A 72,089-nucleotide genomic window follows, 5' to 3' on the forward strand; every position below is an offset into this window, starting at 1 on the left:
CCTTGGCTATTGCACAAGAAGCAAAGCTTATAAATGTTTAATTACTAACAATAACAAAGTTGTGAAAAGTGCAAATGTGAAATTTAATGAATATATAAAAGTACGTGAGGTTGAACCTATGAAGGGACTAAGGTAATACAAATCATTTGCATATTTTTATGAAGGTATGCTTGCTGATGAAGATGTTGTAAATCAAGTTTCAAATCAATAGCAAGTTTTAGTGACTGTTGAGTCACATATTATGAATGTCGAGTTGCATTCAAGAACCGAGCTACATTCAAGTGTCAAGTTATAGAGTGAAGTTGAGGCACATTATGATTCTAAGATTAGTATACATGAAGAAATGTTGAACTACCTGATAGAGATGTACATAGTGATTCAAAAGTTGAAAGGCCAAATGAGGAGAACAAAGAAGAGCCAAGATTATCAAAGTATGTCAAGGGATCACCTTGTAGCACAAATCATTGGAGATAAAGATGCAAGACCAATGACAAGGAACAAGTTGAGAAATGATACATGTTTTCTTAGCATGCATGAACCTAAAACAATGAAAGATGTCTTAACAGATGTTGACTAGAGTAAAGCCATGAAAGAAGAGATTGAACAAATGAAGAAAAATAAGACATGAACTCTAGTTCCTAGACCAGAAGATAAAAATGTGATTGGCACCAAGTGGATGTACAGAAACAAGTTAGATGAAAATGATGAAGTCACAAGGAACAAGCCAAGATTAGTTTGTAAAGGATATGCACTAGAAGAAGAGACAGACTATTAAGAAACTTTTGCTCTTGTTGGAAGATTGGAAGGAGTAAGAACTCTGCTTTCTTACTCTGCATATAAAGGTTTCAAATTTTATCAAATGGATGTTAAATATGCATTTTTGAATGGTATATTGTAAGAAGAGGTCTATATAGAACAACCAAAAGGATTTGTTGATGCTAACAACAAAAACATGGTATGTAGACTACACAAAGCTTTATATGGTTTGAAGCAAATACCAAGAGCATGGTATGAAAGACTTCATAATTATCTTGTAAATATTGGATTTGAGAGGACTAATGATAACAAGAATCTATACTTTAAGATAGATAAAGGCAAAGGTATTTTACTATCTGAAATTTTTGTTGATGATCTCATATTTGGAGGTCAAGATACTTTATGTAAAGCTTTTACAAATGAAATGAAAGAATTTGAGATGTCTATGTTTGGAGAGATCAAGTTCTTGATGGGTTTGCAGGTACATTAGATGAAATATGGTATATACACCACTCGGTCAAAATATTTAAAGGAGATACTGAAAACTTTTGGATTAGAAGATTCCAAGCTAGTAAGCACACCTATGGTGACAAGACACAAATTGTCAAAGAATGACGATTCGACTGAGGTGAATCAAACATTATACATGTCTATGATTGACAAATTACAACATGTGGTACACAACAAACCTGATATTGCATTATCTATTGGGATAGTTGCAAGATTCTTTGCTAATCCCAGTGAGAATACTTTTATGGTTGTTAAGAGAATAATGAGATATCTAAAAGGAATAGAAGACTATAGTCTATACTATAAGAAAAATGAGAACTTTGAATTGGGAGCATACAATTGATGCTGATTAGGCTAGAAATATTGATGACAGAAAGAGCACTAGTGGAGGAGCATTTTTCTTAGGAAAAAGGCTGGTTACATGGACTAGCAAGAAACAAAGTTGTATATCTCAATCTACTCTTGAAGCTGAATATGTTGTTGGTGCATTATATTGTACAAACATCATATGGATCAAACAACTACTCAAAGGTATGAAGGAGGAAATCATTGAACCTGTAATACTTTATTGTGATCATACAAGTGTTATAGATATATCAAAGAATTATGTGATGCATACAAAGACTAAGCACATTGCAATCAAGTATCATTACTTAAGAGAATTAGTTCAAGCTAAAGAGATGAAGATGGAATATGTGAATACAAAAGAGAAAATAGTTGATATCTTCACAAAAGCATTAACTCAAGATGCTCATGAGTATCTAAGAGGTAAACTCATCATGAGGTAAACTAGGGGTGATACCCCTATCCAAGGCTATTTAAGAAGCATGAGAAGTGCCCTGCATCAAACAAGATGATTGACATATGTTACACATTGATGCAGTGGATCTTACTTTAGGAGCTGCCTAAAGTAATCAAAGAGTTGGAGCTACAAATCAGTCACAAGCTTGGTGACAAAGAGAGAAACTAAAAATGTTCATATCTACATATTAAGAGGACAAGTCCTTGGCATTGTTGTCAAAGAGGGAAAAAGGCAAAGAAAGGGAGAAATCTAAAGAGGGAGATTATAGAAGATACAAATAGAAGAAACATGGAATATCTACTTGGAGGGAGATAGTGTTGAGGGAGATATAAGAAATGATCCAGAGGGAGTCGTAAGGATGAGTTAATTTTCTATTAATCATAATAGAATTTTGTAACCTATTCAGAAGATAAATGTTGTTGATAGAGGGAGAGACTTCAATACTAGGAATTATTTTCTTTTTGGTATTATTGTTGGTTGTACCGGTTAAGCTAGTTTTCTATCAATGCCAAAGAGGGAGATTGCTGAAAATAGATTGGTACAAGTATGAGAATATGTTTCAATCATTGTTTTGTCACTGATGTCAAACCTGGTACTTGTTGGTAAGACAATTGATTAGATGATTTGAGTATTATCATTTGTTTGATTGATGAAGAGAATTTGATCAAATGAGGTAACAATAGCACCTAGAGGAAAGGTTGAGTTATGATATGGAAAAGGAGTACAAAGATCAGTTAAGATAGTGATATTATAGTGCATTGATTATCTACTTAAGGTTGCAAAGGATGAATACACTGATTAAGTTTAGAAGAACAACTAAAACAAATAATGTCTGCCAACCTTAACAATCTGCATAGTAGGTGCTGAGCAATGTTAGTGTAAGTCGAGTAAAAAATCAGTTGGAGCTGAGAAAAGTCAAATCTTAGTGTATGCCGAGTGATATAGTGTAAGCCAAGTAAAGTTTAGTTGATGTCGAGTGCCAGTAAACTTTAGTTCATGCCGAGTGATTTGATAGTGGATGCCAAACAATGCAGTTTGTGTTGAGCACCAGAAGCAAGTTAATGTCGAGTGACAACATTATGTGAGAGATCATAAATTTGACAAATTTGAGCTGACAAGTTTGATTTCTTGGATTGTGTGGACCTTGTGGAAGATAAGCTTGATGAGCTGGTGGCACATAATTTAAGATGAACCATTTTGAGGTAAATTCAAAGAGGATTGAAGGATAAGTTTTTAGAAGGGAATAAAATGAAAAGACGAGTAGATTCATTGAATCCTACCTAATCCTACCTAACCCTAAAATGGCCGATAGAGAATGAATGAAAAATGATCTTAATTTTCTATTTACAGAGATGGTGAGTCATAAGCAAAGGCTTTCATGTGCAAGAACCTAAGGAAGACAAGAAGTCTAAGGTATTGCTTCATTCAATGACCAAAGAGAAGAGACTATTATTGGCAAGCAAAGAAAAAAAGCTTAAGGGTATGGATTCTTGAAGGGTGAACAAGCTATCAAAGCCAAAATGTGTGAAAGCCAATCATAATGGAGGACTCAAATAGAGATCTATAATCTACAAGTGTGTTTTAAGTGTGTTCTAATCATTGTATCTATCTAGGGTAAATTCTTTGGATTAAGGTTGACCAAATAGTCATTTATAAATCCTTTAACTGAGTGACATTCCAAGTGAATGATCTAAAGTCCTCTAACAAGGCTCAATCCTAACAGGGTGATTGAAATCCTCTAACCAGGTCACATTTAACAGTGTGCATTGTAACCTTTAACAGGGTTGGCCTTTCACATGACATCACTTCAGAAGAGTGAGAGTGAGTAGCATGTTACTAGTGGTTTTTCCCAAATTGGGTTTCCACGTAAAATCATTATGTCAAATGTGTTATTGAATTTGTTATATTTCATGCTTACATTTCTGCAAAGTTGATTTGATAGTAACCTACAAAGTTTAAGTGATTGTATGATCTAATGAATGCATGCATGATGAATATGTTTTATGGATATGGGTTCACTAAGTTGTGAAAAGTTTTTTTTGTACATCTAGACCTTGAATAATTGATTCACCCCCCTCTCAATCATTCTAAAGAATTCCAACAATTGCATCACTGAGGAAGAAGCTACCCCGAAAGGAGAAGAAGGAGAAAAAATGACATGAACATAGGGGACACAATAGAGATGAATAAATGGGATCTATTTTAAGAAATGGGGCCCTCAAATATTATTAGACAAAATGAGCTTGACATGCTTGGAAGATGTGAGTTTGATACCAACCACATCTAGGAGCAGATTATAATACCCTAACACTTATACTAAATTGCAACATAGTTCATATATACAAATAAAGCACATGGCTAATGAATGCATGCATGATGAATATGTTTTATGGATATGGGTTCACTAAGCTGTGAAAAGTTTTTTTTGTACATCTAGACCTTGAATAATTGATTCACCCCCCTCTCAATCATTCTAAAGAATTCCAACAATTGCATCACTGAGGAAGAAGCTACCCCGAAAGGAGAAGAAGGAGAAAAAATGACATGAACATAGGGGACACAATAGAGATGAATAAATGGGATCTATTTTAAGAAATGGGGCCCTCAAATATTATTAGACAAAATGAGCTTGACATGCTTGGAAGATGCGAGTTTGATACCAACCACATCTGGGAGCAGATTATAATACCCTAACACTTATACTAAATTGCAACATAGTTCATATATACAAATAAAGCACATGGTCAAGATGTGACATTGATGTTTGATTCAAACATTCCAAGCTATACATTTGTAAAACAAAAACAAAAAGTAGTCAAAGTAATTACAGACCATAGCAATTGCCCCTCTACCAAACCACTTTACATGATCATTCAAACAATAAATGGTACAACATAATTGTATTTAATAGCATGCATACAAAATGCACATGATAGTAAGATGCTACAACAAAAAGTTAGCTTCTCACACTAGCTCCCATAGGGGTCACTGCATTCAATATACATGCAATGATGATACATTTAGTGATTAGGGTTCCTATTAAAGAAATACATCCGCTACATGGAAAAATATTGACAACATTCCCAGAGTACTTAAAGGACATCATTTACATTCTTATTGATGAAATGAGCTTCATAGGAATAAAGCTTCTATTAAAAACAAAATGTAGATTACGCTGGATGTTTTCCCAAAACCAATACTTATGCTTTAGTGGTGTCTCCATAATCTTGGTAGGTGATCTCACACAATTGCTACAAGTGATGAATACATCTATCTACACATTGTAATCACATGCTAGGACAAAATGGGAACAATTCACAATAGTTATCACCTAATAAACAATGTTTTTTACAATAAGGTGAAAATATAACAAAAACATAGTTTTGTCAAGTATTACACAACATACAAAATGTACAACCACACTAAGAAGATTGACAACTTTGGATGACATGCATAGACAACTATGTCACATCAAACAAAAAGGAAATATTTGACAACTCGATGCACCAATTTACTACCAATGATTTAGTGAAGCTACACAATGGAAGAATATTGAAATTGTTAAATTGTTTAGTTGAAATAAATATTGCAACCAACACTCGTAATGTAGTAGACAATTTAATCGATGCCAAACAACTTGAAAAATAGGTATTGAAGTGCTCACAATGAACATATAGACACAAACATGGCTTGTAAATAGAGCTCTTAGCAAAGTAGTTGCCATTATTTATAACCATGATTTTAGATCACCTGATGTTCCAATGTATGTTGTAACAAGGATAAAAAATTATAGAGAGCCACCATTGAACTAAAATGATCCCAAAAGGAAGTTGAAGGAAAATACTAACTTACAATAGCATGGCCTATTACCATACACACATCCCAAGAACTAACACTAAAAAACTAATAATCAACATTGAGAAATTAGAGAGACAGGGCCTAACATTCGCCACCGTATCTAGAGTCAGATCATTGAACAACCATCACATTCAACCAATGTTCACCTTCAAGAGATACTCTAAAATGCTAAACAACCCATACATAACTAAGGAAAAAGAAGAGGAAACACGATTGGAGCAAAACTCTTGCCCATATCTCCCTCACATCACACAACTAGATTTTTAATACCTAATCTCAATGTTTGATAATTTGCTACTTTGTTTTACAAGTTTTGAAGACATGCCATACATTATAAATACACCTTCTCAAATCTAAATAACAATTCTATTTTGTATATTGCAGAAACATTTTTAAAAATATTTAAACTAACTTTGTCAATATGAACTATAACTTGCAGCTATTCATGTTTTGATGAAGGGTGCTCTCTTTAATACCACAAACACATAACATAAACAAAGAAATAACAATAATTTGCGAGAATAAATATGGACTTCTTATTATCGCTGCAAATGCAGAATTACAAAATTTTGAAATACAATATGCAAACCCACATGGGCGCCTTCCTTCAATAATTTACAACACAAAACTGTGAGCTACCACCTAGAGTTGTCCTAGACAATGTACGAGCATTTCTTATATAGGCACTTTTACACCACTTAGGAAGTTTCTAGACATCAAAGCCTAACCCTTGAGACCGACTAACTCTAAAATTACATATAGAGTAAACTTGATACAACTTTGACACTTATTTTGGAAATTTTGGCCTGCCCAACTTTGGAAAGCCATAACTTTCGAACCATTGCTCTGATTGGCTATTATAACCACTTTTCAGAATCATCAACTTTCGATTCTATAAGGCTTAACTTTAAAAACTCCAATCAACCTCATTTTAGGGCCCATCTAGGGCCTCTAGAGCCTTCAACTCTGAGCCTGATGTTTTTATACCAAAATTGCACCACAAAAAATCTACAATAACTCCACAAATACTCATGATATGACACTGATCCTCAACTGGTGGGTTGATATATCCAAGATTAACATCCACTTTTGAAATTAGGACATTTCGAGCTCATATGATTGACTTACTAAGTAGCAAGTCTTCACATACAACAACTCTGCACTAAGACAACTCTTATTCAAGAAACAAAAAGGAAATATTTTTGGATGATGCAAGATTGCTCTTACACCCAAGATGCATCATGTTTTCTCTTACATCAACTATATTCAACACAATTATTCTTAGCAAAAACAATTTTTAGTTTTCCAAACTTATTTCCCATTACCGAACACATGACATATCTATTGACATAATCATTACACCCTATGAGTGTAAGTGGTAGAAAATATAAGATTGTGATGGGATGAGATTGTTGTGACCATCAAGATTCAATCTTTAAGTGAACTATTATCCATTATACTTATAAGTTTGACTTTATTAATATTCATACTTATTACTTCACCCTTTACTTAGTCCAAACAAACACTAAGTTTAAAATTTCTTAACATGACTTTAAAGATAGTATAGCGAGGGGAAACGTCCTTCCATATTGAGATCAATGAACTAGTTGCTAAGACCACAAATCTCGATCCAAATTAACTGGAAGACCACAAAAATCAATCCAAATTAATTGCAAGACCACAAATACCAATCTATGCTCCTCCATTAACATACATGCCTAGCATACGTTCAACTTCTATGATGCGAATTTGGGATTCGAACCTTAACAAAGAAACAACCGCAGAACAATCGTCTGATCTACAGACCAGACAAAATCAAAAGAATAATTACACAAACACACTAAATTTTTTTCTATATTTTCGGAAAAAACACATTTCGATTTCTGAATGGAAGCGGGATCGAATCTCGCATTTACAGACACAAACGACTGGTACGTGGTGTCAATTTCTAGCGTTCCCGATTACCTCGTAGCGCTTCTAAAACCTCACAAAAACCCTGCGAGTTAGGGTTTGAAACATTCGACAGAATAAATAATCCAGATCATGGCGGACCGGAAGAAGCGCCGCGCAGATGCAGGGGATGAAGATGACTCCATCACTGCCCGCAACGACCAATCGAAAGCTGCACTGGCGTTCAAGAAGCGTTTGAAGCCCGACAGCACCATTCTTGCCTCCATCAAAGAATTCTCCAACGCAACCAAGCAAGAAGCCCCCGAGACTCGAACCCTCGCCGACCTGAACCTCCCCCACACCTGCCGCGAGGTCATCGATCTCGACGGGCAGGCCGTAGAGCGGGAGATCGAAAGGACTGTTCTCCAAATTACACGTTCGATCCTTGCTGGTCACGGCTTTGGCTATAACGTCCCTTCCAGAAGCAACACAAACCAACTCTACATCCCTGAGCTCGACCGCATTGTTCTCAAAGACAAAACTTCCTTCCGCCAGTTTGCCAACGTCTCGTCCGTCCGCAAAACCGCCATTACCACCAAAATTCTCCAGCTTGTACACCAGCTTTGTATGAAACAAATTCATGTTACCAAGCGAGATCTGTTCTACACCGACGTTAAGCTCTTCCAGGACCAGGGGCAGTCTGACGCAGTTCTTGATGACGTTTCCTGTATGCTGGGGTGTACTAGGTCCAGTCTCAACGTTGTGGCATCGGAGAAAGGGGTTGTCGTAGGGAGGTTGATTTTTAGTGATAATGGCGATCGAATTGACTGTACGAAGATGGGAGTGGGCGGTAAAGCTATTCCCCCCAATATTGACAGGGTAGGGGACATGGAGAGTGACGCACTCTTCATCCTGCTGGTGGAGAAGGATGCTGCATTTATGAGACTTGCTGAGGATCGCTTTTACAACCGCTTTCCTTGTGTCATTGTCACTGCCAAGGGCCAGCCCGATGTGGCTACCAGGTAGGATCGCTTTTACAAAGTTTTTCACACAGATTCAGTATATCTCATCAATCGTGTATTGTTTCTGTTGTTTTGACAGCTCAATTTTTTTATATGTTATTTCAAAAGCAAACAGACTTGGAAAAAGGAAAAAATTATTCATCAGTTCTGAGAGAGGGTTATACAGATTGAGAAAAGCGGGGACTATAAATGGGAACTCTATTTTCAAAATCTTGTTTTATAATTTCAGTAAATGTCTTCAGATTTAGCTGGGACTTCTAGGTATTAACTTTTAAGCTTTCGATGTCAACGTAAGTGTTATGGAATTAAGCATTATTTTGGAAGGTAATTGTTATCCTATTTGTACCGTTAGACTTAAATAGTCATGATCTCAAACAGCAAGGGTCTCTTCAAGGTAAAACTTAATAAGTTTTCTTTGCCCTTTTGTGAACCTATTGGTGGCGTTTGTGAACTTTAGGAAGGCTTCGATGTTTAATATGTTTTCAAGTGCATTATTGTTGTAAACATGTCCAAAAAGGATACCTCATTGTCTTGACAAAACCCGCATATGAACATTGGATGGAAGTGATATTTTGAAGAAAGTCGAAGTTCATAGTAGCTTTCAGGGTTTTGTTGAACAAGTCTATCTCCTTTCTAGGCATGGAGATTGTGTCGCTGCCTCTGTGCAGGGCATGTTGCAGAGGAAACTCAATGTTGCCTGGCATGTTAAAAATAGAGGGAGAAGCCAGGGGCATAGGTATTTGTCATAAGCGTTCAACCATGTTTATAATGGAGGTAAATGAGAGGGAAAAGCTAGGTTCATTTATATCCATCATAAGCATTCTATCATCTTGATAATGGAGGTCCAACATGTTTGCATTTGCATGTTGCATCAGCAACTGTTGACACCTAGTAGCAATCTAATATGGACTTTGAATGTGTTGAGCAGCATTATTGGCAGGTATCTCAAAGAGGAAGCTACCTATTTGCATTCTTTAATGCTTTCACTCGTTTGGTGTCTGTAAATACTGAGTTCTGTTTGAGTAAAATATGTCAGTTTGGAACTCAAGCATCAAATATAAACAAAGGTCCGGAATATGAGGGAGAGATGAAAGAGGAGGCCCAGTTATTGTAACATCATGTGAATCATTGGGAAATCATCTAGCAGCAAATGCAAGTCTGATTGGCAGGTCATGTACAGAATATGTGACCGTCTTCAAACAGTGAAAAGAGGTTGAAACCTATGCTTTCCAAACCATATACTTGTCTTGAATAGCTCTTGTGAATAAAAGACAACAGAAGGAGGTCTCTAAACATTCTTATGGATTTTTTAGTATGAAACGATGGTGCTCCTGCCTCTACAACAAACTTAGCTTTTTTCGATTAGCACATAGCACTAGATCTGTGAATGGAACTTGTACTCTTACAATCATATCAAGCCCATGTTGATGATGGACTTCCTGCTCCATTTATCTGAGAGGAAACCTAAACTTTTTGCTTGTTGATCCTTGAAAAGAAAGCTATAAGGTCTCAGGCTATCTACAGACAGAACTGAGCACACGTGGTATATTGCATTTGGTGGGTCTTGAGCGAATATGTCACCATACTTTAGAAGCATTCTCACTAACGATGAAAATGCTCGGGGCCATCTGCAGTATCTTATTCATGGAGGCACTTCTAAATTACTTTGTCAACAGTCAGTTTTGACAACTTAAGTGAGAAGATAAGCATTGGGGTACATTACTATGGGTGCCTGTTGCAGAGAAGGCAGTGTTTAATACCTGTCATAACCCTAGAAAGTTGGCAATTCTTTAAGTGACAGTCACCTAAGTTTTTGACAGTGAGTCGCATTGATTTGAGTTTTATTCCACTACTTGACATGCGGAATTGGATACTTAGTATCCCAAATGAAACATCAAATCTCCAACTGTCTCTTGAATAAGGATGCTCATATGCTAAACAATGTACATGGATTGTGTGATCAAATGAGACAACCCTAAGGTTTCTTCTTATTGAGGACTTTTTCTCAGCTACAATTATGGGATATACTGGTATCGTGAAGAGACTTCGCTGTTCATTCAATGGATATTAACTACTTCAACTACTTCTAACCAACAAACTGCAAACGCATGAAGGGTTTAGAAAGTGAATCTATTCCTAGGATGCAAGAGATAATGAATGTCTTTGTGACTCTATCACACTTAGTTTAGCCATTGACCTCAACCAAGCTAGGGCAATCTCCTAAGGTAAATGTAAGATGTTCAAGCTATTACCATTACATTAACACCATCAACGAATGCATATCAATGTGCAAGCAGTGATCGAAGTAGAGCTCGTTAAACTTCTAGTTGACCACACAAAGTAAATTTACAATTGAAAGGCAATTAGTGGTATGTATTAGATGAGTTTCACAAAGATGCATTCAAAATATCTTCCTTTCAACTAATCACTATTTCTAATCAACATGAAATAAAATCCTAATCTAAGTGAGAAAATGTACCACCCAATGCTTTAAAATGGTACAAATAATCTACCGAGAAGATCGAATGAATTATGAAAATTTTTGGCATTATTATAGAAACAACTTCTCCAAGTCTCTCCCCTTTACAAATGACTTGAGATAGCCTTTTATAGAGACTCCTAGTACAATGAATGACTCTAATCAATTCAAGATCAATGGCCAGGGTTATGCCAATAAAGGCCTAATCCAACCAACAACTACAAGCATTACATGCTAAGTTGCCGATTCGGGTTCAGGGACGGATTCGGGTTCATGGGTTCAGGCAATTTTTTTTTCCCATTTGGGTTCGTGAATGGGTTCGTGAGTATATATATGTACACGCGCGCACACACACACACACACAAGAGAAACATGCATAGTTGCAAAACAAAGTCATTTCACAATATGAACAATTGTTGCTTGATCATTGATCAATGACAAATGTCAACGATAAACATTAAATACTCGCTCATTAATCTATCTTCATGATTGTAAAGAAAATTATACATTGAATTACTAAATTGCAAAATGAAATTGCAAAACATAGAGGAGTTCATCAAATAATACATTGAATTACTAAATTGCAAAATGAAATTGCAAAACAAAGACTAGCTCATCAAATAATAAAGTTTGAAACATGATGATAGATGACAAGTGCTTAGTAGTTTATCAATAATCATAGTATCAAATGCCCTTCAAGGGTCAAATGGATCATCATAAAATGAGGGATCAATGGCTTCATCCGGGAACTGCAACTATATCTAGATCCTCATCATTGGAACCCAAACTGGTTCCACTAGTCCCATATGCTGCTATATCATCATCCTCCTCCTCAACATAAGAGATTACATGAGTATAATGTTTTTTATTAAGTTCCTTTTAGAGTTACATTAGAAAACATTTAAAAAACCACTCTTTAAAGTTGTTTTAGCCATAAAGTTGTTTTAGCCCCGGGGTCATTGTGGGTTCGTTCGGGTTTGCTCCAGCAAGGACCCGGACGAACCCACAGTCCAAACTAAGGATCTTGCCCGGACCCGCAACGAACGCAAGGGCAAATCTGGACCCGTGCAAACTTGGACCCGAATCCGGGCAACAAGGGATGAAGCCGGCTTCTTAGATTAAATGCTGACCAATTACATGAAGGCACCACCTCGTGGGCCAATAAGAAAATTACAATGTTTTTATCAACCAATTAGAAAATGGATTACGAATCAGTGGGCCAATGAGAAATGTCACGTGGGCTTACAACAAATCTTCCTTTAGGATATAATTTCTTCTGACTTTTCCGTTTTGGAAAATTCAATAAATCTAGACATAATATTGTTGAGCTCTTCTATGGGGACACAACATGATCCAACTGGTTGGGGATGAATGGGTGCCCCCTGAACATGTTGAGCTCATAAACTTAATTAACTCCTGGCCTTCGTAGGTGATGAGAAAATAACTCTTGATGCTAAATATTATCAAGCCTGCAATTGTGATGGCTCATATTTACAACTTGCTTTATCTTCATAACGTTTTTCGTCCTTTGAAAGTCTTCACCTTGAGACTACCTCATTGTCATGACTTTGAACTTACAACTGTACATTAAATCTTGATGTTGCGATTTTGTTTTGACACTTGTAGAAGTGGTTAAGTGTGGTATATAGTTGGATCTTTCAATTGAACTTCAATTTCTGAAGGAAATTCAAGTTTGTAATGTCTTTTTGTATCTTTGACTTTTAGACTCCATGATGTTGCACTTTGAACTTGATCTTGGATTTGCAGGCACCTTGCTTGCACCATTCCGCTTAATTTGATCTTCAACTCAAGCCTCGTCTTTCTCCCTCATCGATCTTTTTATTTTGCAAAACAACATTTTATTGTTAAACATTCGAATTTCACATCTCAAATTACATGGATTAGTACTTAAGAAAATTAAAGCCTTCAATAAAGATATTCAATAAATTCTAAAAGCAAGACTTCTATCTGATTTTAAATGAATGAGGATTTCAAATTTAGATAATTTAAGCATAATTCCATTCTTCATTCAATCTCATGTCTAAAAATGTATACAAATCCCTTCACCATTTCAGATTTATCATGAGAAAACCAACTCACCTACCTGTCAATAATGAAATTTTGAGTCTAAAACTCAGATCTGCAAGTAATTCAAATTTTAATAGGTCTGATCTTCTTTGTTGGATCAGGTCTTTATACCTTCAACCTGTCTAGATTAGGAAGTATTTAGAACTAGCTTCCAAATATCAATATTGTTTCCTCAAGGTTTAAATAACAAATCAAATATTTTTTGCTGCTCTATGTTTAAACTGCCTGGAGTGAAATTTGATCTGTTTTTGATATTGCTTTGATTAGGGTGTTGAATTGGATTCAACACTCAATTATATATGCCACAGTGCTCAAAGGTCATGTCTGTCACTTAAGGCCAATCTGGTTCCTTAGAGACAAAATTAAATGAAAATGCATTTTTTCACTCCATAAGCAGGCCGACCTGGTGTTCTTCATTTAATTCATGACTTTTTAATTAAATGACAATTATTAAAACTGATCACCATTGAATGCTTGCCATTAATTAATATTTACACTTCAGCATTTAATGACTTCAGCACCTCTAAGACTGACCTCTTAGGTAATTCTCTTTGAATTTTGGAAGTAAATTAGGCAAATTCAGAATTTAAAGGGTGATTAGGGTTGGGCAAACATTGCTAAGTCAAATTTGGATTTCAAGGCCAGATTGGGCAAGTTCATTATGCAATTTGGAAATCTGAGATAAGTTGGACCAGATATACAGATTTTTGTAAATTCATTAAGCATTGGACAAGAACTAAGTTACTGATGCAGGTGTGGATTCAAATGCAGGTATGAGAATCTGGTACACAGATGTGTGAATTTTTTTGTGGAGTTTGGATGCATTTGTGTGTGTTTATAGATATTTACACTGACACACATATGTATACACACAAAATAAAAAATGCAAGAAATATTCAGAATTAAATCATTTGATAGTATTATGATACTTCATCATTTGGGACATTAGGAATCTTGAAGTTAGTTTCATATAATAATAAATTTGGCTTAGCAAATTTATAAAATGGGTCAATTTAATATTATAAAGGGGGTTATAAGATGACAAAAGAAGAAGAGAACGAAAGTCGGAGAAGTGGAAATTGAAGAGTGACAACTTGATGCATTAAAAGAAGGGAGACTCATTTTGGGCATGCTTGGATTTGAGATTGATTTATAGTTTCTATTTGGAGAAAGTAAGAAAGCTTCAACTCCTCTTCAGGATCCAAGGATGCAAACCCTCAGGTTCTTCTTGGGTGGATTAAATGTAGCCCTAATTCATCTTTTATGGTGTGTTCACATCTGAGACTACTGGTGCATTTCATTGTTTCTTTCCAATCTGACTATGTATTTGTATTTAAGATTGGAATTTTGATATCTGGTTATTGTATTGCTGATGTATAATGCAATAACACATTCATTGTTTCTTTCCAATTTGGCTGTGTATCTGTATATAAGATTGGAATTTTGATATCAGGTTATTGTATTGCTGATGTATAATGCAATAACACATTTATGAAGAATTTACATGAATTTGCTAGTTATGATTTTGTATCGCTGAAAGTCATAATACAATAGAGATTACAGAGGTGCTGTATATGAGCATTTGTGGTTACAATCTGAAAGTTTATTGCATGAGATAATTGTTTTCATTCTGAAAATTACTGGATGAGGGAAATGGGTAAAAATATCCATTAGGGATATTACAATGGTATCAGAGCTAAAAAAATTCTGGCATCCTTTGGAGTTTATTGAGAAAAAAATAGTTTTATCAGAACATTTAAGTAATCATCTTTTGGAAAATTGGCAGAGACGAATTTCACAAAAGTTGTGACTGAAGCAGCCTACTTGGGGACTAATTTGTGTAGTTTTGTTTGCAATAATAGGAATTTCATACGACAAGATAACCAGTCCTTTATCATAGTTGATGGGAAGACTTTGCTATTCTATGGATGGTAAAATCCATATTCAATATGGTTATCACTGTAAGTCTTCAACAACTGGCATCTGGGTGAAGACACTGCAGGTTCATAAATTTTAAAGCGTCGTATGTCCAAATAGTTTTTGTGGTGCTTCTTGAAATTATTTGCGTATTGGCAGATCTTATTTAGCGCAAGTTAGAATTAAATCTATGGTCTAGTTGAATTCTTGTGGGCCCCAATTGCAACTGAAAAATCTCTGTGTTGATATATTAACCCATGGGAACTCATTTGAGACTGTTTGCATCTTCTTCCCTAATGGCCTGGAGATTTGAAATTCATATTTTGTGTGGTTTGAGACATAATAGAAGTGGTGGAACAATTCCATAGTAGAAGAATCATGAGTGGAAAGTTATTCTGAACTAGAAATTTGTTTGGTCCGCACGCTTTTTCTGAGTGGGTCAAACATTTGTCCGGTTGTTGGAAAAAGATTGGTGACTATGACATTGAGGGTCGACTATAGCTAGGAGTCGGATTCAGTATCTTGTGCACTTCCGAACCGACAGCATTAATATCCTTGGCTTCTTGGTGCTGAGTGTGAAAAGAGACTTATATATTGGAGGAAATATCAAGCCTAGTTTAAATGATCCGTCCATGACAAGAATATTGGAATAGTCATCAATTCATTCGAACCAGAGACAACACAGATGACAACCATTGCTGTGTGTTTGGAAAATGCAAGAGTAAAAAATATTGTGGGTGTATAAAGACTAACAGGTGATGAGAACAGGAAGCTATGTTTGAAAGGGCGCACATCTCTGTCAGGCAAAGTGTCATGTCCCCTTTTCAAATAATTAAAAAATAATAATCTTTGCTAAGGCAGGCAGGCCCAAGAAAGTGAAGTTTCGGAAAAAGGGGGTTAATCTTTGGAAACTGTTGGACTAATAAATGAAAATTATTATTAAAATATGTTTCATTAACCTCTCTTGGATGTGAGTTACAGTTATGCCCTCTTTTAAGGGGTTTGGAGGCATTTTGGGCAGATACCAGAACTTGATTTTGCTCATTCTTTGTTATTCTTCAGAGGCTGCCAAACCTGTGGAGAAGGAGACCCAAGAACGGGAGTTTGCAGGTTTCCAGGGAGACCCAAGAACGGGAGTTTGCAGGTTTCCAGGAAGGCTAAGGACGGGAGTTTGAAGCCATTCCATGTGCATGCTCATACAGAGTTTGCCTTTGTGCTGAACAGTGCAGATTTGTGGGTTTTCGGGTGTGTTTTTGGTATGAGTTTGGTGTTTCCAGTAGAGTATTTCATATCAGTTTGGGTTGCTGCTGTATTTCAGACTTTAAGATGTTAAAATAGAGCTGAATATATGTATTGGGACGTGATTAAACTTCTGAGATAGATTATTAGTGTTTTTGTGGTGTTTCCGGACATATTTTGTGCTATTTCGGGAGCCCGATGAGCATAGTTTTTGTCCTACATTTTTGAGCTGTTGTGTAAAGGCTATACAGATCTGGAAATGTCAATTTGTAAGCTGTTATGCTGTTGAAATTTCTGTAAAAATTTCCATTTTCAGATTTATTAATAATTTGTGAAGTTGTGAAGCTTTTAGCACTATTTTCAGCATACCCGATTTGGGGTTTCTTGAGGAATTTGGGGGATCTTTGGGATATTAGTTGTTTGATTTTAAAGATCTAATTTGAGGCTTGAAATATCATACAAAATCAGAAAAGGGACATTTCAGTGGTATCAGAGCCATGATCTTGCCAGCCTGAGGGTTTGTAGAAGTTTGCAAGTCAGTTTTGACAACTACCCAGATCTTGCATTTCAGTTTTGAGAACTACCCAATCTTGCATGTCATAATTTATGATTGCATGTTGCTTCTAATCAGCTGCATGTCAAAATTTATGGTTGCATGCTACTTCTAATCATTTTCATGTTAGTTCTTGGTGAATTTGGTGGTTGTAGAAGTTTGCATTTCAGTTTTGACAAGTACCCAGATCTTGCATGTCAGTTTTGACAACTACCTAGATCTTGCATGTCATAATTTGGTGGTTGCATGTTGCTTCTAATCAGTTGCATGTCCAAATCTATGGTTTCATGCTACTTCTAATCATTTGCATGTTAGTTCTTGGTGAATTTGGTGGTTGTAGAAGTTTGCATGTCAGTTTTGACAACTACCCAGATCTTGCATGTCATAATTTGGTGGTTGCATGTTGCTTCTAATCAGTTGCATGTCCAAATCTATGGTTGCATGCTACTTCTAATCATTTGCATGTTAGTTCTTGGTGTTTGAAGAAGTTATATCCTATTGGGGTTACACTCTACTTTATCCAGAATGGACAGGTATAGTACAGGGTCTCAGAGGGAACGATCTTGGACAATTGATAGCCAGAGTCAAAATAGTAGAAAGGATGGTTATTTAGACATTCGAGATAAACTTATGAAAATAAGCCATGACATGTCTAAACAGTTGGTTGAGCACCACCGTATAATGAATGACATGTTATCTGACCCAGCTAAGGTGGATAAGTTGATTGGATTTCTATTTGGCAGATTTTCTCACAGGACAGATGACACAATTCCCAAGAACTTGCATGAGGAGTTTGAGAAACTAGCTGATAGCCAGGTAGAGGTCTCAGATTCTACTCTGCCACAGGAGGTGGTGGGAAAGGATATTACACAGATTGATAGTAACGGTCAACTTGATACTCAAATTGAGACAATTGTTTACAGGTTGTCAAAGGGTGATGCCACAGGTATTCAGGATGGTATAGTTACAACAGGCAGTGACTACAGTGTAGTGGGTTCAGATGATGATTATGAGGATGTTGTTGTGCAGGATGGTGAGATACCTGGTAGAGATGAGCAGACATTGAGCATTCATGAATTTGCTGAGAAAGAGCACCAGGCACAGTTAGATGCTTCATCACATGAGGTTGAGGCTGGTAGTACTTCACATGATTTGTCCAGCCAGCTGAAGGTGAACAAAGATAGTATTGTGACTTCATTACCTCATCATGACAGGTATGTGGAGTTAGCTGGTATTGGTCATATTACTCAGGTGAGGAGTTTTCTTGAGTTACCAGTTGATTCTAGTTTACGGATATCCACTCGAGATTGTTATATTGGCATTTGGGATTCAGTTGGCAGGAGATCTTTAACACTTTTTGGTAGCAGTGTTTGTTTGGGTGCTATCATGGATTTGATTAGCAGATTGCACGGTGTTGTCTTTTCTTGTGCTAGCAGCTTGTCCAATGTTGGTATTAGTTTTTATACACCGATGTTGGGCTTTGTTCATATATCCAGTCGACCATACTTGCTAGAATGTGTTGATGATATTTCATATTTGGCAGTGTGTATAGATGAGTCCCAGGATCATATTGGCATTGATGACATCCAGGAGGATGCAGTGGGCAATTTTGAAGACTTAGTTTCCTTGGGTATAGAGGAGTTGGACAGCAATGCTAATGTTTTTGATACTCCGTATGTTGATATGAGTTTTAGATTTGATTCACAGAATATGGATGGTAATACTCTAGAGACTAGTAACTTTGAGGATACTCCTTTAGACAGTGCATCAGAGGAGGTTTGTAGGAGACAGTCAAGCGAGTGCCATCATGTGTTTAATCAGTTGAGAGTTAGTGACCAAGACATTGCTATCACTTGCCAGCATTTTGATGCTGCTCGTCAGTTGTTAGCAGTTTATGGATGGGGTTCTCTTACTAGTGATGAGCAGGGAGGCAGTTATCTTTCCTTGACAGAGTTCCACTCTTTATGGGAGGCTATCCAGATTCTGAGACAGGATTATATGCAGTTGGTAGCCGACAGAGATTATCTTATGAAGTGGGGCAGTACAGCATATGATGCATTGTTGGCCAAGGAAGATGAGGTGAGTGAGCTTACTGAGCAGCTTGTGGTGACTTCTGAGATTCTTGAGAGTACACAGTTGGCTTTCAAGGAGTCACAGTTTCATTTGGCTAAGGTGACCATGGAGTTAGAGCGACTACAGTCTTCACCTGATTCTATACAGTCACAAGCAGTGGTGTTTGGTGATCCGAAGATGTCTATGGCCGAGATTGTCAGAGACAGTGGAGATGGGGATGCATCCATTCTTGATACTAACATTGGAATATCAGGTTCATTCCCACTAGAGTTAGGTTCAGTTGAGTTGGGTGTTGTAGCAGATTGTTGTATGCCTGACATGGTGGTGGCCTCTAGTATTGATGGCACAGAGACTAGAGATTTATCAAAGATCATGTGTGATGTTGGTGAGTCGGCAGTTGGCATGGTTCCTACTAGTAACACTACTCCCTTGGTGATATCTTCGGAGGTAGTAGTTAGTTCCAACGTGGTTAATGATCAATTGCAGTTAGTTTCATCTGGATTACAGTCTGAGCCACTGACTGAGATTGGTGCATTCTATCGGCATTACACTGTGAGGTATGCTCATCAATTTACCTTTGATGACCATGTTGATGAGATAATGATACAGAGATGTACTTTGGTTCCTAGTGCTTATCATCAGTTATGGGACAATTTGATGCCTCAAGATGAGAGTTGTGATGGGCATGACATGGCGATAGGTTCTACAGTTGACAGCTTGACAATACATGACTTACAACAGGAGTTTCAGAGTGATGCTTCAACGGGTGTTGTTATTGATTCTACTCCTTTGGCTATGACATCTCCTGACTTAGCTGGTGATCAGTCACAGTGGGTTGTATCACTTGTTCATGGTGAGTTGTTGACTAAGGTTGGTTTTTTTTATCAACATTATATTGCAAGGTATGTACATCAGTTAGCATTTGATCCTTGTGTTGAGGAGTTGATGGCAGGAAGATTTGGTTTGGGTTCCAATTCTTGCTATTTATCTTGTGATGGCTTTTCACCATCAGGGGTGCATGGTAGTTATGGTTATGAGATAGTGGCCGGTGATTTGCAAAGTTGTGTTGACTGCAGAAGTTGTACAGTGTGTGGATTCTCCATACTTGGTACAGTTTCATTCGAGAGCATTCACCATTGTTGCAGAGTTGGATTGTGCATTCCGTATAGGCCAGTGGGATGCGTTGATGGTATTTACCGTGTTGGTAGTTTGATTTGTCCACTTTGCTTGGGTTCTGATGTTCTAAGAGTTTGTGCCTCATGGGTTTCTGACTGTGGAAGTTGTGATTTTGGAGTTCGGTTGAGTTATAATTGTCAGTTTGATTATGGATTCCTCTTGGTCATATTGCAGAGGATATTGCAGGAGCCTGTGTTAATTGGTAGTAGTATAGTTCATGACTACATTTGGGATCCAGGTGGATTGATTGGTTTATTTTTCAGCCATTGCTTGAGGACAAGCAATGTTTGGGAGGGGAGGACTTGTCATGTCCCCTTTTCAAATAATTAAAAAATAATAATCTTTGCTAAGGCAGGCAGGCCCAAGAAAGTGAAGTTTCGGAAAAAGGGGGTTAATCTTTGGAAACTGTTGGACTAATAAATGAAAATTATTATTAAAATATGTTTCATTAACCTCTTTTGGACGTGAGTTACAGTTATGCCCTCTTTTAAGGGGTTTGGAGGCATTTTGGGCAGATACCAGAACTTGATTTTGCTCATTCTTTGTTATTCTTCAGAGGCTGCCAAACCTGTGGAGAAGGAGACCCAAGAATGGGAGTTTGCAGGTTTCCAGGGAGACCCAAGAACGGGAGTTTGCAGGTTTCCAGGAAGGCTAAGGACGGGAGTTTGAAGCCATTCCATGTGCATGCTCATACAGAGTTTGCCTTTGTGCTGAACAGTGCAGATTTGTGGGTTTTCGGGTGTGTTTTTGGTATGAGTTTGGTGTTTCCAGTAGAGTATTTCATATCAGTTTGGGTTGCTGTTGTATTTCAGACTTTAAGATGTTAAAATAGAGCTGAATATATGTATTGGGACGTGATTAAACTTCTGAGATAGATTATTAGTGTTTTTGTGGTGTTTCCGGGCATATTTTGTGCTATTTCGGGAGCCCGATGAGCATAGTTTTTGTCCTACATTTTTGAGCTGTTGTGTAAAGGCTATACAGATCTGGAAATGTCAATTTGTAGGCTGTTATGCTGCTGAAATTTCTGTAAAAATTTCCATTTTCAGATTTATTAATAATTTGTGAAGTTGTGAAGCTTTTAGCACTATTTTCAGCATACCCGATTTGGGGTTTCTTGAGGAATTTGGGGGATCTTTGGGATATTAGTTGTTTGATTTTAAAGATCTGATTTGAGGCTTGAAATATCATACAAAATCAGAAAAGGGACATTTCACAAAGTTAATCCAAAACATGAGTGGCAAGTATTATTAGCATCACATTGGAGGGAATTTTCTAATCTGCCAAAGTTATACTGGCTAAGCGCGAGCGAGAGTTCATTAAGGAAACGCTATTGTGTATCTATTTCCTCTTCAAACTCAGGTCTCTTGGCCATATGGACCAGAGGAGTTAGTAGTTATAATTTTGGCTACAGGTCTGACATTCAAGTGTTATTCTTTTTGTTGGTAATGACAGAATATTTGTTGAGTGCACTGAAGGTGAATAGAGACGCATAATACCACATCTATTACTATTTGTGGGCAAATTAAAAGAGTTTGATTTCATATTAATTGGTCCTAGACTTAACATTAGGAAAATCATCGGCCTTGGTAATATTTTTAGAAGTCACAATCGGGCTAGAGAGGCAAAGAAATGTTTTGGTCTGATATTAATATTTAATCGATGCATTGAGCATGCAAGGAAGGGTTAGATCTTATGTTTAGTAATTGATTTTCTTGTAGTCAAAGGTGTAAACTTAGTGGCATCAGATTTGCAAATTCCAAGAATGGCACCCACTAACAACATGGTCAAGATACTTTATGAAACATGTAGTAAATTGGTGTTGAAGTCTCAAACAAGGGAAAAGGATCTCATCACCCTAATTCAACTGGAAGGATGTTTGACAATTGTTGACCAATCGCCCCTAGATTTATTGCAGGCTGCTCTTGTGCCTACAGTGATGGAGTTGAAACAACTCAAGTGGCTGAAGCATTTAGATAGCGATATAAAACTATTAGTTGCTTCATGTCTAATGGAGGTCATAAGAATTTTAGCACCACAGGAACCCTATGTAGAAGACACCATGAAGGAGGTAGTTCAGCTCATTGTTGATAGTTTTCAACATCTTAGGTGACAGTAGAAATCGTCATTTCCTAAGAAGGGCAGCCATACTGAAATCTTTTGCAGAAGTCAGATTGAACAATCTTCTACTTGACTTGGGATTGTATGATTTGATTTATACCATGTTTCAACATTTTCTGGGCACAATTGGTGAAGAGCACCATGCAGATATTTTTTCAGCTATGGAAACTATTATGGTTATGACCATAAACATGAGTGAAACTCATTTCCAACCTCTTCTGCATATGCTGTTAGCAGTTTCAAATAGAGAACAAAAGGCTTCAAAAGCTGCTTGTAACTCGGTCAACAAGGTGCTTAAACAATGTGAGACAAAAATTGAGAAGTACAAACAACAACGGGCTAAACAAGAACCAAAGGCAAGGGAATTACATGTTGTAGAATCTCAGAAAATGAGCAAGAACCAAATGAGGAAAGAGCATATTTGTTTTACTTGCAAGCATAGCTGGTCGATTGCATTTGTGAGGAAAACAAGAAAGAAGATTCAGCTCAAGAAGTGCAGATCACGTTGACAAAGTTTAGGACTCAGTAGTCTAACTTCAATGTGATGAAGATCATGAGTGGGATCCTGCTATGGATGATGGTAAGGGTTGTTCTAACATCTTATTTGGTGAATTGGAAGTGGTTATTAACAAGCGTTTTCATGAGAATGTCTATCTATAGATATGTCTAAAAATGAAATTGCAGGTCTCCATGAGGATGGACGATTTGAAAACAATGGTGTATTAATTGATGAGACAATACAAATGAAGATAGAGGGAAATCCTTAAAATATTGCAGCTGATAATGAATCTAGTATTTAAAATCTAGAGCAAGATGTTACTATGGGGGCTGAATTGAAGGACCAATCAGAAATTCCATTTCAAGTTGATGGTTTTGGAGTGTATAATTTGGAGGATAAGCCGAACGTATCAAACGATATGGTTATTGCAGCCTTAGTGCATTTTGATAACACCTATAAAAACATTGAAGAAATTATGTGGGAAGTTAAAAGTGTTGAGAAAGAGAAGGGAATAATGGATGGAACCAATAATGGAAACCTTCACATTCTTAAGAAGGCATTGGAAAGAATGAAATTAGATTACTTGAATTTTCTCAAAGAGAGTAATATGGCTATCAAACACGCTGAAGATAAAGAAAGGGAGATAGATGAGTTGTGTCTCCAACTAAGTATGACACAATATTCATTACATCAGGCTGAAAATCAGATTTCGAGGACAACCACTCACCAAGATGGTGACCAAGAACCTAAAGCTGAGGAGATCATACAACTAGTAGAAGGGATTCACACCCTTGGTGAGAGTGAAGAAGGGCACAATGTATACGCTTCCCCTTATCTATATGAGGATCATTATGCCTAAGATGACTATAAGGACCAACATGAAGACTACCGTAAGAACTCTGATTTTTATGACAACAGTGGTATATCTTCACAATGTCATGTGGATAGATATGAACCAAGTGAAAATAATTCAGATATTCTACTTGACAATGATCTTTTCATTGATGAATTTGTTGATTTAAGTGATGATACTTATGGTGATGCTGAAAATTTAGAATTATCCTTAATGAATATTCATGCTTTCTATAGATTATCTAGAGATGTATCACCGAGTCCTCATGAGATGGCAGCTATTCACTTATTGGTTGGTGATTTTTTCTACATCTGTACTTCAGTTATCAGTGGCTATCCTACTTGGACTATTAGTACATTCTCAAATTTGGCTTGGCTTATAGGGGTTAGTGAGTTACATGCACATGAGTGGGGACAATATGTGTTGTCATATATTCCAGAGAGATGTTTACCTTTCTAGTTAAGAGGCATAATGGTGACAACATTGTCATTCTTGATGCTGATCTGAGTTATGACAACATCTTAAGTCACGATGAGTTGGTTTCTTTGCATATGGGCATTGTGTTGGGCATCTATTTATTCAACTGGCTGGTTCAGTAGGTTGGAGATTCATTGATCATCTATTTCTACACCTAGAATCATACTAATATGTTGGTTTGGGATCCAAGTGTTAACAGGTTGTATGTTTTACATTTTGTGTATTATGTTGTGATGCTACACAGTCAGAGATTTATGATTAGAGTCGAGTAGCCTATAGCTGCAATGTCGATTCAAAGATTGACATGGGATCTAGGGATCATGGTGATAGTTGGGTTGCATTCTCAATTTGGGTACCACAAGGTCCACAACATGGTATGTCCTAACTTTAGAATTCCTAGTATGGGCCACAATGATGCTAGTAGATGGATGTGGGACCTCGGTATTGGCTTATGGATTCATGATTGCTTGAGAACAAGCAATCTCAAGGGAGGACAATAATCTCCCCTTTTTGGGACATTAAGAATCTTGAAGTTAATTTCATATAATATTAAATTTGCGTTAGCAAATTTATAAAATGGGTCAATTTAATTTTATAAAAGGGGTTATAAGGTGACAAAAGAAGAAGAGGACGGAATTTAGAGAAGTGGAAACTGAAGAGACATAGCTTGATGCATTAAAAGAAGGAAGGGAGACACATTTTGGGTGTGCTCGGAATTGAGATTGATTTATAGTTTCTCTTTGGAGAACGCAAGGAAGCTTCAACTTCTCTTCAAGATCCAAGGACACAAACCCTCAGGCTCTTCTTGGGTGGATTGAACGTAGCTCCAATTCATCTTCTATAGTGGATTCACATCCGAGACTACAGGTGCATTTCATTATTTCTTTCCAATTTGACAATGTATCTGTAATTTAAGATTGGATTTTTGATATCTGGTTATTGTATTGCTAATATATAATGCAATACCACATTTATGAAGAATTTACATGAATTTTCTAGTTATGATTTTGCATTGCCGAAAGTCACAATACAATAGAGATTATAAAGGTTCTCTATATGAGCATTTGTGGTTTCAATCTGAAAGTTTATTGCATGAGATAACTATTTGCATTCTGAAAATTACTAGAAGAGGGAAATAGGTATAAACATCCATTAGGGATAATATGTTATTGATCAAGATAAATATTAAATTGTTAACATAGGTTTCTGGATTTGATTGTATGTGTTTTTTTGCATCAACGCTTTGGATCACACTCTGTGATCCATCATTCTCTGCCATACATCTCTTGCTATTCATTCTGGTGATGGATCATAGAGCGTGATCCGAAACATTGATGCAAAAAAACACACAATCACATTCAGAAACCTGTGTTAACAATTTTGATGGATTGTGGAAATTTGATAGCTCTAATAAATATTAAATGTTAATTGATAGTTCACAAATATTCAAATAAGCAAATATCATGTGTCTTTTTTCATGATCTCAATGAAAATCAGAAAAGCATTACAATTACAAAATCAATTGTAGTTCCTGATTCAATGCTCATCGACTAGGATTCACTATTTAGAATCATAAGGATTCTCAAATAAATCATCACCATCTTCAACTGTTGCAAGTTAAAGATCATTTGATTCCAAAGTGGTTCCACTTGCACTAGATGCACCATGTGTTAAGATGTAATCATCATCATTATAATTTGTAACGAGTGTAGTAAGGTCCACAACAATTGCATCCAAGTTGGCACACTCAAGGGCTACATCCCAAAGCTTTGCTGCCTCATCCTTGTAGTTTGGATCCTTAAGACGTAAGTTGCAATCAATAGAAACCAACTCTTTAGTTTTTTTTGAGTCCAACTGGTTATGCTTCACTAAGTGGATAAAGGAGTGCACACTCCAATTCTCTTCAGCAATAGAAGAACTTGCAACCTAGATAGTGTTCACAAAATAAAAATAAAAATGCAAATTAGATTAAAGAATTTTTAGTACTAAATTGTAGAATACAAGTAGAAAAAAAATCTATGAGAAGATCTTGATTGCAAGAGGTTGTACATACTTAAAAAGGTTGACCATAGGGGTACCACCATATGATAGCTTTCATGTCGTTTTGCTCATTAATAGTTAGATTGTGATTTCCTCCTAAAGCAAACAAGCAAAATTTTGTCCTAACTTTTTTCTCTTCTTCTTCATCTGGGAAGTGTTTAGGGTGAAAATGGAGATGCTTTAATCGGATGTAGACCTCTACTTCACACTTATAAAACATTCAAATGGATGTGTAAAGGGAAAGAGATAATCCCCAAATATGATTTGTCTTTATAACCCAAATTAGATTAGCAAGGACGGAAAAGAGAAAGGGTGCCAATTCTAAATTTGAATTGTAAAGGAGAATGCAATATAAGGAAATACACTCTTTGGCCCTTGTAGGATAATGTATATGCAAAATTGAACTAATCGATTAAACAATGTAGAGCTAGGTGCTAAGTGTGTACAATCAACCCAATTAAAATATAGTTCTAAGATATAGATATGAAAGGAAATAAAATATGAAATACTCACCTTGAAATATGTAGTAGAAGATGTATTTTAGCTTCGAAAATCGTAGATCCGAGCTTGTTTCTGAATATTTGACTGTGGATCTATGAAAAAAAAACAAAACAAACGAAACCCAAAAATTGTTCTTCCAAAAAGCAGAAAGTTCAAGGTCAACCTAGCCGGTCACATTCCCACGAGGTTGATGTGTACCAGGGAACTATAACAAGTCGAACCAACTTCTCCAGAAAGCTCCCAAGGAGTAATTTCCAGATCAATGTGTGAAATCCTACTATATTGTTCCTACACAGAAAGTGAAGGGTTTTTGTTGTTTGGTGAGTGAGGGCCTGCCTTGGTCAAGCCCTAGATTGAGGAATCAACCTTGGAATGATAAATGTAAATGACTGAAACAAGATAAATGTTAGGATTCACCTTGCTTAAAACCCTTGTCAATAAGGATTTTGTTTTGTAGAGCATTGAAGATGTTGAATTCGATGTATAAATGTAGGGTACCTCCACGATTTGCCAACAATACGGTAGATCTTGAAGAGGAAATGCCTACAAAGGATCCTTCAATGCTTGATAGAAATCTCCTTTGCCTGATTGTTTGAACTCCTTGAATGCAAAGTATAACTTACTTGTCTTCTACAAGTGTGGATGTCTTGTGAATGCTTGATGTGAGAATGAAACCTTCAAGCCTCCTTATATATGAGTTGTCGGGTAGGACTTTTAACTTTTTTTATTATTATCATTTTTCATTGGAAAATGACTTGCCTCTAACGTGTCATGGGATGGCCATGGATTTGGAATAAAACATGAAGATAATGAGTATTTTGACAAGAAGTTCTAGTCAGTTCCGATTAGGATTAAGCAGGGATGTAGCAGCACTTTATCTATTTTTATGAAGCAGTATATAAATGAACAGGGATGTTTGGTGGAAGAGTCATCAATACTTGTGAGAACATGAACCAATTCGATGTTCAAATAATTTGAAATACAAAAAGACAACCAAGGGCAGACACTTTGCAATAATAGAGATGTGATAATGCTTTAATCATATATAGACCCCTACCAGACCTTAATGGGGATCTGCTATTTTATTGAGGAATAAATTATTGCCTGTAAATAGTGATGTGTCGGAAAAGTGAAGAGCTAGGAAGTAATTTAGAATTGTTGAATGCTGAAGAAAAGGCCAAAATAAAATAGGAAGCTGTAAATAGAAGAATCAAAGGCATGTTTGGTGAAATAAATACACATTAGTGAATTACTTGCCAAGTCAACAATATAGCATCAGGTCACTAGCAGAGTGATCTCATCCGAAGACTCATTTTAGCATTTGTTGTTATTGATTTTGAATCAAAAGTATTACTGCAATACCAATTCAATAATTTCTCAATAATTAAAGTTCGGTCCTTGAAGAATAGTGTGGAGTATCTTATAGTGAATTAGAATTAGATGTATTGGGAAGTACAAGTAGTGGAAGAGGAGAGTGAGGGTCGTGTAAACCAAATTGATAATAATTGGTGCTATCTACAATTTCAGTCAGCGGTTAAAGGAAGATTATATAGAAAAGAAAATGACCAGAAAATAATAATACGATGAGAAGAGTATAGAGAACAAGACATATCCCCAAATATTATGATGATTAGCAGCAAATTCATATAGTGTATACTGCTACCACTACCTTACCATAAACTACATATATCACTGAAAATTTTCAACCTGCAAATACGAGGAATATATACAAAGTAAAGACAAGACCAAAAAGAAGACCAAACACCAGAACCATTGGGTTAGTGTAATAGGAACCTTCATCGAAGAGCAAAATAGGAATTTCCCTCTAGCCATCGCATACAGTCAGCAATACTAGAGTTGTTTATGTAGTATCAAAATGACAGGTTGACTCAGCGAAAAATGGAAAAATGGAACCTTAACGAATTTCTGCATTCCACATGGAGAATTATGGTGAAGTTGGTCTGTCCGAAAAGAAACTATATTAAAGGATGGGTGACGGGCCACTAATACTAGTCCATGCAGGAAATAATCCGGAACAAGCGAGGGATATAATACCAATACAGGAAAAAGATATATAAGTCAAATTTTAAACAATAGCTTGTGGTACATGAGGTATACGGAGAAATATATAAGAAAAAGCCATATTTAAAAGGGAAAGAGAAGGACCGAAGAAGTATATAAAACAAAATATATAACTGATCATAGTGGAAGGAAAGTGAACGGGCAACTGAGGAAATTCACGTTTAATATTCTCCACATCTGGTGTAATTGTGACTACAATAGTACATGAAACCTTCCAGTCAATAGATCAGAATTATATTTCATTAAGGTAAATACTATGCACACTATCATGTTTTGTCAATGATAATATGTTCATAATATTTCTGAATTAGAAAAACAAGGATACAATGTAGGACTATTTAACCCAATTGATAGGTCATTCTGAGATGGGTAAGGATCAGCATCTCTGGAAGATGCCTTGAGGATTAACCAAGATGGGATCAAGTTGCCTTGAGGTTACTCCAAGATGGGTTTGAGGGGTTGGATCCAGAGAAACCTTGAGGAAGGCTGTTGATGCTTGGTGATAAGCATCCTTGTGTGACTGTTTCGCTAAAGATCTCTCTCGCTAAGACATAGTGTTGAAGATTGTAGCTGCAATAGAGATCTTTATCTCTAGAAATATAGTTGTTATTATTGTTATGGTCACCTTCAGCTGAAAATGACATTTATGATAATAATTGTAATATTAAATACATGAGTCATTCGACAGCGTTGAGGCATGCACGTGGAAATACAAAGAGTTGTATATTTGAAAAGTGGAGTCATGCTTTGGAAAATTCAAGAGATCTTTAGTTGTAATGTGAAGAGTCTCTATTAGTTATATATATCGCAATAAGCAAAAAACATTGCACACTTGAACATTATATTATGATTTATCAATAAAGTGAGATTTTGTTGTGCGGCTGGGTTTTCCCCATCATTCTGGAAAGGTTTTCCCAGGGTAACTTCTGGTGTATGTTGTAATTGTTTTGCCTTCCTTATTGCTGTTTACCATTTCATTTTTGGGCTAAACTTAACAAATTGAAATCTTCACTGCAAGCACCCAATGAATGAGCCCGGTGGAGGTGGCTGAGTGGATGTTCCCGAAGCCCCCAAGTCTAGGAAATGTTCCCCCAGAGGGGACATGAATTTTTCTGGGGGGTGTAACATTTCCCCATGGAATACTGTTCATTTCTAACATAAGTTACCCACATCCTGGGAATGATCCCATGTTTCACTAGGTTGTTGACTTCAGCAAGTATGTGAATCTTGATGATAACACTTATAAACCTAAATACTGGACAACCAATTAATTTTTTTGAAAAGAAACATATAAAAGCATGAGGTCTGTAATGAACGCTCCAATTCTTATACCACTTTAGCTCACAAGATTGTGACACATAATGATAAGATTTTGTATATTGTATAAATTTGAAAAGGGAAAATTGTTTCTATGAATCTAAGTTTTTGGTTGACACGTTTCAAGATAAGAAGTCTGTACGTAACCAGATCTTGTTGGCAGTCAGTCTTATAAATGACAAAAATAATTGAAAGAACATGGACAAACCAGAGTCATTGTGAATTTGTGATGACTGTAAGAGGAGGCCTGCCTTATGTGGACATCAGGCATTATGATTTTAAGGATGCACACACTTTTAGAAGTTCAGAAATGATGATAGTTTCTTGTTTTAACATTTGATAAAATACAGAATTGAACAATTATGGAAAGAGAAAAACTAGTTACTTCAGAGATTTAAGTGAATCTTCGTTTTGGATAGCAAATCATTTGGAAGGAAATTAACAGAAATTCATTGGGGAGTACTAAGTACTAGTCAGCAAAGTTATATGAAATTTTTTAAAGAAGTCAGTACATAACACGAGAGCATTCATATGATGTCCCCTTCCATGTTTCTAAGTGCTTATATAAAAGAAGAACATGGTGGACCATGCATTGTTGTGAGTGTAAATAGCCACTGCTGTGGATAACTTTATGGTAACAGCTTTCAGGAAGGAATTCATAATTCCTGGCAAATTATGTTCTAATTTTGTCCTTCATTTTTTCTATATTGAGCTTTTAAATAGGAAAATATCCTTCCATATTGAAAAAGTATGGACACAATAGAGTCTTGTGAAGAACATGTCAACAAGTGGTCTTTAAAGGAGCTGTACCAAAACTGGGTTTAGTTTGATGAAAGAGATCATCCATATTCTAATTATTTCTAAACCACCAAATTCTGAAATTATTCCACTTGCAATATAAAATGATCCTTGAAGCTAAGGGTGCAGCCCTGATTCAATTCGTATGTTTGGCATATTCTATTATAAAAAGGCGAATGTATAGTTTATTGTACAAACATAGGATTCCTTGCAAAACTTTTCAATAGCACCTTCCTGCAGAGCATTTTCATGTACAATTATAATTGCATTGTTGCTGCACAGATTAAAAATTTCCCACATTCCATCCAGAAGTGAATGAATTAGCTTGTTTCACCAAAACATGTGTAACTTCCGTGCTATACTATCTATGATAATGCCACACTATAAAATATTTTAAGAAAATATTCTGTTCTTTTGAGGCATCCTATACTCTATTATTTGCAGGTTTGGAGCTGTGCATATAAACAAGCATCTATTTGCTTATAAGTTGTATGGGAGCATTTAAAGTTTAAACATACCAAGGTTTTATTGATCCCCAGAATGGCCATAAAAGCAAAAAAAACATTAATATTTTCCATTTGGAACTCTTAGTTTCTTAGGTTTGGTAATACTAAACTTGTCTTTATATAATTTTCACAATATTTTATATATAGATTTCATAAAACTTGCCTATTTTTCACAGAATAAGATATCATTTCTTTTGAATTTAATGGTAATCTTCATTTTTGGATGTCAATTTTTATTTGAAAAAAGTTAAGAACAATAACTAACAACTATGATTATAACTACAACCAGGTTATTTATGAAGAAGATGAAAACAGAATTGAAATTGCCAGTTTTGGCCCTGGTTGACAGTGACCCTTATGGTCTCAAGATTCTGTCTGTTTACATGTGTGGGTCCAAGAACATGTCATATGACAGTTCAAATCTTACAACTCCAGATATCAAGTGGCTGGGGATTCGACCCTCAGACCTGGACAAGTACCACATTCCTGACCAGTGTCGGTTACCCATGACAGAGCAGGATATTAAGACTGGAAAGGACTTGCTTGAAGAAGACTTTGTGAAGAAGAACCCTGAGTGGGTTGATGAGTTGAATATTATGGTTAAGACTAAACAAAAGGCTGAAATTCAGGCATTGAGCTCCTTCGGTTTTCAGTATTTATCTGAGGTTTATCTTCCACTGAAAATTCAGCAGAGGGATTGGATTTGAGGTTGGTGATGTCTAGGCTTTCAACCCTAATCTCCGAATCTTTAGCGCATCTTCCAGCTTTTGTGTTGGAATCAAGATCTGAAGGCCTATAAGTATTGATAATAGAAATTTGAGGCAATGTTTTTTCCAAACCTTGAAAATGTAGTGCAATGTACATCTTGGAGCCTCTAATATCTTTCTCAATGCTTTTTGAATACTTAACGCTGTTCTTGACCCTTTGCATTTTTTTATTGATGCAAAATTTATAATCGTGGGATTAGCAAGATGTCTATTTCAGTTTTGGATGTGAAAATTTCTGCACTATGTTGTGTGAATCTGTATTGTAGTTTATCCTTTTTTTATCTCTGTAGCTAGGATAGTTCAATTTAGATTTTGATTCCCTTATTTGTTTATGTCTAGCCATGACAGTTCAGTTTTAAATTAGATTCCCCTGTATGTGCTATGCACTGGAAAAAAATAATTTGTCCCCATTTGTGCACCAAAATCAGCAAATGGGATATTTTGTATACGAATGGTTTACAACCATGTTCATGTTAGACTTTGCTACAGATGTAATACGAAGGTATACATACATTTACAAAATATGTGAGTATACAAGTACTTCTGAGTTTGATTTGCAAAACACAAGTACACAGGACTCATGACAGAAGATTTTTTTGTTTTTAACTGAAATTGAACATAAACCAAAGATTATAAAAAGCAGATATACCAGAAGATGGGTTGTTCAAACTTTATGTTGTTATCCCATCATCTCATTTTATACTGCTAAAATTGTAAATCATTTAGCTATTAGCCATAATGAATAATAGCTCTTTGACTCACAATGAACGTTTTTTTCATAATAGTTGGTACAAACAGAACTATTCAATCTTAGAATTGACAAATAACCTATGAAATACAATCATATAATTTATTGGTTCTCAAATACTAACAGAAACGTGGGTCTGGATAAATTGCAAACATCAGGCTCCACACATGTTTCCTCTTTTGTGGAATGACACATTATTATATCAGATAGAAGCATCCATTTTCTGGATGACATAATTCATTATCTATGCATTTGTGCTTCAACTTATGTCTTTTTGTAATTTGAGCCAGCGTTCAGTGTTTTCTTTTTGCTTAACCTTTAGCATTCCTTTCTGTTTATTTTGAGTCAATTTCATTTATTGCCTTCCTACCTGTTGAGATTACTGAACCCACAACCCTTTGGCCATTGGGAGCCTATATTTCTCCTATGTGTACAAACCTACGATACACTCTCAAATCTTTCAATGACTAATGAAATAAGTGCAGAATTAATAATGAAACTTTCCAATTCTTAAGGTATTCCACATTAGGTCAGATGCTGATTATCTTCAAGACACTTTAAACATGCATCTTTAAGGAAACGTAGAGATGATTGTGGAAGGTTTATAAAGCACGAGTAAAGAACTCTAGAATTTGGATTATACACGAAGCAATCATGTCAGTTTCTGATGCTGACAAATTAATTTAATTTATATGTTATGATAAAAGCTTCATATAAATGTTGTCTTTGAAGGTTTTCAATTGGAGAAAAACTTTTCAAGACCATTACCCCATATGAAGGATAATAAATTAATAAATAATAAATGAAGCAATCATCTCCATGTCTGAGTTGACAAATAAACTGAATTAATTTAATGACGAAAGCTACTTATGAATGTGTGGTCTTTGATGGGCCTGGGCCCACTTCAGTTCATGTGGCAGTGCTTACTAATATGCTAGGCGGCGCTTTAAATTTGTAGCTCCATCGTATCCGTACCTATATGGTGATGGGGTCTCGACAGATACGATTTCTCACTGTAGGAAAACTTCAGAGGTCGCTTTTTAATGTGTCCGTTTGGTTGCTGGAATAAGAATATAAAATTTGGAATACATTTTCTATTTTCTGTTTGGTTTGTCAATTAAAATAGGGAATAGGCACAATAGGTGCCCTTAATGTATTAGGGTCACGATGCACCCCCAGCCTCTCAAATGACGACCCTCCACCTCTACTCTGAGAATTTAACATGTCAAAATAATTGGGGATCTCAATCCATAATACTTTTTTTTTTAAGAAATACATTGGAACCTCATGATTACTACAAAGAGGGGCATCAAAGGCCATCCACAATCTATCCCAAAAGTTATTTCTAACATCATTATGGATGCACTAGTGGATGAGAAAATTTGTAGTTTTAACAGTTTCTTGTTCTGCTAGTATTTTAAACAATGCACATATGTTACCTTTCGTTATGTCCTTTCTTTACATCTTCATAGGATAATTTGTTTGCATAATATCTTCTTTGTTCTTCTCTCTTAACATGCCAAATATCTAACTAAACACTAGCATAAGCTACTTAGCTCACAATGGACTCAAGGGAGGATGCCAATTGTGCTCTCATAGGATTAGTTTTTTCGCAAGCTTTTAACCTACCAATGATTGCTTCTAATTGAGTTTTCTCATTTTCTATTTCATTCATTATATTGTCTTGGGTGCTAGGAGGAGGTCTTCCAATTGGTGGAGGTTGTGGAGATTCTTGCTCTTACTCATGAGGGTTTTCATTTTGATCTTGTGGAGGGTTTTTATTTTGATTTTGTGGAAGATTTTGTTGATTAGGCTGGAGATTTGGTGGTTGATTATTCACATTTCTTGATGAGAAACCAATTGCATTTTTAAAAACTAAACAAACTTGAAGCAAAACTATAAAAATATATGAAACAATGAAAAAACAACGTTAGAAGACATACTTGATGAACTTGATCTTGATCTCTAACGACAAGGAGGTATTTTTAGGAGAGTGAGGAAAGCTTTCACCTTATAGAAAACATATGTGCACTATTGGGGGTAGAGAAGACAATCAACAAAATGAATGGGAGAAAATGGCATGGGCCACAGGTTGCAGCCCTTTAATATGTTTTCATATAGCGCATATGCCTATAGCGCGCACACACTATGTGAATCCACATAGTGTGTGCATGCTATAGGAAATTTTGAAAAATAAAGATGGGTGTCATCTTTTTAGCACCACAACTTGGTGCATTCGCCTTGGTACATGCCACTATTTATGGATAACTTTTAGGAAAACAACCACATAAGTGGTAGACCATCAATCTCTCTCATCACAACCCACAAAATCTGCTTGGAGGGGTGATAGGAACTAGATCCACTAAGGGGGGCTCACAATGCACCTTAAGCGATCTATAACAAGTTACAATTGAGGAATCTACTTGACCTCATAGTAATCTCAAGGTATGATTACAAGTGATGCTAGTCTTTTGCTCCTTTTACAATCATAATTGAAATTAAATTTTTTATGTGAATGTTGTTGCTCCTATGCACAAGTTACCTTGTTTTCAAATGGGCACAGAGGAAAAAAAAAAAGCGTTTCAATAGTGATCATTACAGAGACTTAAAAAGAGGCAAGTCAAATTTTAATATTAATTCCAACTAGTGGTATGTAATCATTTTAACTATTCGCATCTAAATGCATTTATGTAGACTTTATCCCTATATTTTAATTATAACTATCCTTTATATGAGGATTATGAATGGGTATTTTGAGGGCTCTGCTTCTCTATTTCTATCTTAATGTGACATTTGAAGGGGGTTCTTGTTATGTCATTCTTAATCGAAAAAGAGAATTAAAAATAATAATTTCAAAGTTGTTTGTCTCTAGAGTGTTTTCCAAAGTATCAAAACTTGTGATCATTTATTGTTAACTTTGCTAGATTTGGATGGGAAATGGCATTATCTAATTCCACATTTGACATCTTCTACATTTGGGTCGAAAATATGAAAAGTGAATAGGAATGCATGAATTCCCATTCACCTTAAAATCTTGGATTTCAATCTTCTATCTAGATAGGTGGAATTGGAAAATCAATTCCCATTCCCATTTAGATAAAACAAAATTTATAGTGTTTTGCAATCAATAGATGACATGGACAAAGATTTCTCCTTCCCTGGCTTCCATGATGCTCTGGTTTACTACTACGTGTTGACTGCAACCACACCATTTCCCCGTCCAGGAAGTCACTCAAACAAACAACACACTTCGATCCCCTTCACTAGAATGTAGTTGAACACCAGGAAACTCTCGATGACCGACCAATGCAGGCCCCTCAAATTATTGTTGGCATTCAAACAAATACAGATGCAGATAAAGAAAAACACAACCAAGAAAATGAAGCTAAACATACCCACGACGAGGATTGCCAATGTAGGATTGAAGTTGATGTCATCGTAGTTTCCATGGTCATTTTTATCCGCACTAGGAGTACCATTTGGGTTGTAAATTCCATTGTTAACACTGCGAGTTGTGTGAGGCTGGAGACACTGTGAGCTCATGCAATGTTTGTGTACTGACATGACCAGAAGGAGGGCGAAGCTGGCCAATGTCGCTGCAAAAACAATGGTGTTGATGATGTACATCAGGTATGATGACTCAATGTGATTGGGTCCAATGTCAATCAAAATGTCTTGCATCTCTGCTTGAATCATAGTGAATTGTCAGTTGAATGAATTGGCTTCGATGTTCACACAGGTCACACAAAGACAAAAGTCTGCAAATGGTGGATCTTGTCGTTATGAATTCTAGTGAACCAAACGGTCCTAACCCTATTCAAATTACTATTTTCTAGAATTGTAACTTTCAAATTTTTGTCCAAATTCTTGATTTGGACAATTCTGGCAACTAAACAAACTACAGAGTAAGGGTTAGGATTAAGGTTAGTATCATGATTAGGATTAGTATTTAGAAATAGAATTAGTATGATGGTTAAGATTATAGGTAGGGTAAGGAATAGGGTTAATGTTAGTATCATGGTTAGGGTTAGGGGAAATGTATGGATAAGGTTTAAGCTTTAAACTTAAATATTATTATAATTGTCACGGTAAGGAAGGGTTTAAGATTATGGTTAAGCTTAAGATTTATGATTGAGACATAGATGAGAAATATATGGTAATTATAGGTAAGGCTATGATTAGATTTTGAGAAAGGGGTAGGAGTGAATTATTTGTTATAATGTTAACTTTAAGTTATAGGTTAAAAATAATGATAATATAGAGTTTGGATTATGAAAAGATTTTTTTAAAATTTAAAAATATAGATGTTTGACATTATTAACATTTTTTTTTATAGGTAGGCCAAAGCATAGATTATTTACTAGTATAGATATCTTAAATAAATTTATCTAAAGAAATGCCAATAATATTCACTACAAAATAATTATAATTTAATTTACTACATCTAAAATTATTCATATTCCCTTTATCTCTATTTATTATAAAATTAATATTAACACGCTCACACCATCCTAGACCCAAGATTAATTATTATTATGTGTTGTAATTAATTATTATTATTTGTTAAGCACGAGTAGACTTGAACCCGACACCTTCTAGATAAGAGCTCATAATTTACCATTGTGTTGTAGGCTCTTGCCTAAAAAGTTATTATTATTAATTATTTAGTATATAATATTTTAGTATTATGACAAGGTATATATAAATTTTAAGTGGAAAATAATAGGTAGAGATTGAGCAAAAGATATATGATTGGTAAATAGAAGCATATTTCAAAATCAAATTCATGTATGTCAAATGCAATTTACGTTATTAAGCTAATTTAGTTTTGATTATATATTAATTAATTAATTAATTAATCTATCTTTAAAATTAATTATTGAAATGATAAATATAAATTATCATGTAAAAATAAATTGATTGCAATGTAAATTTTATAATTAAATTTAAAAATAGTTAAATTATATTGGGATGAACTTTTTAAAGGATAAAAAGGTAAATTAAGTTTATATGACAATTATAACATACTATACAAATACATATATAAAAAAGGGGTAAAGTTGATTGAGCCAATAATTGAAATAAATCAATTATATAATATTTCAAATTATTAAATATTTATAACAATTTTAGTCATAATCCAATAATGAAAAAATACTATTTATAGATTATGGTAGGATTAGGATTACGGTATAGCATTTAAGATTTAAGTTTAGAAAGATTTTGAGTTGAGGTCAACGCTAAGATTATACTTTTTATTAAAAAAATCTTAACATAAACCCAACTACAGTTCAGCTTAATGAAGAATCTCAATCTTAATGATTGTATAAAATACCAACTCTAATTGTAAACATAATAAAAGTATAATCTGTATCCTAATTTATTTAATATTGGTTTAGAATTTTGAATTCAAAATAGAGTTAGGATTATGACTAGGATTATCATAATAATTATTATTATTTGGATTATGATTTATAATTAGGATAAGGCTGAGAGATTATAGTTAGATTTACTACATTCCAAAAAAAAAAATTAAGGTTGGTTTCTATTTTTGTATATTTTTTTAATCCATGCTTCAATCTTGCTTTACTTTTGTATATTTTCTTTAAGATTAAGTTTTATTTTATCACCTCACAAAAAAGTATATATCTATCTATATGTATATACACTATTTTGTATTATATTTTTTTGCTATATTTGTAATTTGTGTTCTCAACTATCATATAGTATTTCTATTTTTCGAGTTCTATCTAAATCATATTTTATATACTTTAAATAATTATTTTAAACACACAAAAATATGACCCTTCAATAACCAAGCTTCTTCTCTTCTAATATGATTTTTAATTTTATTTCTTTAATTATAAGTTTCCTCCTCTCATTATAAACTTAAATTATTTTTTAAATTATGAAGATAATTTTTATAATTATAAATAATTTTTTGGTTCACTAACTAGTTGATTCATCTAATTAATTGTTTTAAAATTATAAATAATATTTAAGATTTCTCTAGCACCACTCCAAAAACTGAAAAAAAAATGTTCATCTTACATACTTAATAAATTTAAAAAATGGAACATGTATCACATGACAAGTATTTAACGATCCACCACTAACTCTTCAACATATGTCTAAATCTTGCTTGAACTTAAATCTTACAGATCATAAATTGTATTTTAAAATTGGTTTTCTCAATAAAGAAAGAAAATGGAACATGCATCACATAACAAGTATTTAACTTATCCACCACTAACTATTAGTCATATTTGTAACTCTTCAAATTCTATTGACAGCCTCACATCACAGGACATACAAATGAGTGTTTATTTTTTTCAGAAAAAAAATAGTTGCTTACATTTAAGATTAATACCACTATAGGAAACATCTCAACTTAAATAGTAAAAATTATTATTTTTTCCATAAAATTTTATTTATTCCAACATCTAATTAGATAAAATATAAAAGGGTCTAAACTTTTAACAACAAAAAAACCATCACATCTTATAGATAACATAAAAGAGTTCACAAGAAGTGAGACCGAACAACTAAACTAAATAAACAACAAAAAGAAACTAAAGCAACTAAAAAAACCAACATGGAACTCCAATCACCTAGAGAAACCAACAATCACCCAACAAAAGATCCGATACTTGCTCCATTAATATCTGATATTTATGAACTGCAATTATCCATTTTATCTTTTAATATACGAAAAGATATATTGTGTTGCGTTCTACTATATAGTGATTTACACCGTCTATTTTAATTGAATTTAATTAAGATTTAGAATATTGACATTTGGCCCAGCAATGAGGATTTGGCAGATGTTAATAAACAAAGGTTGTATGGATGTTTCGTCCATGTCATATGAGTTTGAAAGATTTCTTCTAATTAAAAAAACATGTGAATAATATTGATTTTTAAATTTGTAAAGTACATCTGCAAACACATCGCCACGATGATGAAGAGGCTAATAAAGTGGACAAGAAAGAGGGAAGAGTTGCACATAGACAAGATTTCTCTCCTTGTGTTGATTATTCTATTGGATTTTATATAATATTCAACATTGTACTAATCTCTACATTTTAAAATATCAAAAAATCAAAATTTTCTATTTCATAATATATATGATTTATTGAAAAAGAATATTCACCAAAAAGATACAAAGATACTTAGAAACATCTTATTTTATTTTAAATATTTATCAAATCTTAAACAAATGTACAGTCCTTAAAAATTAGGAATACGATATCATATAGAAAGACTAAATTAAATTAGATATACAAAAGAATGGAAGACTTTTAATGTCATTATTTATGGTAACCAAATGTTTATGCTTTATGCATCCATCATACACTAACATACATGATAGTTTTCTTTTCACTAATTGTAAGAAAATAATTCAAATGACTATGCAAACAGTAATATGTCATCTTGAATTTTGTAGAGTAGATAAATGCAACATTTAAAATCAATAACTTTCTAGCAAGCCACCTCTTATTATATGACAACTAGTTAGATGGATAAACTATGATCAAATTAGATTATATGGTAGATATTCATATTCATCTACCACTAGTTTGAAAATAGGTTCACATTCAAGGTCTTCATGTGATCAATCTACTATGGTAACAACACATGTTGGAAACTAATGTTAACATGTGTTGGTAACTAATGTTAACTAATGATAAGACATTTAGATGGGATCAATAATGTGGATTACAACACGCGAAGGCACAGAAAAAGGAGGGAAATTAATAACCTCGGCTTTAAAAAAAGAGCCATCATTTTTTTTGCGGTATGGGATGATTATGGAAAATGTCATCATTATTATGGATGTCAAATCATTAAGCTATAATCGGATCATATACACTCTTTGTAATAGTGTTTTAAGATGGCTTGAATAGTTTGGATATTTTATCTCCTTGAAGAGTAAGGCATAAATCATTTTAACTGTCAGACACACCATTTTTAGCCCTACTTCTATGATTTCTTGGGTGGTGTCTTTCTTGCAAATGAAAATTGCCAAGCTCGTGGAAAGTGATATAGTTCTGGAGCAAGTTCTCATGGGTGGGGACCTTAATAGACTAGAGCCCATGAAGGTGGAGGATTTCTCCAAAAGGCAAGCTACCTAGATAATGTTGAAGGAAGGGGGGTTTGTCCCATACATGCAGGCCATAGCTAGCTACGACGAGAATTGTTCTCAACAATTCATCAGTAGATGGAAGGATAGAAGGGTCACTATCAATGGTATCACCTTCCAGGTGAATGAGCAGACCATTACTATGGCAACGGGCCTTGACATAACTGGCAGAAAGTGGCAAAAGATCACAAAGTTGATGGATGAAGCTAGTCTATCTAGTTTTTTTTGAGGTGACGAAGCCCCAGACAGGTGTCGTGGTGGTTTTCAGAGGGATAAGTTACCAGAGCCTTGGGACGTTGTGTGCCTAGTCACAATGAAGTATCTTACCCTGGAAGGTAGATATGGTGTGTATTATTTTTACCATTCCCCTTTGCTTAATCACTTTTGTAATAGGGAGTTAGTCTACATTCCCTTTTTTCTAATGCATGCCCTAGAAGAGATGGCTATGGATGTCAGGGAGAAAAGGAAGAAAGGGGCTACTTTTACCATTTTGTACCAAGGGCTCATGTTCTATTTATTTCAGTTCCACTTGGCCCTTTGTCTTCCCAGAGTTATATCCATTGATAATTTCCTCCCCACTAGTGCCCCCCTTCGTCTTGAGTTTGTGGGTGGTAGTTATGTCCCTACTCCACAACCATCACCATGCCAAACCCTAGTCAAGAGTAGGAAAAACAAAACCCTAGTTTTGGAGTTGGTGGCCGATAAAAAAGTTAAAATTGAAAAGAGGGTGGAAGTAGGAATTGGGGACTCGGATTATGAGTGTCCTAGGAATAAAAGAAAATTAGGTAGGCTTGCTAAGACCAAGGGTAAATTTAAATAAATGGCCAGATGCTCTCAGTAGGAGGAGGAGGAGGAAGGTTTGGAGGAGAGTGTTAAAACCTCAGGGGATGATAAGGAGAAGTTGAAGGAGGATACTGATAATAAAGAGGAGGAGAAATGGGATGACACTGTGGATGGTACATGGGATTTTGAGGTGGAAAACCCTACCAAGGACCCTTCTTAAGACCCCACCCATGTTTTTTCCACTTTCACCTTATTATCTGTAGCTAACCAGATAGGCACAAAGGCTGACAAAGCCTCCCCTAACACTATTTATTCTCCTGTTAGGCCTGATAGTCTAGAAATCTTAAGGGCTCCCACTAACAATTTGGATGTGCAGGATAAGAGGAAGTCCCCTAGGAATTACCACAAAGAAATAAAGATTGGTACAACGGAGGAGGTGGTTGTTACTCCCAAAGACATCCAGGAACTGAAGGACCGGTGCCAAGCACTGGAGGGTTTACCCTCTTTTCCAAATTTTCCCTGAAGGTGACACATGTGGCGGTGACCACCCTCCAACTACTAGCTTACAAGAGGGAGGAGGAAGGCTTGGGTAAAGATGATTTGAAACTACTATACAATTTCCTTGTGGAGAACCGGGCTAAGGTTCTACTAGCTGGGAAAGGAAAGAATAAAGATGCTAGTTAGTGGTCTTTTTAATGCTTGGTGTTTTATGGTTATCTATTGGTAGTTTCTTTCTATCTAGTTTAGATGGTTTTGGTTTTTCGGTAGAACTTGGGTTTGGGTTGTAGGTGGTACGATGCACTGACCACCTACATACCTTTTGTTAATATGTTAAACTTTTTTAGTTTTAAGAACATGAACTCTAGTACCTTTATTTTATTGTTGTTTTTTATGTAAAGCATTTAGATATATGTTTGGTTTTCTACTAGTTTTCTATTGGTTTCTTGTTGGTACTTACACCATTGTTGTTTTGGACCAGCCCCCTAGTTTTGGTTTCTTGTATATCAAAAACTAATGTTAACAATGGCTCACCCCCGACTCATGATGGATCAAACACAATTTTGATGGTTCTTCTATTGGTAATCCTAGTCATATGGGTGGATGTGGCATCATAAGAGATTCTAGAGGCAGTGTGTTGATGTCTTATGTTATCAATATGGGACTCCAAACTACTTACATAAGAAACATTTTATCCCTTTTTCATGGGGTCATGATAGTGCATGGGAAGGGTTACAAGAGAATAATGGTTAAGGGAGATGCCCTTAATGTTATCAATATTTTAAACATAAAATATGGTGTGGGTTGGCATGGTAGAGATATCATCAACAAAATGATGAGTTTTCTTGACACAATGGATTAGGTGATTTGCCAACACATTTTTTTTGAAGGGAATAATGTTGCAAACAAAATGGTGGCTCTTTGTAAGTATACGTAATTTTTTAAAATTATTTATTGTGATAGGCAACACCTAGGCATCCCCTGAGGGACCAAGGCATGTGGTTTTTTGCCCTTGTCCCCTTAGGGCACGCTAGGATGTCCCCATGTTTCGAACAAAATGATAGTGATTTGGTGGAACTATTGAGACATTGTCCCCAAGTCCCTACTAAGTCCCTATTCCAAGAAGAGAGGGGTTTTTTTCTGGGGAGATACACATCCTTGGGGTATACTATGTCAAAAACATTGGCCCTTTAGGGGACACTTCTATAACACCACAATCTTTTCATCTATTAGAAAAAATTGAAACACCTGATTCAACCCAATAATCTATAATTAGTTTTAGTGGGGCCTTGTTGGTAAACAAATTTGTCACTTTAAAATAATCTTCAAACTAACCCCATTCACCCTATGAACAATGGCAATTATGCCAACAATTTGAGAGAATGGAACTAATCACTATCAACTTACAATCTTCCTTTGCATTTGAGAGGGGCATCTTCGTCATAAGATGGTTGTATTTATGTTTCTTTGCACTTTTCACCTTAAAACACAAAAGGAGAGAAAACAAAATTGAAACAAAATAAGAGTATGAACTCCAATAGTAGAAATGAGACTACTGACTCAGATTCATAAAAGACAACAATTTACAAAGTGTTTTGGGAATCAAAATGTGATAATGGTGAGAGCAATATAACAAATCATGACATATGAAGTGATAAGCTATTTGAATACATCCAAATCAAGATACCATGGTATGAATGTATTTCTTTGCACCATATTAAATAATCCACATAGATGCATAATAACAATAACCAATTTAATATATAATGAATTAATGATCATAGTTAGAAAAACATTTTGAACATACAAACAAAGTATTCTTTATTATCTTCTTGAGAATATACAAACTCAAAAACCCTTATACATCATCTGAAACTAAAATTTATTGAAAGTTTTCTTTAAGAGTTTCTCCAGAGTTTCCCCTTTGCTAAAAAGTTTCTCCCTTGTAGATTACATATAAGCCTTGTATTTATAAGCCTCTACACATAAATGATGTATCAGGTTTGTAACTACCTCAAAAGTTAGAGTTTTGAAGTCTGGAATACATTTCATAACTAAATTTAACTCATGTGAGTCAAAAACTCTAAATCCTAACTCTAGTTACAATAAGTGACATAGTCACTTATACATAATGAGTAACATGATGACTACACATTTTGTGTAGAAGATAGAAGAGTTGATTATTTATGATAAGTTGGGAACTACATCTCTTGATACAAAGATTATTAATTCTCCAACAACCTACACCTTTAGGAATGTACTCTTTAATTGTATCATTATCATTATCATTATCATTATGGTACCCATTCATTGGAAACTTGTATAACCTTTTTGATTTCATCCAAGAAGTTTTGTCATGATAAAAATTTCTATTTGCCCAAATGATCACTTTGAATATCATAGGTTTCACGTGGCTTTTATTTAGTGTAACTTACAGTTCATGAGGATCCTTTGGTCCACTTGAGCAACTATCTTACAATCTCCAATATAGTTCCCCATTGCTGACCAAACAGATCCATGTTCACTATGTAGAAGATGCCTTACAAATTTATATGCAGTCACTTGTAGATGAGGCACCGTGCTAATGTCAACAATAATGACTTCAAGAAATGAAAAATTATTTGTTGAATTTCTTTGCAACTATGCTTCCAAGTATGCACCAATCCAATAAGCTACATGTACTTTTGAGGTTCTCACTTTAATATCCGGTAGATAGTACTAGATAAGTCAATGAATCAACTTTCCACCTTGTTATTACTATGTTGCAAGTTCATATTCCCCATGAAGCATTCTATTGAATAGTTGGATGATCTCATTGCTAGATGAAGGGAGCTTGGGTTTTACCATGTCTTGCGTGCAAATTGATTAGAGAGTTGCAAAATTATATGGACCTCTTATGTGTAGATCACACACTTCCCATACTAAGATACCGTGAGCTTGAGAGGGTGACAATATGGATCTCATTCTTGTTGTATCTATCACTTCCTCTATTTGACACATTCATACTCTTCAAGTGGTGTAATTATTCCTTCCAAGAAGTGACACTTATATCAAATAGCTCATTCACTTTGAATTTTATTCAAAGTTAAAATAAACATTATATCACTTCAAAATATGTGATCAAATTGCTTGAGGTATTTGGTTGAGCATCTCACCATGGAGCTCAATTTTTTGTTCCTACTATTTCCTCAATACTTTCATCATAGCACCTAGAGGACCAAATTATTTGAAAATCTCTCGCACCTTGGGGCATACATATATGCATTGATGAGAGTGATCAATATCTGATAGATGTCTTCTTACTATATGATATTTAATGAAAATTCTACAATGTTATATCTTTTTGTTCCTTGAATACTTAAATGCCATAACACTTCTTCAAAAACTTATCAAGCTTTGTCTTCCGATCCACGTGCTTTGATGATGGTCCAAGGTTTCAAAAAATTGTATGTACTCTTTCTTGTGATATTTGTTTGATAGTTTGGAAAAGTTCTTTACACAAATCCCTTATCATACCTTTGGGAACTTTAACAAATGAATGCCATCATTTCCTTGGGTGGTATTCCTCTTATGCATTTAGCATATTAGTGAATAAAGCCCTACCAATTAAATAGAAAGTAGAACCTTGATTTGATGGAGCGGGCATTAGTTTTCTTATCGCACTCATTTTTGCATTCCATGAAACAACATACCTTTCCAATCTTTCACAGTATTCACATTGGCATTAATAACTTCAACAACTAATATAGAAGCATCCTAGGTTACCTTTTTATCCTGCTCACCTTTGTGCATTCTATCTATTTTTGCTAAGTTGTAGTTAGTGCTAAGTTCTAATGGTTGTCAAGTTGTAGTTGCTCCCTAGTTCAGAGTTGGTTGAGTGTTCTTTCATGTGTCGAATGAACCTAATGTTTCTTGATGCTTGCTTCATTCTTTGACCGAGTTTGTTTGCGATTGGTTCCTAGTGTGAGCCAACTTATGTATTTAATTCGAGTCATGAATTTAATGGAAGGATCTTGTCTTGGGATGTGTTTAGACCATTTTGAGGTCAAACTTCACTTATGTAAAGATCTAGAATTTTTTTAAAGTCATTTTGGAAAGTATAAGTAGAGGTGTCTAGGCTTAGGTTAAGCATCACTTAGAGAGTCTAGAGAAGATGGTCCTAAAGGAGTGGGTTTAGAGTTAGATTTACAAAGATCATGGATTTGGAATTTGTAATCTTTGTACTGGTCATAACCCAGAAGGCCTTACAGCTAGGCATGTTTGTTGATAATGTGATATATCAATAAAGATATTAATGTTTCTTCTCTCCTTGGTATTGTTCTATGTTATTTTATAATGTTGTGTTTACTCTATAGAGTGTTTGGACTATTAGGTGTGCCTTTGGCCCTAATTTTCCAAACCATACATGCATTAGGTGGTATTAGAGCTTGAGGTTCATCCTTGAGGAGTTGGATCATGTAAAACCTTGATTGATTCTAGTTGTAGGGTGGAAAATCTATGAATTTGACCTATAACTTATAGAGTGTTACGATCTTGTAGGAACATGTTTTTCAAATGGTTCAAGGTAGAGGAAATGTTGATAATGCCATATTGAATATGTTAAGATAGATTCCATCCATATTAGATGCTATCGAGATAGCCCAAAGGAGAGGATCACATCTTGATGATGTGAGTGATGATGAAGAAATGTCACCAAACCATAATCAAGAACCTAAGGAAGATCAAGATGAGGAAATATTGTTGAGAGTATTTTCTAAGGTACATTCAGAACTTGTTGTGGAAGTTGTTCCTTGTGATGCAAAATTGGACACCAATGTTGTGTAGGGTTGGATCTCTAAAATGAAGATGTTCATTGAGTTTGAAAGCACTCCTGATAATAAAAAGGTGAAGATTGTAGTCACTAGGTTGAAAGGTCATGTCTTACTATGGTGGGCATATTTGCAAACTAATATATAGATAAGAGAAAAAGAAAAGATTAGGACCTAGTTGAAAATGGTAAACAAGGTGAAGAAGAAGTTCCTTCCTGCCGATTACCAAGTCATCTTGTTGAGAAGAATGCAAAATTTGAGACAAATGGACATGATTGTGAAGGAGTACACTGAAGAATCTTAATGGATTGGACATTAGATCTAGACATTTGGATGATGAGGTTGAGAAAGTTGTAAGGTACCGAAATGAATTGAGATCTAAAATTCAAGATGAAATAAATTTTGTGAAATTGGATAATGTAGAAGAAGCATATCAGTATTCCTTAAAAGGTGAGGAGATCTTGACAAAGAAGCACGAGCAAAGACATAGAGGTATCTAGGTGGTAGATTCTAGAAAGGAAAAGGTAGATCTTATGGAGAAAGTAGCATATTTGACAATTTTTCATAGGATAAGGAAAAATCCGAATGGAAAAGTGAGGATAAAGGCAAGATCAAGTGGAAAGGTGGTAATTCTTATCGAGGAGGTACTAATTATTACCAAGGGAGAGTTAATTCTTATTATAGGGATGGTTATTGTGGTAATTGTTTTATATGTGGTAAAGAAGGACATAGATCCTTTGAGTGTAGACACTCTGGTGAGAATCAACAAGGTAACATTAATGTTGTGATTCAAAGAGATCTTGAAGGTTCACCAAGTGGACCTAAGGTTGGAGAAAATTTGATGGTAAGGAGATCTTTGTATAATAAAAGAGTTGATGAGGAACTTGTCCTAAGGAGAAGTTTTTTCAAGACTAGATGTAAGATGGCAAGAAAATATTGCAAAGTGATTGTTGATAATGGTAGTTCAGAAAATTTGGCATCAGAGTAGCTATTTACAAAGTTATTGTTCCAAAGGTTGAGACACCCTAGATCCTATCATGTTTCATGGATCAAGGATGAGCATAAATTATTGGTAAGTGAGCAATATGTTGTGAAACTCAAGATTGGAAACTACTTTGATAAAGTTTAGTGTGATATTATGCCTCTGGATTACTATCATATTCTATTGGGTAGACCTTGATAGTATGATAGACATGTTGTGCATGATGGTAGATTTAATCAATATACTCTTTGGGTGAATGGAGTAAAGAATACATTATTTCTTTTGAATGAAGTTCCAAATGAGGTAAATTGTACTACTATTAGAGTTTGTACAGTTAATGGGAAGCAATTTGAGAAGGAGATGGAAAAAAACCAAGTTTATTTCATTGTAATTCCTAGAGGATTTAGTTGTGCTAGTAATGAATGAGTGATAGAAGATAGTAAAGGCTGAGTGACCAATAGAGGTTGAGTGATAGAAGACAATGGAGGCTAAGTAATAGTAGAAGGTGACAGTGTTATCTAAGTGCCAACAGAAATTAAAAACTTGTTGAATGAATATAAGGAGATTGTTTCAGAAGATATCCCTGATGGTTTACCACCATTAAGAAGCATAAGTCATTGTATGGATCAAATTCTTGAAGCTAGTTTTCTAAATAAAGCACCCTATAGATTGGCACCTACTGAGAATGAATAATTGAACAAACAAGTGCAAGATTTTTTGCAAAAAGGTTTGATCAAAGAAAGCTTGAGTCCATGTGATGTACCTTTAGTATTGGAACCTTAGAAGAATGGAGAATGGAGAATGTGTATTGATTCCATAGCTATTAAAAAGATAATAGTAAAATATAGGTTCATATGCTAAGGATGGATGACATAATGGATTGTTTGAGTGGAGAAAAGTATTTTACCAAGATTGATTTGAAGAGAGGTTACCATCCTATCAAGATTAAAGAAGGTGATGAGTGGAAGACTCCTTTCAAGACAAAATATGGTTTGTATGAGGGGTTGGTAATGCTTTTTGGTTTGACTAATGCACCAAGTATTTTCATGAGGTTGATTAATGGAGTTATAAGGAGATTTTTGGGTAAGCTTATGATTGTTTATCTGGATGATAATATGTTATTTAGTAAAACTAAGACATAACATCTTGAGCATATTAGGCAAGTATTATAGAGATTGAAAGAGGAGAAGTTGTTGATTAATTTGAAAAAGTGTTCCTTTATGGAAGAGGAGATTATATATTTGGGATTTGTGATTTCAACTGATGATTTGAGAATAGATCCTAAGAAGATTAAAGCAATCCTTGAGTAACCTACACTTGAGAATGTTGATGAGGTAAGATCATTTCATGGTTTGTCTAGTTTCTACAAGAAGTATATAAAGAATTTCAATTATATTTTTAATGCTATGAGTGAGATAATGAGTGGAAATAAAAAGGATTTCAAGTGGAAACATGGAGCTAATAAGAGTTTTGAGACTTTGAAACAAAAGGTTGATGTGTTACTTGTATTAGCTTAACACGATTTCAATAAGGTATTTCAAGTTGAATGTGATGCAAGTGGTAGTGCAATAGATGTGTTGAGCAAGAAGGTAAACTTGTTGCTTTCTTTAGTGAGAAATTGAATGATGCTAAAAAGAAGTATTTTGTGTATGATCAAGAGTTTTATGCTACTATTCAAGCCTTGAAGAAGTGGAGACATTATTTGATTCATAAAGAGTCTTTTTTGTATACTAATCATAAATCTTTACAATATTTTGGAAGTCAACATAAGTTGAATTATTGACATATGAAGTGGGTTGAGTACTTGCAGAGTTTCACATTTGTGGTAAAGCATAAAAGTGGAGTCACTAATTGAGTTGTAGATACATTGAGCAGAAGACATTCTTTATTGACCAAGTTGAAGATTAAAATTCTTGGTTTTAATGAGATGAAGGAGTTGTATGATACTGGCCCTGATTTTTTTGAGGCATGGAGAGAGTGAAGAGCACTAAATCTATCAAATCAATTGGGTAAGTATGTTGAATATTTCATTCAAGAAGGTTTGATGTTCAAAGGAATTCAGTTGTGTATACTAAGAATTTATATGAGAGTTAATTTGATTAAGGAAAAGCATTGTGGTGGATTGGCTAGACATTTTGGGATTGATAAGACATTGAGTTAGCTTAATGATAAGTATTATTGGCCATAGATGTATAAGGATGTTCAGAATTTTGTAAGGAGTTGTGGAATTTGTCAAGTTGCAAAAGAAGTGAGTTAGAATATTGGATTTTATACACCTATTTATGTTCTTGAGAAGCCTTGGAGTGATGTCAGTATAGATTTTGTTCTTGGATTACTATTGTGGTGTCCACAACACACGCCCCATTCCTCAATAGGAATGGGGATCCCCTACTTTTTTTGACTCCCGAACTCATAGTTCGAGAGTCGGGAGAAGAAATCTAATTATAGTTAGAAGTCCTAAAGTAATTTAAAAATAAAAATAAAAATAAAAACTTGTCACACATGCATCGAGGCATGGCGCGCTTTACACAAGAGAGAGAGGGTTATAAAACCTTCCCTCCCCTTTTTGTTTTGCTCATTTTTAGACAAGAGCAAGGAGGGAGAGGTAAAAACATACCCCCTCCCCCCCTTTTTTTAGCTAAGTCGTGCATCCTCATGGGCATGCGCACACTGCATGCATGTGGCAGGTAGCGTGCATCGCCCTCTTGGGCACGCGAGTGCTGCACCACAAGCAGCACCCTTCTGGGCATGCGCGGTGCTCTCGTATGACATGTCACACTCCCTTTTGGGTGCGCACGTGGCGCCCGCTCAGCGCCACTCATGCAGTGCATCATGTGCCCCTTTTTGGGCGTATACATGGCACTCACTCGACACCGCTCACACGGCACATCGCACGCCCTATTTGGGTGTGTGCGCAGCGCTCGCTCGACACCGCTCACACGGCACATCGCACGCCTTATTTGGGTGTGTGCGCAGCGCTCGCTGGGTGCAATGCCCCTTTTGGGCCTCGTGCAGCACCTGCATGACAACGTCGCTTGTGCTCCTTTTTGGGCACGCGTAAGGCACCCATGCCACTGCGTAACCCCCGTGCCCTTCCACAAACCCTCGCGCTCACGCCCGCTTAATCAACTTTTAAAAAAAAAATAAACAAAACAAAACAAATAAGTCCCTAAGGGGGACGTGTCTTTTTTTCTTTTTTACATTTTTATTTTTCAATGCCTAATGATTAATTATGTTTTTTTTTCGTGATGCGTAGGTATTATAATCAAATGGCATCCACATCTGGATCAACAACAAAACTAGTTGTTTACAAGTTCCAAGGTGTAACCCCAAAATCACGGTACATGATGAGTACACTGAGATCAAAGATATAGACATCAGACACACGAACTTCGGAGAGTTCTTGAGAGTTTGTAATAGTCCAACCAAAAGGTCATCTTTGAGGTCTGCTCTAATCCGTTCTAGATTAGTAAATGCAGCATCACATCCCGGGATTGTGCAGTCAGCTAAACTGATTATGACCCTATCTTGATATTTTGTTCCTAATGAAAGGGTGGTAAAGAGCGTCACTGGGGAAGTTGTCTTGGATCTGCGACCTGATAATATCGAGAGGGTTTTTCATCTACCTAGAGTCGATCAGTTCATTAGGCTTTTGTATAAAGCAGCTGAGAGGTGGCATAAAGATCATTACCAAGAGGCCATTGACATCATATATTCCTTATACTTCATTGAGAAGCCACCTCTGGGGCAGACAATCAGCAAAGTGGATATGACTTGAGGATACATGAAGGATGACATTGGATATTCAATCATTCTCCTGAGTAGAGTTATGGGATTGCCTACAGCAGGTCATCTTGCTCCATTCATGGTCAACTTCATTGAGACCATCAGGTACACAAAGATGCCACTAGATTGAGCCACCACACTTAGTGAGAACTTGTGTGACCAGTTGCGGACAGTAAAGGACAAGAAGAATTTCTATATGACTTCTTATGTGGTATATCTACTTGCAGCAAGGGCAATCATCTATCTCGGGTTGTACAAGAAGGGCAATATGTAAGACCCTAATGCATGGCCGTATATAGTTTATCCTCAACTGGTGAAGAAGAAGCTCTCACCGCAGAGCAAGGAGTACAAAATTGTGAACAATGCCTTCATCTTTTCCATCACTCAATTCAGTGAAGGGGATTATGGGAAGAGATTGTTCGATGAAGCCAAGACGCAGATCATAGCTCTCGATGCATCATATTTCATCTAGTTATAGACATTCACATACATTCGGGTTGGTGGTGCATCCATCAATCCAAAGAAACTCCCAAGGTACCCAAGTGACAAGTTGGTTCTGATAGAAATATCCCAGCAGATTGAGTCAGCTTATGAGAGGATCAAAAGACAATAGAGGCCTTGTTGGGATTGGCCTTTTGTAATAGGATCATACCAAGTAAAGAGAAAGCAGGATATCCTAACTTTTGAGTGGGAATGGGGGAATTATCCTCTCGAGGAATATAACTCTCCCCGACCATTCTTCAACAATGTTGGTAAAGTGGAAAACCTAGCAGGAAAAGAGTTCTATCATGAGGACGCCATTGAAGATCATTGGATGAATGCCACAAATGACTACGATGTTCGTATCAAAGACTATTGTAGAATGATTTTGACCATCCTTGATGAGATAAGGCTATAGGACTCGCAGGAGCTACTGGATCCCCTATTCAATACAAATAAAGTTGGCGAGAGGCCCATTCTAAATGCAAAAATTGATAGAGAGGAAGGAGATGATATTAATCATCGAGCGAGACATGTAATTAGAATGACAAAGAGTTGGATTAAGAAACCCTTTCCACTTGATCCAATTTCGGATACAGTGATATTCCATGCACATGCTCGCCCAAAAAGGGGAAAGGGAAAGAAAGTCACAATTCCTATCTTTGTGCTCCAGTCTCCTATCAGGCCTAAAACAGTGTACTAGCTTGATCATCCAATGGGATACTACCACCCTCTAGAGAAGAAGGAAAAGAGGAAGAGAGCCTCTCCTCAGAGGTTTCAGGCAGAGCATGTTGAAGAACAGGCCCCTTTCCAGTGATAGGAATCCAGTCCCCAAGAGCCCCAAGATGGTGGAGCTTCTCATATTTAGGTTGAATTTCCATTGCCTCCTATTTTGTCAAGTCAACAAGAAGAGGGAGAAATTCTAGAGACATCCACTCATCTGGTGCATGAAGAGCCCGCTTCTCCTATGGTTCCACAGAATTAAAAGAGGATCAAGGTTAGAATGAACAAGAGGCAAAGAGTTTGTAAAAGATTAGTGCCTAATCTATCTATTCCTGAAACCATTCCTGAGGAAGAATCAGATGAGGGGGAAACAGAGTCAGATGAAGAAGAGGAGCAAGTGCCTCTACAAAGGAGAACTCGACTGGCCAAAGCCACAGAATTGGAAAAAAGGAAGAGTGTCACAAATACCCCACCACCCACCCAAGCTAAAATGGTAGAACTCTCCTCTTTGGAAGATGAAGTACAACGATGGGTGAATGAGAAAAGGGAGCTAGGTGATGATGTTCTCTCCATCTGAGATTTTGATTTCATGCTAGTGGGTACATAATTAGTTGGAGATAAGATCAAAGATACCCCTACAGGTGAACTTCAACAACAAGATTGGACGCAGATGCCACCTGAGACACAAGGTCCTCATCTCACTCCCCCATCTTCACCTCATCTCATTCCCCCATTTTCACCTCAAGTTATGATGGTAGATAAGGTTTCAGTAACACCTCCACCTTTGAGTTCAGAAGAACATGTTCAGAAGGAATCGTCATTACAAGGGCAACTAGAACCAAGGGTTACTGATGAGCCATCAAAAGAGGCACAGATAGTAGAATGTATACAACAACCTTCTCAGGAAGTTGAGGATCAAACTACAGGATCTACAGAAACTGAGACTACAGAAGAAGAATCCTTACAACAGGAGACTCCAAGCAAGAGCGATAGAGGGAAGGAGGTAGTTGAACACATCCCTTCATCATCTAGAGCTAAGGTTATAGAAAGACATATCCCAAGATGGTTTCGAAAGGAGATAATGAGAAGTTCCAAGCATCAATTCCATGCTTCAGAGGATGATATTTGTGACATTGCGAAGATTTTGAACAAGCCTGACTTTCCATTACATGATGCAATGCCATTTGCATTCATTACTACTACATGAAACTAGGACTTATTTGCACAAGTGGCTTACCCTCCGGAAGGTACAGATGAAGAAGTTGTTAGCCTTTAGGACTATGAAGTGAAAGATATCATGTTAGGAAAGCCTACATGGGATACATCTCGACAGATGATGACTATGGGAGTCAAGGAGGTTCTCGCCCATATGGAATAGGATGAGATTGAAATCAGAACACTTCGAAGGCAAGTTGAGATCTTAAAGGGATATCTAGCTGAAGTTATTGGTCCTCTTAATTTTGAAGGTGCTAAGGAGACTTTGAATACCATTCTTAGAGAAGGGGGAGGTGTACGGCTCAGTCCATTTTTGAGAGCTTGTCAAGATTGGCGAGACAGCCTTGAGGATAAGGATGTCACTATAATCATAGGAAGTTTGAAGTTATTGCATGATACACAAGAGAATTTTGATAAGATCATGGCAATTTTGAGGCAAGACTTTAGTATCATGGACAAGGTATGAGCATCGAGCAAAGATTTACAAACTCTACAAGCCATAAAAGGGCAAAGGTACCGCATATGGATTACTGTATATACTAAAGAAGAGTTAGACATGATAGATGATTGGATAGAAAAGATTGCAGATGGAAATAAAGTGATGGAAACATTGCATGATGAGATACATAGGCTCAAGGACCAAGCCCGAGAGTGAATTTTGGAAGCAGAAAAGTTGTACATTGATGCATGCTTGGACATTTTTGAAGATGAATAATGAGAGAAGCTTTTGCCAGTTGAGGTAGTTGTGGAAAATTTCAGAAAGACTTTAGAGGAAGCATCTAGTGACGAAGACATCAAACAAGCCTTCAGGACAGAGGAAGCACTGTTAGAGTTGGACACCAAACTCAGAGATTTTACAGAGACTCGAATTAAGGTAGACAACTACAGACAAAAGGTCAAAGACAAGTATGAGGCTTTGGATCTTTTGGATGCTGCTATGATTACTGAGATTATAGAGAAATTCAAGGGAAAACATCCAAACATAGCTTTAGGATAAAGATGAACAAAACACAGATGCCAGAATTTCAATTTTGACACTTAGTAAAAGTTTGAGATATTGACCCAGTCGAGGTCTATAGCCCCGTAGCTCCGTAGATCTGCAATTTAGAGGTGCACCGATAATTGACTGCCAGTTCCAAAAATAGCACTTTCCATGCATTAGGAGCGCATTCTGATGACAAGTTAACTCCGACACATGTCTAGTGAAGGGGCAGCTTCTATTTTTGGTGACTCCATGCACTTCCACCTTGACTGATGGCTTCCTCCTACTTTCTCTCTCATGCTTTCTCTATTTTTTTTGACATATAAAGGACTCATGCATCCAATTAATGAATAAAATATGGATGGAGTCCCTCTAAGCACCAGTTAGATTGTCAGATTGTATATATTTAGTTTGTTTAAATGTTTTTAAAGTATTTTATTGCATCAAAATATCTCTCACTCTCAACACAAATTGAAGAGATGATTTCTTATAAATACCCCATTGTAAAATGTAAGAAGGGCCACCATTATTATGCAATAAAATTATGCTTTTGGTGCTAGCATTTAGAGTGTAGTCATTCTTTCCTGAATGTGTCCTTTTTTTGTGGATTTTATTCATGAGATTATGATTGAGCCAAAGGTTTATTGCATTGTTTCTGGATGTGCGATCTTTTAGTTTTGGTGTTTGCTACAGATATATGAATTCCACTGACATAACGAGCTTGAGAAGAGATCACCCGATTGTGTCTACATAGCTTTTTGCCTCACATGAGTGCACTTTCTGTGGCCTTGTGATTTGATGAAGAGTGAAACATCATTCGATTTGTTAAAGATTCTCACCAATGATTGCATCAATAGATTCTAGGAAGTGTTGCTCCTGTTTTCATTGGTTCCCTGCCGATTTCTTCGAAGGTTTAACTCGCAACATGTTGTGTCCTATAGCTTATGTCTGTTTAGGAATTTCAATTTCAAAGTCATTTGATTTCATGTTATTTGCTTTCAGTTTCGTTATTTTCTTTGCTAACCCCCTATTAGAGTAGGACCTCATACTAGCTACATTCTTAAAGTTGCATGCATTGAAAAATAGAAAAATAGAAAAATAAAAAAACATTGTTCTTTTGGTGTGATAATTTTGAGACAGCGAACATATTTTACTTCAATTCCAAGATAAAAGAGTTTTTAGAACCAGCAAAGGCCTCCTTGTGAACATTCACATTTATCTTCTACTGAGTGGATTTTAGTACATCGCAAGACAAATACTAAACCTTGGAGTGGATCCTTAAAAAGATTTTCTTTTCAAGAGAGGAATTACGCAATGGATTCCTGTCATTGACCTCCTGAAAAATGAACATCCAACAATTACCTAAGGCAACAAGAGGGTATGGTTCCATATTTGTTGTTGTGGATAGATTTTCTAAGGTGGATTATTTCATACTATGTAAGAAGACATCAAATGTAGTGCATGTTGCGGATCTTTTCTTCAAAGAGATTATTATATTGCATTAATTACCAAGAAGTATTATCTCTGGCAGAGACAACAAATTTTTTGGTTACTTTTGGAGGACCTTATGGAAAAAATGGATACTGAGTTGAAGTTTAGTTCTACATTCCATCCACAAACATGTGGAAAGATAAACATTGTGAATAGAAGCTTGGGTAATTTTTTGAGATCTTTAATTGGAAATTAGATGAGTAATTGGAACATGGTATTGGCACAAACTGAGTTTGCATATAATAATTTTGTGAATAAGATTATAGGGAAAACACCTTTTGACATTATTATTGGAATACAACCTAGAGGTATATTATATTTGAGGGATATTGTTGGTGAAGAGAAGAGAAGTGTTGAAGGGGAAGAATTCATTGGTTTTATGAAGTCTTTGCATGAGAAAGTGAAGTTGAGATTAGAACAAAGTAATGTAAAATATAAGGAGAATACAAATAAGCCTAGGAGACATTGTATTTTTGAAGTTGGTGATGAGATGATGGTTCATTTGAAGAAGGATAGATTTTCTTCTAGAACATATAGTAATTTGAAGATAAAGAAGTTTGTTCCTTGTATAATTTTGAGGAAGTTTAACATTGGTAATGCTTATGAAATTGAGTTACTCGATGACATGGAAATATGTCCTAAATTCAATGTGTCTAATTTGTATAAGTATCATGAGTCAAATGATGAAGTTTTTCTACTAGATGATTATCCTAAGAAGTAGATTGAATAGGTTGAATAGATATTGGATCAGTGAGTTGGTGAAGGCACAAGAGGAAAGGATTTATATGAATATTTGATAAAGTGGAAGAACAAACATATTGAAGATGCTTCATGGATTTCTCAATCTAAGTTAGATTCAGCTTGGGTTGTGAGATCTTAATCATTCTAGAAAATCATTTATTTCAACCCCAATTGTCTAATGTAGGACCATCCTAGGTTGCCTTGTTATCCTACTCATCTTTGTACATTCTACCTATTTGTGTTGAGTTGCAATTAGTGTCAAGTTCTAGTGGTTGTCAAGTTGCAATTGTTTCCTAGTTTAGAGTTGGCTGAGTTGCTCAGTATTGAACAAGTGCTATCATGGTCGAGTGTTCATTTATGTGCCAAGTGAACTTGATGTTTGTTGATGCTTAGTTCCTTCTTTCACTAAGTTTTTCTATATTTGGTTCATAATGTGAGCCAAATTATGTATTTAATTTGGGTGATGAATTTAATGTAAGGATCTTGTCTTAGGATGTGTGCAAAACATTTTGAAGTCAGTATTCTCTTATGTAAAGATATAGAATCTTTTGTATGTCATTTTGGCAAGTATAAGTAGAGGTTTCTAGGCTTAGGTTAAGCATCACTTAGAGAGTATGGAGAAGATGATCCTAGAGGAGTAGGTTCAGAGTTAGATTTACAGAGATCGTGGATCTAGAAGTTGTAATCTTTGTATTGGCAATAACCTAGAAGGCCTTATAGTTGGGCATGTTTTTTGATAATGTCATGAATCAATAATGATATTAGTTTTTTTCTCTCCTTGGTGTCATTCTCTATTATTTTCTTCCATTGTGTTTACTCTATAGGGTATTTGGACTGTTAGGTCTACCTTTGGTCCAAATTTTCCCAACCATACTTGTGTCAACAACTTTCTCACTCATTTCAAATTGAAAGAATCTTTTTCCATCACTAGTTTCTCAACTTCCAAAGAGAATGACCATATTTGAAATAATGCACACAAGTTGTCAATGCGTTCAAACAACCATGGGGAAGTTTTGAGCATTCAAGAATGATTATGAAGTTAAGATTTTGATTTTGGTTAAGATTAGGAAATCCAAACTCAAACTTGTTGGAAAGTTAAGATTTTAGAGAGAGAGTGCATGTAAGTTTGGGGAGAGAGGGACTGTTGACATGTAGGAACATTTGACCATTAAATTCAATTTCCCATCTCAAACTTCCTGACCTTAACTTTTCAAAAAGTTTTGATTTTAGAGAGAGTGCATATAAGTTTGGGGGGAGAGAGGGAATGTTAACCATAGAAGCATACACTAGCTATTAACTTTTTAACCTTAATGCTTCCAAAAGTTGTGGTTATAATTTTTTAATTTTTTAGTTTTGTTAGCCCCTCTTTGAATCCCTTTTCTTCAAAATCTTTTTCAAATTTTGAATCTCAAGCGATCTTGTTTTGTTGTCCAAGGAGGGAAGATTAGAATAAGAACTAGGTGTGATATAAATGCTCTAAACCCCTCTTATTATTTTAATCCTTCGATTAAGGTCACTTCATTGCTTAGTCTTTAATTTTTGAAGCATGAGGGTTTTTCATGACAATTCCTCAGTTTTATTTTACCCATAGTTACGTCTTGATTAGTCTACATGTTGTTATTGATTTTGGTTAACCTAAGTGACAAGCTATTTTACAACCTTTCAATCCATCTTAGATCTATGGTTCTCGCTTCATCTTTATGTGAAGGTGTTGTTTCTTTATTTTATGCAACAAAGTGAGCTTCTAACACCTATCTAATGGGAATAAAGAAATGCAGTAACCCTCATGATAAATCTTAGCCCTCAGATGTTGAAAAGATCAACACTTGTCATGTTTTCATTATTAAAAATTGTGTGTGTTTTAATAATAGCAACATAACAAGAGCATGACACATGGATATGGTGGGCCCATAAAATCCTCCAAGGATATTGAGTCATCATTGGGAAGCTACCATGCCATGATTGGTTCACAACTCAAGCCAAGCATATTTTCAAGTGACTTCCTAATCGTTGATCAAGATGAAGATCCACGGATGTTGTATTCTCACCATTGAAAAGTACCTAGATTTTAAGCAATGTGAGGATGCAAGAAGTTGCCACATGTTCCTATGGGTCCTAAAGAGATAGTAAAATATGCAAATATTTTCAGTCGTCTATCATAAAGAAGATCAACAATGATCATGTGATTGCAATTTCAAGCTACATGTTCTTTAAATAATGTGACAAAAATATTTTTTTACACATATATAGTGGGTCTGTATAGGTGCAGTAATATCATTTGTTAGATGTAGGCCAAATCTATGGTGGTCGCTAAGTCACCAAAGGAAGGTGTCTAATTTTTAATGAAAGCAATAAAGCGATGTAAAGACACATAAATAGGGTGGGACCACGTGGCTCACAAGTTTCAAAAGGAAAGGATTTCGTCAAAAAGAAAGATGTGGCATGTTATGGTTGGCTCTTGGTTCATTGTACACAGTGTTAAGGTATTGTTCCCAACTGTTGATTAGATTAGAGATTAATGATCCTTGCTTTGTCACCTTAAGAAGTAACAAGGCCATCAACCAAAGTGATTATGTGATGTGATGACACATGCCCTAGTGGACCACACATAAGGAATAGAACTAGAGACTTACAGGCCATCAGATTGAAAATGGATTAGTGGATGTCATTTTATCGCAATTAAAAGATGCTTAATAGATAAGGTATGTGACATAATGAGATGAAGCCACATGTCCATGTGGACCATACAGATCTAGTGACCATTTTTTTTTCTTACAACTGTCAAATCGAGTATAAATCTACGGTGGTTTTTATCTTGTTACCCAAAGCTGCAAGGATTTTAGTCATAGCGACTATGTGACATTGTGACACATGTCCCTATGGGCCAGTGATATGACACATCAACAAGCAGATCTTGATTTTCCAATATCCAAAAGATCAATGATGGTCACATAATCTCAAAAGGAAAATGAAGGATCTTTAACAAAAGCGAATAAACAACCAAGTGACATGTATTCCTAGTGCACCAGCCCCATGAAGAAATACTAAAACAACCACAATTTTTCCTGATCACCTAATCATTAAGTGATCAATGGTTGTCATTGTATCACTGATTAAAGTGCATAGATTTTAAGTTTTGTGACTATGCGAGAGGCTACCACGTGTCCCACCAATGGAAATATGACTTAGTGTCATATTTGAATCACAACTATTAAAAAAATTTCAAATCAATGACCAATTTTAAATCTTTTGTTTTGCATGCACAATCTAACTATTGTAGACATTGATGGTGAATTAAATGATCCTCATGCAAGTGAATTAAATATAAAATGTACAGATTGTTCCTTTTTGCACAATGTGTGATAGAGTAAGATAGAGTAGACTGAGTTTGAGATTCTAATTTTTTAGATTGTGAATTGTTGTGATTAAGGTGGTGTTTTTTGTGGTCAAAGTTGTGCAAGGATTTTGGTAAGTACTTGAACATTGATGTAGAAGGTTTTCTATAAGCATTTTAAGTTAGTAAAAATGCCTCCTCGAAGGGACTTTTCCAAGAAAGTAGAATATCAACATAGGAATGTCCATGGTGATTTCCTGGAGCAATTCGCTGCTTCAATAAATGAAATGGCTAAGGGTAAGGAATTGGTTCCAAAAGACCCTAGGTTGAAGATTGATGAAGGTCTTTACAACAGAGGTAATTGGTTGAGGGATGCAGAGGCATCTACTAGTGAAGAACCATTATGGGGATAACTTGTTTAAGATTACAGTTGAGGAAATGACCGAATTTTTTTATGCTAAACCCCAACATCACTCTATTGATTTATGCAGGAGAAAAATAGATATTGAGAGGGGGGTGAATAAGGATCTATAACAATTTATACATTTTCTCCAATTCATCCACATCCAATAATAACTTATGCATGCATAATACCATAAATATAAACTACTTGTAAGATGTAAATCAATTCAATCACATGCATGAAACTAATAACACATAAAACAATATTTTTTACCTAGAAACCCTCCAAGGTGAAGGTAAAAATAGGTTGGAGATGACACCCACAAATTTTCACTACTACAGTAATAAAGTTAACCAGTTAAGGTTATAGTGTTTGACCATAATATATGATCTACTCTGTGAGGAGTCAGTCCTGTTAAAGACTTAAGAAACTATTAGGTTTTACCTGGTTAGAGGATTTGACACTTACAACTAAGTAAGGACTGCGTTAGGAGATTTACAAAGATTTGTTAAGACCACTCTGGTAAGATATTTACCCTAATTCAAGTATGTTAAAACTAACTCAATACCTAACTCTCAATTTTCTCTACAAGCTAATTTCAAGTCTTCTCCTTACTAACTAATCCTCTCCTCTAATCTGATACTCTTGTCTTTCCCGTCCACTTTAACTTCTTATGAATAAGTCACTTGTTATGTTAGATGATAAAAAAACCCTTGAATGACTTCTAATCTCCTTCTTTGTTCTTCACATGCATGCATACAACCACTTTCTCAGCTCTCACATTCGCTTGATCTAGGTTAAGAGCATCACTGTATAAAGATTCCAAGAAGAGTCTTCTAGATGTTTCCATGTTTTGCCTCTTCATCCTAACTGTTGAACATACACATGGGGATATGTGATCCATGCCATGTAAATTTTCTAGAACCTCTTCAAAACATAAATATTCCTTTCAAGTCAGCCTAATAATCATTTTTCCTATAAAAAAATTCCATTCTTGACTTTTATATAACCTCTGCATTGCCTGTCTCTACTGTTATTGGTGCTCAACATTTTATTGCTTGGCCTTTATTAACTTCCTGATGCTCAATATATACTATGTTTTGCACATACTATATCACTCAGTACTTATATACTTGGAACATATTATAACTTGCTCGGTCGCTGAATGAGCTTGGTCCATATGCCATACTTTACTCGACTTCTGTGCAATTTCTCAATACGTACTAGCTTATATACATGGCTCAACCTATGTCAAGTAGCTTAGTCACAGTGATGACCATCTAACTCTTCCTTGTAAATGACTAAGTGATTAACACTAATAGACAATAGAGATTAGAGATACCAACAATCTCCCCCTTTGACATTGGTGGAAAAAATAATTTGTTATATTTACACTTTGTCATATCAATACAAAAATGAATGAGTTTTCACAAAATGAGCTCTCCCCCTAAGTCTTATGACTTGTGAAAATTGAATACAAAAATTCATTACAACCTTTATTCATTACATGTACATGATGCTCCTATACTCTTCTCCTTTCTATACATTTCCCCCTTGTTTTTTAACACATAATGTCACTATTGTTGGGGTTGAAAGAGTTGAAGTAATCCATATGTTTCAATGAATTCCTTTTGAACTTTGGTAATCATGGCTAGTTCATGATTCCATGTGGTCCTTGCTATCTCCAAAATTTGATTATGTAGTTGTAATCTTGTAGCTAAATCAATCAAACTCTCAACTGCTAATAAGTTATGATCTTCTGTAATAAGATCCTGGGTTGTTTTCAGTTCTCTCTACATTATCAGTAAATGAAGTATCAAAATTGCCTAAATTGAGATCAACTTGGATCTCATGGTGCTTTTAGCTACCTGAAGCTCATCCATTATACCTTGAACATTCAATAGAACATTGTAGTGATCTATGCTAGATCCTGTTGACTTTGAGATAACACCTTTGGATGCCTTCATCTCAACTTGAGTCTTATCTACTTGTGCTTGGATATCATTTGTAAATATTGGCACATGTGACAAAATTGTGTACACTTTTTGTACCCTCTGTACAATATCCCTTATTACCTGTGCTTTTTACTATAATAGCACCTTATTCTCTACTATAGTTATGAAAACATTATCCATAACCTTGGTCTCAACTCTTCTTGCTAACCAATCCATCAACTTATCATTGGTTTCAAACTTTTATGAACTAACTTGATCAATGATATGTACAAGTTGATCAATAAAATATGTCTCTTCATCTACATTATGTATGTCAAAAGCTTCAACAAAAATATGTTTTACATCTTGCAATGTTTGTCATTGATTTAGCTCTCTCCTGAGATCTTCTTATCTCTTTTTCTTTTTCAAAATTTCTTGTAGCAAGAAGTTTTGCTACAAGGTGAGATTTACCACATCAAATTTTGGAATCTCAAAATGTTCATCTAGAAGAACTTCAATATCTAGTGACATGTCATTTATTTCTTTTTTCTTCCTTTTCAATGAAGAATTATTTCTACTTGGCAATGCCCTAGGAATTGGTGAAGGGGTATCACCACTCTGTCTTACTTGTGCATCTGTGCTTGAGGCAACAATAGTAGTACTTGGTTCAGCCTTATTTGATTCTGTGTACCTCAATTTGAGGTGCTACAATGGTATTATCATTTTTATCAGCTTCTTTATCTTCACCATCTTCTTCTTCATTTGTGAGCCTTGACTTCTTGGCTTCTTGAGTGTTAGGGGTTTCAGCATGTATAGGAGACATGTTTTCTTGTGGACTCAACACACATGATCTTTCTCCACTACTATGTTCATCATCAATATTCATAGTTTCTAGCTTCATTGTTGTAAGCCCAAAAATGCTTTTCCATGATAATTCACTCTTCTATCAGACAACTTTCACTTTATTTTGTAAAATAAAGAACATTATGTATTTAGGAACAAATGCTCTCTTATATTTTTTCATAAATTTATCCTTTTGTTCTTGAGATGGATCAAGCATAAATTTGACTAGTGTGTTAGCTCTTATCTAATTTTATGTTACTTCAACTTGCTGCCATTTCCCCTCTAATCTATCAAATAGATCCTTGGGTATCTTGTTCTCTATTGCATTGGGAGTTATCCTTTGATTTGTAATCATTTCTACCATAGCTTCCTCCACTTTATGTTAGAATATATAGTCCACCAATATAACTGAGAGGAGGGGGTAAATTAGTTATCCAACTAATATCACAATTATCAACCTTATTAAACTTTAACCACATGAGAAATATAATAAAAAACAGCAACAAGATACTCATACACAATATTACTGGACATGTTAACTAGGGAAACCCTTGATCAGAGAGAAAACCCTGGTGGGGATGGTACCCACAAGACGATGTACTAATATAAATGTTCCTTGTTAGAGGATGGACCCTGTTAGGAGTCTATGAATACATTTAGTGCATATGAGTCCATATTAGGAGACTTTGAATCCTTGTTAAGAGATTCCAACCCTATTAGGAGTTGTACCAACCTTGTTAGGAGTTTTGGAAGATAGTTGGACCCACTGCCTAAATAGCTTCAAGGTTAAGACCAATGAACCCACTATCCATTTAATGATTTATGTTTTATTCCTTACAAAATAATAGAAATGAATCTACTTACTTCCTCTTCCTCTATCCTATCAACTTAACTTCTGCTCCTTCAGATCTTGTAACTAGATCACAAAACTTGCATCCAATAATCCCTTGGATCATTTACATGCATTTACCAAACACTCTGCTCCTTTTCGCACTTTGCACTTCATACAATGATCATGATGCATTACAATCAAAGAAAACATCTTTCCTATATACCATATCTTCAAATAATTCCTTGAGTCATCCTTGAGGCTTTCCCAATTAATTATAATAAGATAATTAATTAATTATAATTACAATAGCACTATCGTCTCATAGTCTATACAAAACTTCACATGTGTGATACTAGGTCTTGTGCACTTGCCGATGTCACCAATAGACTATCCTTTATCACTGCTTGACTACACATCTTCTCATTACATCTCAAATGTAAGATAGTGAACAACCATCATAAATTGCCTTTATAATGCTCTATTTCTGTACTGCTCTTTGTAAATCAAGTACAACTTCTATACATCTTTGACTTAGACTTCATGCACTAAACCACATCATTAAAACACTATTCTGAACATGTCCATGACCGTGCATCACTAGACAGTCAAACTATTGTATATGTGACTAAGATCTTTGTCTTCTACTTAGTCAGTCTTTATAGAAACCATACCATGTTGACATTAATGATAAACATAGTCATGAATGCAACACGTCAATACTTTCCAATGCTTAGGATACTCCCTTAAAGTAGTATCATTAGCATTCATGCTAACAATATCCCCCTTTAGCATTGATGGAAACATAGATGAAAAACATATAAGTTCCAAGAATACCAAAATAGTACCTTTTTGTTGTTTCTCTCATCTTCACAAATCCTCTTCATTATCCAAGTTAGAAATCCTCTGGATTCTAGGATTAGCATCAGTTCTTTACATGCTAAACAATTCTCAACACATCAGGTGCATATCTCCTACTTCCTCACATGAATCTTTCTAAATCCCTCTAAAGAGATGTATCTCCCTCATTGCTTAGGAGATTTTTTTTCATGCATATTCTCCCCCATTGACATCAATGTCGAAGGCCTCAATATTAAAAAAATACTAATTGTTAAGACACTTCCAATTCTTCAACCAACTCGAGTTTCCAAAGACATTATTCAAAGCAAATATCAAGAGTCCTCAATGACTCAGCTCATCATAGATACTCCCCCATATGAGAAGCATCAGCATTCAATCTAGTCTAACAATAGTGTTATGTACCACTGGACTAATGGACTTACTACATCATCTACTTAGAAGTAGGCAGAGGCATAACCCCAAGCACACCTCTCAAGTACTCAAATGTATCTTTAGGCAAAGGCTTCGTAAAGATATCTATAATTCAATCTTTAGTACTCACATACTCCAATTTGATCTCTTTTTATGTTGCTTTCTCTCTTAGCACATGATACTTGATGAATATATGCTTAGTCTTATAATGCAATATAGGATTTTTAGACATACTTATTGTACTTGTGTTATCACAGTAAATGATAACAAGTTCTACAAACTCAATTTTAATATCCTTCAACATTTGCTTCATCCACATTACTTGATTACAATTATTTTCTACTACAACATACTCTACCTCATCTATACTATACAAAATATAATCTTGCTTCTTTCTTAGCTAAGAAATCAATCTTCCTCCAAGAAGAAATGCTCCACCACTGGTGCTCTTTTTGTCATCCATAATGCCTATGCAATCTACATCAGTATATGCACATAGAGTGAAATCACTCAATCTATCGTACCAAATTCCATAGTTAGATGTTCCTTTAAAATATTTGAATATCCTCTTTACTGTTGCATAATGATACTCCTAAGGATCAGCTAGAAATCTAGCTACAATCTCAATTGCATTTTCTATATCTAGTATGGTGTGAGTCAGATATTGCAAACCTTCAATCATAGATATGTACTTATTTTTCTCTACTGCAGGTTTCTCATCTTTGCTAGATAATTTGTGACCAGTTATCATAGGTGTACCAAAAGGTTTACAAATTTCTAATCCAAGCCTTTTCAATGAGTCTTTTAGGTACTTAGCTTGTGAAATGAAAATACCATCACTGTTCTGTACAATCTACAATCTTAGGAAAATTTTCATTTCTCCTATCATGCTCATTTCAAACTCATTCTTCATTTCTTCAACAAACTTATCACTTGCTCCATCATTGCCTCCAAATATAATGTCAACAAAACATATTACTATTATCAACAAACCATTCTCAATTTATTTCAAATACAAGTTACTATCTATCGTGCCTTTAGCAAATCCAAGCTTTGCCAAATAGTTGTCCAACCTTGCATACCAGATTCTAGGTGCTTGCTTTAGATTATATAGATCTTTATTTCATCTGTATACCATCTCTTTGTCTTCTAACAAAGTAAAATCTTTAGGCTTCTCAAAGATACCTCTTCTTCAAGTTCTCCATTTAGGGAGGTTGATTTAACATCCATCTAATAAACCTTGAACTTCGTATTTTCTGCATAAGCCAAGAAAATTCTCACTATTTCAATTCTAGCTATAGGTGCATATGTTTTCTCATAGTCTATGCCTTCTTTCTATGAATATCCCTTGCATATAAGTCTAGCCTTGTTCCTCACAACTTTGCCTTGCACATTTATCTTGTTTCTAAATATACATTTGGTTCCTATCACATTCTTATCCTTAGGTCTAGGAACTAACTCCCATGTTTCATTCTTTGTAGTTTGATCTAATTCTTCCTTCATTGCTTGAATCCAATTATCATCTTTACATGCTTCATTTGTGCTCTTAAGTTCAACTTGAGAAATCAAAGCTATCTCTTCATTAACTATGTTTCTTGTCATCACACCTTTGTATTTGCTTCCAATTATCTACTCTGTAGGGTGATTCTTTGTTAGATTCCTATTAGGGGTAGGAGTTGACATGTCAACTCTTTTCTCATCTCTAGGTTCAAATCTCTGCTCTCCTCTTTGCTCAACAGTCAGCACATCGTTTTATAGATAATTGTTAGTCTCAAAGAAAACTTCTGCATTTTGTCTAACAACTCTAGAATTATCTTCTTGTTCAACTGAATTATAATCTACCATATTTTCATTAGTTCCAAACTTTTCATCAATCCTTAGATTTGTGCATTCAACTATTGTCTTAGTTCTATAGTTAAAATATTTGTATGCCTTTCTTTTTAATGAATAACCAAGAAACATACCTTCGTCGCTTCTTGGATCAAACTTACCAATGTCATCATCTCTCTTAATGTAACATTTGCTCCCAAATTTTTATGAAATACTTAACTAATGGTGAATGACCAAACCATAGTTCATAACGTGTCTTGCTCATACCTTTTCCGATCTGCACTGATTTCATAGTGTATGTTGTTGTATTGACTTCTTCTCTCCAAAATGTCTTAAAAACATCATTCTCAAATAACTTTACTCTTTCTTCCTCTACTTATGATTTATTTTTTCTTTTAGGAATCCCATTCTGTTGAGGTGTTCTAGGCGATGATAGCTTCCTTTTGATTCCATTTTCTTCACAAAACATGTTAAACTCTCTAGAGGTGAACTCTCCTCTAAATGATCTCAAACACTTTATCTTAACACCATATTCATTCTCAACTCTATTCTTAAATATCTTAAACCTCTCAAAATTTTTAAGTTTCTCTTTTAGAAATGCTACCCACATCATTCTATTGAAATCATCAACAAAAAACATGAAGTACCTTTCACCATAAAATCCACTTGTTCTTGAAGGACCACTTAGATCTGTGTGAACGAGCTCCAAATTCTCTATGGTAGTGAACTTCTTGCTAGGAAATGATTCTTTCTTTTGTTTAGCCAATAGATTCTTTGCGAACAACATTAGTAGGCTCAGTTATCTTAGGAAAGTCTCTAACTATAAACATGCTACTAACCTTTATGATATTACCAAAGTTTATATGACAAAATCTTCTATGCCACAACCAAATGTTGTCCACTTTAGCTTCCAAACAAGTCATTTTCATAGGATTCAACCAAAATACATTATCTCTACATCTTGTTTATGTTCTAATTAGCTTACCATCTTTGTCTTTGATAATGCAATTCTTCTCAATTAATTTCAATTGATAACCCTTGTCTACCAACTATTCAACACTCAACAAATTATGCTTCAATCCATCAACCCAATAAACATCATCAATGTTAGTTTTCCATCAAGAGTAGTGGATCCAATTCTTGTTATATGATAGGTTGCATTGTTACCAACTCTAGCAATACCTCCATCATGATTCATGAACTTAACAAATTTATTCATATAACTAGTCATGTGATGTGAACAACCATTATCAATTATCCAATCAGATTTATTTTCAACTTGGGAAACTAGAGCTCTTTCATCCCTAATTTCTCTATCAAGATCATCTTCCTTGATAGCCACAAATCCCAATTTATCATCACTTTCACTTTGACCTCTCTCATCAGATTCTTCATTGTCATTTGCATACAAACAATTTGTGTCTCTTCTAGGCTTAAACTTTCCCTTATACTTTCTCTCTTTAGGACATTTAGATGCATAATGACCAATTTCATCACAAGTCCAACATTTAAAGATTTTCTTACCATTTGTTTCTCTTCTCACAAGAAGGGGTATACCTTCCTCAATCTTCTTATCTTCATCAAATCAATCTCCATGTGTGCTTGCACTCCTTGTCAGATTAGGTCAAATGTTAATGGCACTAAAAGTTTTTCAACTCTTGCTAGATCTCCAAATTGTCTCAAATTTACTTCTGTAGCTTCTAATCTTCCAAGTGACATTTCCTTGGTGAAATCCTTAGTGTAGGGTATCAATAGTTGAATCATCTGAGCTACTTGCTTGAATGGTGGCATCAAAATTTTCAAGATCTTCCATACTACCTCATCTTCTTCCTTGGTTTCAAGATTGAATTCCTACAATAATTTCTAATATTCTACCAATATAGCTTCTTACAAGTTCATCTTCTATCATGTTAGCATCTTGAAATGCACATATCCAATTTTGAAATTTAATTCTCTTTGCATGTGTATCACCTTAAAAAGTAGATTCTAATTCTTTCAAAATTTTATGAGATGTTTGAAGTGACTTTACCTGACTATATTCATTATCTGGAAGACCTAATAGTAGAGCTTCTCTAGCTCTAATGTTACATGTGAATAGATCTCTTTGCTTCACTGAATTCTTCAAGCTTATCTTCTTTCACAATTGTCTTCTCACTCTTTGTCAAGATCCAATAACTCAAACCCATGCATAACAGTAGAGTCTTCATCTTCTCCTTCCAACTATCATAGTTGGCCCCAACAAATCTAGGACTATCCTTTCTATAAAAAAAATTTGTTGATCTCCCAAATTTGTTAAGCTTATCCTTCAAGGACCTGATGCTTTAATACCAATTGTTAGAATATATAGTCCACCAATATAACTAAGAGGGGGGTGAATTAGTAATCCAACTAATATCACAATTATCAACCTTATTAAACTTTAACTGAGCAATATAATCAAAAACCACAATAAGACACTTATACACAATAACACCAGATATGTTAACTAGGGAAACCCTTGATTAGAGGGAAAACCTCAGTGGGGATGGTACCCAAAAGATGATGTAATAATATAAATGTTTCGTGTTAGAGGATGGACCCTATTAGGAGTCTATGAATACATTCAGTACATATAAGTCCCTATTAGGAGACTTTGAATCCCTATTAGGAGATTCCAACCCTGTTAGGAGTTATAGAAGATAGCTGGTCCCACTTCCCAAATAGCTTCAAGGTTAAGACCAATGAACCCACTATCTAAATAATCTATGTATTATTCCTTGCATAATAATAGAAATGAAAGTTACTTCCTTCCTCTTCCTATGTCATGTCAATCGAACTTCTACTTCTTCAGATCTTGTAACTAGATCATAAAACTTGCATCCAATAATCCCTTAGATCTCTTACACACATTTACTAAACACTCTGCTCCTTTTCTCACTTCGCACTTCATACAATGATCACAACACATTATAATCAAATAAAACATCTTTCCTTTATACCATATATTCAAAATAATTCCTTGAGTCGGCCTTGAGGTTTTCCCAATTAATTATAATAAGATAATTAATTAATTATAATTACAATAGCACTGTCAGCTCGTAATCTATACAAAACTTCACACATGTGATACTAGGGCTTACGCACTTGCTGACATCACCAAAAGACTATCCTTTGTCACTACTTAACTATGCATCTTCTCACTACATCTTAGATGTAAGATAGTGAATAACCATTAGAAACTATTTTTCTAATGCTCTATCTCTATATTGCTCTCTATAAATTAGGTACAACTTTTTTACATCTTCAACTTAGACTCTGTGTATTGAACCACATCATTAGGACACTGTGCTAAACATGTCCATGACCACGCATCATTAGACAATTAAACCATTGTCTATATGACTAAGATCTTTGTCTATTACTTAGCCAATCTTTATAGAAACTATACTATGTTGACATTAAAGACAAACACAGTCATGAATGCAACATGTCAATACTTTCCAATGCTTAGGATACTCCCCCAAAGTAGTAGCATCAGCATTCATTGTAACACTTTATTTTTATCATTATTTTCTAATTTATCATATTTCACATGTTTGAAAATAGTTAAACCTACAGATCTTCTTATGATGTCACGTACCTCTTCAATATTTTTGATCTATCTAATAGGTGGTCCTCTAACCAATCTCCTTCTACTAGTTCAAGGTTCACTTTACTCAATAACCTCTACTACTTTCATCTTTATAGACCACTTGGCAATAGTAGCTTCCTTGTTCCTTGGCTTAGTTGGTGGTGGAGGTGTTATTGCCTTCTTCTTATTTGACCTTTGAGCCTTCTTGTTCAGTGGCATAACAAAAACTAGGGATTTACCCTTGTCAACTTCCTCCTCTTATGCTTCTCCTTCCTCTTTGCCACTATCCTATTCTTCATCTTCACCATGACCATGAGTCAATTACAATGG

At 35.3% G+C, this 72,089-nt stretch overlaps 1 protein-coding gene across 1 annotated transcript; it reads left to right on the plus strand.

Annotated features, from left to right (window-relative positions):
- Positions 1 to 7,809: 7,809 nt before the first annotated feature.
- RHL2 (Spo11/DNA topoisomerase VI, subunit A protein) lies at positions 7,810 to 32,545 on the plus strand. The gene is made up of 2 exons (XM_089803256.1): positions 7,810 to 8,838; positions 31,847 to 32,545. Exons 1-2 carry the CDS (start codon positions 7,970 to 7,972, stop codon positions 32,262 to 32,264), a joined length of 1,287 nt encoding a protein of 428 aa, XP_089659382.1. The 5' UTR covers positions 7,810 to 7,969; the 3' UTR covers positions 32,265 to 32,545.
- The last annotated feature ends 39,544 nt before the right edge of the window (positions 32,546 to 72,089 follow it).

The sequence above is a fragment of the Cupressus sempervirens genome, chromosome 10, assembly GCF_028749045.1.
Source record: "Cupressus sempervirens isolate cs-2001-9-10 chromosome 10, ASM2874904v1, whole genome shotgun sequence".
NCBI lineage: Eukaryota > Viridiplantae > Streptophyta > Pinopsida > Cupressales > Cupressaceae > Cupressus > Cupressus sempervirens.

Bases quoted from the DNA above. Each gene is read 5' to 3' on its own strand.
- RHL2 (XM_089803256.1), top strand. From the start codon at position 7,970: ATGGCGGACCGGAAGAAGCGCCGCGCAGATGCAGGGGATGAAGATGAC. The intron at 8,839-31,846 runs GTAGGATCGCTT...AACTACAACCAG, and splicing joins CAGCCCGATGTGGCTACCAG to GTTATTTATGAAGAAGATGA.